Source organism: Colias croceus, chromosome 16 (assembly GCF_905220415.1).
Source record: "Colias croceus chromosome 16, ilColCroc2.1".
In the NCBI taxonomy this organism is placed as follows: Eukaryota; Metazoa; Arthropoda; class Insecta; order Lepidoptera; family Pieridae; genus Colias; species Colias croceus.
Genome location: NC_059552.1, coordinates 609,608 through 669,900, shown reverse-complemented (window position 1 = coordinate 669,900; position 60,293 = coordinate 609,608). Strand labels below are relative to the sequence as shown.

Genomic DNA, 60,293 nt, shown 5'->3' with positions numbered 1-60,293 from the left:
AATAATACATAATAATTATGTATTATAATTTATTATAAAAATGCTGACTTTACAAGAATACATTTCATAATGAAATGAGTTACAGTCAAAGTATAAATTCGTTTGTGTGGTTCAAGCACTCTTATTTCGACATTCTTTTACTTTTTTTAAACAGTTAAGTAGGTGTTATATAAATTGAATGATCAACTATTTTGTTTTTCTAACACCTGACCCATAGCATGCAAATATCAAAATTTTTGTGGATGTCCACTTTCACGACATGTTGTCGGAACCTTTAAATACTCCGTCTCGTATCCCACGAGAATAAAAGTATTTAGAATCCCCTTAATTATCAATAAGTATATAAATTGTGAGCATTTTTACACATGAAAAGATATAATTGATGTTTTGATGCGCAATTTATTATAAACTAATCTAAATAGAATATTTAGTTAAATCGGAGCGTATTAACTAATTTTATGGACGAAAATAATTGCACTATTCTTAAAAAGATAAAATTAAATGTGTACCTATTATGATATTAAAGTTACGCACTATGCAATTTAGCAAATAAAAGTGCACTTAAAACAATTGGTTCAAAAATACCTATGACTAAGCAAAATAAAGTATATATGAGAATTACATCACTAAATTAAATCGAGTGCAAAAATAATAATTTCTAGAAGTTTCCTCAGAAAAGGATGATTTTTTACACAATACAATACAATTCCCGAATCAACCAACACGATATTTTAATTCTAGCACATGTTTGGCTTTAGTACATTCACATCACATGCGACTTATAAATGCGTAATCCATCCCACAGAGTAACAGTTACACGTATAATATTGAGAAAGTTAAATTAAGTTAAAGTTTAGTTTAATTTAGTTATTATTAAGTTACATTCTTTAAAGATAGCCCATGACACATTGCAAAATTTTTCAGGAATAAATCTCGTCATTAGCTTGCATTTATCCAAAAACGTATAAATTAGAATTCTATTTTTTATTGGTGGCCTTCAGAGTGAGCAATATAATATACCTACTGAAGACAAAAAAAAATGTTTTAATTGATGACCTGCAAAAATAAGCATTTAAAGCAAAAATAAATATAATAACAATGCAGTAATGCGTCATAGTACGCCTTCAGATACCGTCCAATATGCATCATTTATCATTATTGATTATTATCATTTTAAAATATTCTTTCATTGAGTCCTTTTAGATATCAAAAAGATATACTTAATGTAAGAGTTTTAGAATTTGAATGTATTTTATATTTATATTATTATCCTTTTAAATAACTATCTTAATTTCTGTAAACTCTATTATAAGCACAATCTTGTATATGACTGTACATTTAAGACAACAGTGACTTAATAATTTTTAAGTTTATTTTCCATATCCAGCACATTATGTATATAATATAGATCATATAGGTAGTTACTTAGAAACTGTATTCGAAATATTGTGTATGTTTTTAATTATTTATGTATGTACCTAAATTCTGTTTATTATTGCCATTAATAATAAAAAAACAATACATATTGTTATTGGAAAACATTTGGCGCGATATTCGAAGACGATGCGCTTTCTTTGCGCCATAGCAAATATTACTTAATTACCCCTTCCAAAAGTTATGCTACAAAAATAACCCTTTTTAGTTTTTACCAGTTTATTAACAATTGCTGCTGTGTGTGTGTGTGTGTGTTCTATAATATTATATTGACTTGATTAAGTAAACTATAAATTTATTTCTTAGAATACTTAGGTAAATTTCGAGAATAATAAGAATGGAAAAATATTATTAAAAATGTACATTATAAAAAAAAATTATGTATCACTAAGTGCAATGCTTTCTGATAATATATTACTTCTAGTTAAAAAATTAACACATACATAACTCGAGGCATTTTAATGAAATTAAAAAAGAATTGATAAATATTTTTTCTTCTTTACATTCTAGGTGATTTAACATTTCTGTACAATAAAAACCACATTTCGTAATAATGGGGATATACCCATTAAAGTATGTATGATCCACCAATCCAGTGAGGTATTCCTGTTATGAAACCAACTCGTCCAAGGCTTTATCTCTGTTGAATTCATGTTTGGCAAGTGCTGCGGACACTCTTCCTTCCGAAAATCCTAGATCCATCAGCTCTCCCAAGATGAGAAGACCTTCTATTACCTGGAAAAAATAATATTCATTGTTAACAAAGTAAACAAAACTAGCCATACTTTTAATAATATTATTTTTCAACAACAGAGTAGATATTAAAATTATTTATATAACTTCTATATTTTTTATTTGTAATATGTTTCAGACTTCAGTCACAAATTAATGATGTTATATTGTTTTTTTTTTATGAGAAACAAATAAACTTTCAAAAGAAAATGATTTTAACGTTGCCATTTATCATAATAGTATTTCGATTTTATATAACCTAGTCTCGTCTGATTATATTACACAAATTCTTGACAAAGCCTGTAAAGTTAGGTCATTCAGGTCAATAAGAGATAACATTATGTCACATAAGTAGCTCAATTTGCTTCACTTGAAGTGTCTCTATAAAGATGTAACTTGTAACAGAAAAAAGAAGTCTCTAAAGTTTTGGAAATCTACCTCAAAAGAAAAAAAAACGTAAAATTTGTTAATTATCTTCTTCTTGATATATAAAACGCAAAGATGGCTAAATGACTTAATTATTAACACATCTGATAACAAAGTATTTGATACATTTTACCCTGATGGGTAAAAATGGGCAGGGCAATAGCAAAATGTAGATTTTTATCTCTGAGATGAATCTCAGAAAATTTTGGTAAATAAAAAGTAAAAACTATACAATGCCCATTCACAATATGTATGGATACTAACAGTAATCATTTTAAATTTCAACATACCTTCTTATCATTCTCTCCAACTAGGCTACACACTCTGGCTACCCTGTCCAAGGGAAAGCCCATTCCATGAATTTTCTGACACATGTTCTGTAATTGTGGGGGAAATTTATCATATGGATTTGGCAACTGCTCAGTTTTTCTCCTTCTATGATCTCGTTTATCACTACTAGAAGATGACCTTGGAACCATTGCCACAGGTGCGGGACTAACATTGCAAGATCTCTCATTTGCTCTCAATTTTGCCGTCGCTAACTCCTCATTCAACTCCCTTACAATATCAGGAACACTTCTAGACCTAGACTTAACTATATTCTGAGAACTATTTGCTGCCGGCTCTTCTGTTACTTCATTAGTGTTTATTGTCTGTTGCGTATAATACGGTTGTTGATAATAATAATAAGGCTGTGGGATATAGGTTGCTCCATTCGTTATTTGATTGATTTCTGCTGACGTGGTTGGCAATGGGTTGCTGTAATATTGATCTGTTACTGTATAAGGTTGTGTAGGAACATAATATTGATAATTGGGCATATATACATTATCAACAGGAATACTCCTATCACATATATTATCAGACTGTACATAATAGCCATTGGAGACTGGGTAATGCTGTGGAGACGAGTATATAATATTTGGACCCTGTATTGTCTGTTCTCCGTAAGCATTTGGTATGTACGTGACACCTTCAAGTTGAGCTTGTGTCGCACAATTTGCATATCCTGGATAGACCTGCTCCTGATAATTTGGCACCTGACAGCTAGCTGTTGAATCTCTTTGACTTTGCAACACTTGAGCTAATAATTCCATATCATTAATAGTTTTAAGTTCAACATTATCAAACGGGCTAGATGTGTCATTTTCAAAATCTTTGAATGTCATTGTTTCAACATTATGAGAGTACTGGGGTTTAGTAATTTTAGAACTAATCTTTAGTTCCTGCAATGGATCTGGATCATCTAGAAGACTTTGTTGGTAGTTTGACTGCACTTGTATGGGCTGCAAGATGCTTGTCTGCGAGTCTTGTGTTGTACTACATGGCAAAGTAACATCTACACTTGTAGTTTTGTCAATCTCTGGGCTATTGTCTTGAGTAGAACTTGTATCACAGTTGCGTTCTGGTTTTTCGTCAGGCGATAGGGCGCTGATCTCATCGGTGCTCGGGTACGACACCTCGGACACACTGAGCTGCTTCAACTTTTCCTCTGCTTCAGCGGCGGCTATGGCGTCCAATTTCTTTTGTTTCGCTTCTTCCAATAATTGAAGACGATGTCGCCTTTCATTTTTCTTCGTTTCTTTTGCGCTTCTAAGCTCTTTGAGTTTAGAAAGTACATTACGTTCGAATGTAGGGCAATAGTTGACGCATTCAACAACATTTTGCGCTCGCAAAGGACATTCTGTAATGCTATAAGGTAACTCGATTCGTGGAGGTCGCTTGTATTTTTCTGATATTTTCACGGGTACGCCGTCCATAAAATCTCCAAAATGTGACATATCAAATCACTTTAACGACTGATAACGATAATAAAATAAAACAAAGTTTGTATTTACACAATCTTAGCACTTTTAAGGTTACATTATCCTCTTTCGACGTCATCACTTGTTACACTAACATATTAAACACATGCATAATGAATAAAAATTTCTCTGTAATCTCATGCTATGTGACCAACAATTTTACTAGACAAACTAATTTTAATTAATTTTATCAATTTAATCAGTAAACAGAGGCGAGAAAAGCATTTGACGTTATTTGTCAAACTCAAACTCAAAACAAAAGTCAAAAACTATATAACGATGTTGCTCGTAATAAAAATAAATCATATGATTCGATTTGTTGCTGTTTTTCTATAACAATTTTTCACATAACTTATTTCAAATAGCCCATCTGTTGGTTATTTATTGATCAATGCAAAGTTATTGTTTTAATAAGCGCTCTAATAGCCTTTTAAGCTAATTATTTGTTCTTGGCTGCAAATCGAATACACGAGATTTGAAATAAAAAAATGAACTCTATCACGTGTAGATTGCAGTTCAAAACACCAGATGTCGCTAGCAGTGCTGTGCCGATTCGATTATTTATCTAATCGATTAATCGATTATGCGAACCAAGATAATCGATTATAATCGATTATCTTGTTCGAAATAAAAAAATTTACATTGTCTTACCTCCAGATTACAAAAATGAAACAAAACTGAATTAAATCACATATTTATTTAAAATAAAACTACTAGATATTAAAAATCAAACAAATACATCAATAATTCCCAATCAGTTAGTATTGTCGTAATGTTATTATATTTTCAGTTGAAGATGTAGATGTTGCAATAAAATTTGATTTCCTTCGCTCAAAATGATCCCAGATCGATGGTTTTGCAGTTACTTGCTCAAGTTGTTGTGATTGTGTAATTACTAGCTCACTATAGTCCCTTGAGTGCTGTTTCTGAGATAAATTAGTTCTTCAAGACAACGTTGTTGGGCATTTGTTGCATTACTATCCGTACCGAAACCGAGTTTTTTAAAACGTGGATCCAGCAGACAAGCTATTGCCACATGTTTGTTGTGTAGGGTTATCATAACTTAAATGGCTTACTCCCAATCGATTGTATCGAAATGATAATCGATTGCAAACGATCATCTTGATAATCGATTAATCGATTAATGATAATCGATTCCGCACACCACTAGTCGCTAGTGTTGTTTCATTAAGTCATGGCGGATTTTTTCTTCTAATTTAGAGATTTACCTTTAATTTTGTGGGTAGATCTGCTAAAAAAGACGTCGTATAATTAATTCGATCTGTTCGTACGGTGGAAGCAAAGCGACAAGAACGTTTAATTGACTTCAACTTGAATCAAAGAAGATAGCCATCGACTTACAAGGAAATACGTCTGACGGATCGTCTCGGATTTCGGTGGTATATAAAATAAGTGAAAATTATACAATTTAGACGTCGCACCGTATTAATTAAATATTACAATTAGCATGATAAAATAAGCGACTGCAACTGGACACGTCACTATATTTTACAGTTGCAGAAAAAGGTTGGTACACGAATAGAAAATCTCGTGCGGTTACCGGTGTTATTTATTATTCAAGGCTTTATTCTATTTGCAGATATTGAGGCAAAATGAATGAAGGTGCACCTATAGTGTACCATGGGAACGGTGGGTTCGGCGCACCCGGAATATATGTAGGCCAGGGTCAAATGGAACGTCAAAATCGGCAATATCCTATGGAAGTGGTTCAAATGATTGGTGGAGTTGGGATGCGCGGAATGGGCTCCCCCAGACAGGGAATGCAGCGCAGGTGGCAGCCACGTAGGGAGCGACAGCAAAAAGGCGAAAATGCATTTGGATATGATTCAGATGACTCCAGCCTATCAAGTAATGCCTCTGGCTCAAATAAATCCAGTGAAAAAGGTAAGATTTATATATTCATTTGTGTATAATGTGCATTATGTTAATTTAGCTGTTGCTATAGGTGCCATTTTTATTATTTTCATGTACCCTCATTTTTTTGCTATGATCTAGTTTTAATATTATTTTATCTTATCTGATCAACTCATTTTCTTTCTGTTTTCATGTAAATCTGTTTTATTTTGTAACGTATCTAATAATGTTAAATGTGTTATGACCTTGTAGTCTTTTAAGATAAAACGAGTTTCCCATTGATAAATGCTATGATAAATTTGAATTTACCAAGCATATAACTTTAAAAAGATTTAAAATTATTAAATTATCTGTAAACAACATTATTGTACATGTTACATGTGTAATATTTCACGATTTTTTGATATAAGCTATTTTACAATATTATTCAAATTTTATTTTGATAAAATTTACTTCTAATAAGAATCTAATCATGTTTCTATGTCAACCGATGATTCAATTAACACTTTTCATTACCTTGGAATAACAATTGACACAATGGGTGGCTAAATTATACTATACCCATACTACAATTTTTTTAGATATGTTTATTTTAAAGATATTTTAAGGAATATACATGGGAAATTATTTTAATACATATTTTCATATATATTATTTAAAAATCTGGAGGGTCATGAATTCTTAACAGTACCAATTGCACGCCTCATAAGCGAAGCGTTGAGGTGGGTACTACTGTCACTTCGCGCAAAACATCTGATTTTTCAAACTTAAAATGTCTTTATGTATCATACATTGCACTTGTAAGATAATACATACACACACATATTAAGAAAAAACACTATTTTTAACATTCATGATATTTTTGATGTCATTTTTGTTATTTAAACTAGTTAAAAAACAGTTTAAAAAAATTCTGTCTTGGACGTCCGTGTGTCTGTATGTGCGGAGGATTTTCTTGTAAACACGATAGCGACCGAAATACTTTACTAATCGAGTCTTTTTTTTTCTCTTACGCTTGAGTATGCTCAGGAATAGAACCCTTTCATTTTTCAGGGTCTGATTCGATGTGGTTCAATTGTTATTAAATAAACAAAAAAAATATCGACTGTTCTCCATAATTTTAGTATGTATATCTATATAACTATATTCTTTATTTTTTTTTATTTTTTTTTTATATTTATAGAGTACTCAAAATTCACCATTATAAACTCGATTCTTTATACTATAAGCCAAGGTTTAAAAAAATAAGTTGGTAGTCAGTCCCTTAAACCTGCGCAGTTTCACATCTAGGTGTAAAGCTTTTATTGTAAAGGATGAGATTATGAGGCGTGCACTTTTGGATTTTCCAAACTATTTTTGAATTGTAACTTCTTTCTGCGCATTGAGGGTAAAATTAAGAAGTTTCAAGATCACATAAAGGCAATACTGTCACGTCATAGAGTAACAACTCCCTGTTTACAAATATAAAATACTAGCGGTCCGCCCCGGCTTCGCCCGTGGTACATATTTACGTTTTCTCTACATCAATAACAATCATCCTCGTACTTCAAGGAATATAATTAAAAAAAAATACAAAAATTCATACTGCAACATTCTATACTTTGATTACTCTTGTCACAAATTGAAGAGAAATCCATACTAATATTATAAATGCGAAAGTATTTCTGTCTGTCTGTCTGTTACTCAATCATGCCTAAACTACTGAACCAATTTGCATGAAATTTGGTATGGAGATATTTTAATACCCGAGAAAGGACATAGGCTACCTTTTATTGCGAAATATGTACCACGGGCGAAGCCGGGGCGGACCTCTAGTAAATTATAAAAGACAGATGTTATGTGATGTGACTGCAGTGTTTTATTATAGCACTATACCTACTGAACTTAATAATAATTCTTAGACTCACAAAATAAGAAAAATACAACAAGGGGAAAAACTGATTAAATGTATTTTTACTTTATTGAAATTATCTGGTCTCATGTTCAATTTGATCAAAAATTTTTTTTTTTCGATTCTGTACATAATATTTAATTAATTGTGCAACCGTATTAATCAGCGATTTTTATAATTATATATAGTAAATTGATTATAATTAGTATTTAAAAATTTAAAATAATTATTTCTGAATTCCAAGAGGAAATTTGTCGTTTTTTCTATATCTAATTGAATTTCCAGGGGACAAGCGCGACTCTGGCAGCTCGACGAACAACGTGAGCCGTGAGTGGCGCGCGCGCAACCGCCGCGAGCATCGCCCGCGTAGGATCGCGCCCGACCGCTACCTCACTGCTGCATATCCGTTTCAGGTCAAGTTCACGCCTGATGATTTGTTGAATGGTGAGTAGGGATGATGATGAGAGATGATAACACACATAAATGCGCATATACATTATACATACATGCATACATGCTCGCATACATACGCAAAAGGCATAATATTGTGATCTCAATATACATATATAAATGTTTCAAAGAAACTGTTTGAAAAATAAAAACCCAGTTTTGGTTTATAATATTTTATAGTTTAAGATAGGTTTTGATTTGGTTTTTAATATTTTATAAGATTAATTTTAATTATTTATTGATTTCATTCATAAATAAAACTTGATAAAGTTTAATTGTGACTTGAATACAATAAAACTGGAAGGAATGGAATGGAAAGAAATCCTGAGAAGTTATAAGTAAGTTTATGTTTAGAATTGTTAGTGAAGACTGTATTTATTTTCAGGCTCGAATTGGGATACACTATCACAAGAGATCTGGGACAAGTTCATAAAGTCCCAGCAGACTGAGGAGACATTCCACAAGAAGATGAACTTATGGAGATATCTTTATATCACCATTAAGGTAAGCATGTGAAGCGTGGTTTTGGTTTTATATTTGATCCATACTAAATTGGTTTTATACTTTTTGTTGGCTCTGCCTGGGCTGAATAAAGATAAAAACTCTTTCTTAGTTTAATAACTCAATATCTTTTGAAATATGAAATCTTGAGCATCATAAACTCTGTGTCATATTATTTTGTTTACATATAATATGACACAGAGTTTTTATTGTAAAAAATCAGTTTAGGTTTAAAGACTTGATTACTCATAAGAACATGCTATCTTAAATTAAATTAACTTATTTCTCTAGTTTTAGTTAATATCATGTAATATTTATATTTTATACAAAATAAGCATAAATTCTACTTTACTATTATAAATTACAGTAAATGTGATTTTTAAGTTATTTTTTAAATACATTGAGACTTTCACAATTTTTCAAAAAATCAGTTTATGAGTGAAAAATAGTTTTAAAAAATCCTAGTTTTGAATCTTGTTCTGCAAAAGAAATTTAATATTAGTATGTATTCTATTACAATATTCAATGCTTTTAAACTGTGTTTTCATTCCAAATCATTTCAACAGCTGTTAGTGTCGTAATTTAAAAAAATCTGCTATAACTAAGTTTAATTTCCCATCTTACAATATTATTATCGTTCTCGCCGCAGTCAATATTCCCCCGCTACGGGCTGTACGTGGTGGGCTCCACAATGTCGGGCTTCGGCCTCGAGTCATCAGACATGGACCTGTGCCTGTACGTGCGTGCGCTCGCGCATCTGGAGCCGCGTGCGCATGCGCTGCTGCACCTCGACTATATACTCGCCTATATACGCGCTATTGATCCTAGTTAGTATATCTTTTAGTATTATAAGAAAAAGTTGAATGCTTATTTTTTTTACAATTGTGCAATTTGTTAGTATTTCATAGAAAATAATACAAACGATTCAAAGTCATTGATTTTCGTTTTCCATGAAAATATAGTAAAAATTTTAATATAATTATATTCGTAACTAGCTTCCGCCCGCGACTCCGTCCGCGATTATTGTTCCGGGATAAAAATCTATCTTATTTTATGCCCAAGATAATAAGGTATAATTATATCAAATCGAACCGTTAGTTATCACGTGATGCCTTCACATACAGACAGACACACAGACCAAAAATTCACATATTTGGGTTGGGTATCGATCCAGTAACACCCCTATTTATTTTTTCAACATTTTCAATGTACAGAATTGGCCCTTCTACAGATTTATTATATTATGTACATAGATTTTTTTTAGTAATGAATTGCATAACTTGCGTGTGCATAAAATATAATCATATTCCAATTATTTATAAGAAATCTCTTCTTTTTGTTTGAATAACATATAAAATTAGCTACTTTAATCGTTGAATGAGTCATCCGCGCGAACAGCTATCAGATAACACGCGTGTGTCGCAGACGCGGAGCTGATCCAGGCGAAGGTGCCGATCCTGAAGTTCCGCGACGCGCGCGCGGGCGTGCACGTGGACCTGAACTGCAACAACGTGGTGGGCGTGCGCAACACGGAGCTGCTGCTGTGGTTCTCGCGCGCGGACTGGCGCGTGCGCCCGCTCGTGGCCGTGGCCAAGCTGTGGGCGCGCGCGCACCGCGTCAACGACGCGCGCCGCCGCACGCTCTCGTCCTACGCGCTCACGCTCATGGTCATACACTTCCTGCAGTGTGAGTGTTATACATGTATTATAGTCGAGCCAATTTAATAGGCAACATTTGACGTCTATCAATTTTATCTTCGAAGAGAGGTAACCTGCTTAAAAACATCGATTAAAGTGTATTAATCGATACGGATTTGAAACATTTGTCAATCGAATTTATTAATTTATGATGATTTTTATTCACAAGTAATCAATGCATTCGATTCTATAGTAGAGCCATTTTAATAGGCAACATTTGACAGTTCAACAAAATTCAACAACGTAATCTAGTAACGACGACATAGAATAACATGATATTTCGTTTTGTTAGAACTGCACATTTGCTTAACTTTTTTCAATTACGATTACAGTACTCCAAAATTAATAATGCGCATGAAAATCTTCGCTAATTGTCGTATTTCCAAAATGTATTTCATTTGACTAAACAAATTTTATTAAATTATGCATGAAGAAAATGCATTTAAACACTCTATATACATATCGTCTCCGGACGCTCCGGGAATATGACAGTTACCGAACTGTGACGAAGATTTCTATGTGCATTATCACTTTTGGAGTACTGTACATATTTATAATTATAATGACCGATACAAGTTATTTTATGATTTCATTTTACTGATAAACCATCCTAAACATAATAAACAATTTCTGAATTGAAGAACTGACGTCGCTACAATTTTGTGTCAATAAACCTTTTTTCTTTTTAAATACTAGAGACGTTACTCTAAAAATCGAAATCTGACATCTATAGTCGAGCCAATTTAATAGGCAACATTTGACGTCTATCAATTTTATCTTCGAAGAGAGGTAACCTGCTTAAAAACATCGATTAAAGTGTATTAATCGATACGGATTTGAAACACTTGTCAATCGAATTTATTAACTTATGATGATTTTTATTCACAAGTAATCAATGCATTCGATTCTAGATGTCAGATTTCGATTTTTAGAGTAACGTCTCTGGTATTTAAAAAGAAAAAAGGTTTATTGACACAAAATTGTAGCGACGTCAGTTGTTCAATTCAGAAATTGTTTATTATGTTTAGAATGATTTATCAGTAAAATGAAATCTTAAAATTACTTGTATCGGTCATTATTATTAAAAATATGTAATCGTTATTGAAAAAAGTTAAGCAAATGTGCAGTTCTAACAAAACGAAATATCATGTTATTCTATGTCGTCGTTACTAAATACTAGGTTACGTTGTTGAATTTTGTTGAACTGTCAAATGTTGCCTATTAAAATGGCTCTACTATTATAGTTGAGAGAGCTCGTTGCAGCGTTAGGGAATATATGGAAGATGAAAATCCATGGATGGTTTTCGCGATCTTTGGAATAACTATTATGGTATACTAACGGTGCGTCAGCTATACATACTAGCAGTAATACTAAAATTCCATAAAATAGCTCCAAACACAATTATAACGAACGAACGCACTCGAAGAAATCCTGCATGGAGGAAACATAGCTGTAATATGTCTTTCGGTAGCAAGGCGTTTATATTCATGGGACCTCACTTATACTCCATAATGAACAAAAAACTAAATATCTTTCCTATGACCAAGTTCCGCTGTAAAAAATATGTTACAAATTGGCTATTAAATCTAGACTACTTAGAAACTGAAAATCTCGTTACAATAATATCTTGATTAAAATATAAATTTAAACATTTACTGACTATTAAAATAATCACTCATACAACATCTACACATACACACATACACACACACACACATATACACGCACGCATACACACACGCACATATGCACACGTAATATTTAAATGGCAATTAAACTTTGAAATATTTTTTATGTACCTAATACGGCGAAAGAGATTGAGCCCCACAACACAGGGGATCCTAGTGTGGGGTTCAATGCAGCACATGTAACTATATTATGTAACATTTCTTGTAATTAATAAAGAAATTTTTCATTTTCATTTTCATATATGTACTTACTAGCTAGTTAGCTAGATTTCACCCGCAATGCTCCGCTCCTATTGTTCGAAGCATGATGATATATAGTCTACAGCCTTCCTCGATAAATGAGCTATCTAATACTGAAATAATTTTTCAAATTGAACCAGCAGTTCCTGAGATTAGAGCGTTCAAACAAACTCTTCAGCTTTATAGAATTAACATGATTTTAAAAGAGTGACTACGGTATTTCTTGCCGGTTCTCTTTAGATAGGGCTTTCAGAATCGGTGGTAATTTGTAAAACTAATGGTAATTCAAAGTGCTTCTATATAAAGTCGAATTGAATGAATAGTGTTTGGATCTCGCACTAAGTTGTACCCTGTTTGGCGGCAGGCGGCGCTACGCCGGCGATCCTGCCGCGCGCGAGCGAGGCGGCGTGCGGCGCGGCGCGCGCGCGGCCCGCCAACCGCACGCCGCTGGGCGAGCTGTTCGTGCAGCTGCTGCAGTACTACGCGCACTTCCCGTACGAGCGCATGTGCGTGTCGGTGCGCGCCGCGCGCCGCCTGCCGCGCGCCGACTGCCGCATGCACGACCCGCACGTGCAGCAGCTCATCTGTGTCGAGGGTGAGTCGCACGTTTCCCGTTAAACGATTTGTTCAACGACAACAATGTGTTCAACAACAACAATTTGTTTAAAAACCATAACAATTCGTTCAACAACAGCAACAATTTGTTCAACAACAGAAACAATTTGTTCAACAACAGCAACAATCTGTTCAACAACAGCAACAATTTGTTCAACAATAGCAACACTTTGTTCAAAAATAGGAACTATTTATTCAACAACAGCAACAATTTGTTCAACAATAGCAACATTTTGTTCAAAAATAGGAACAATTTGTTCAACAATAGCAACAATCTGTTCAACAACAGCAACAATCTGTTCAACAACAGCAACAATTTGTTCAACAATAGCAACACTTTGTTCAAAAATAGGAACTATTTATTCAACAACAGCAACAATTTGTTCAACAATAGCAACACTTTGTTCAAAAATAGGAACAATTTGTTCAACAATAGCAACAATCTGTTCAACAACAGCTACAATTTGTTCAACAACAGCAACAATCTGTTCAACAACAGCTACAATTTTTTCAACAATAGCAACACTTTGTTCAAAAATAGGAACAATTTGTTCAACAACAGCAACAATTTGTTCAACAATAGCAACACTTTGTTCAAAAATAGGAACAATTTGTTCAACAATAGCAACAATCTGTTCAACAACAGCTACAATTTGTTCAACAACAGCAACAATCTGTTCAACAATAGCAACACTTTGTTCAAAAATAGGAACAATTTGTTCAACAACAGCAACAATTTTCAAATAAAACACACGCACACGGTTTCAGTGACAAAGAACGACTAACTTATTTTATTCAGACCACAGATTCAAAAGCACATTACAGACATAACATACCACAGATACATTTGACATAACTGTCACTTCTATATTTTGATACTTTCAACACTCCCACTCAAAATATAGAAAATCACAAACAAAACAAAAGTACATAATTCATATTTCAACAATACCTAGAGTATTTAAATGTTTGTAATGTTTAATAGGGCCTAAGCTCTTTGTGAGCAAATCCGCTGGCATATCTGATGTACACATATATTCAACACTAACAATGTTTTTCAGTATTACAATTATTAAATTGGCTTAAATAAGACACCGCATATGCTATGTCGGGTCGTGTAAGAACAACTAAATACATTAAGCTTCCGACAAGCTGCTGATAAGGATTTTGGCTACTACCAGTAGTCTCTTTTTTACATTTTAAATTGACCTCCATAGGAGTATTTACTTGTTTACAATCAGTCATGCAAAATTTAGACAATAATTTATCTATATATTTCTTCTGATTTAATGTAACAGTTCCTTTTTCCTTATTAAAACTTACAGACATTCCTAAACATTCCTTAATAATACCTAAGTCTTTTAACTGGAAATTTTTACTTAACATGGTTTTAAGGTGTTTATTTTCAGCTCTATTGTTGGAAAAAACAAACATATCATCGACATACAAAGCTACAATAGTTCTACTATTACCAACAATTTTAATATACAAACATGGCTCTATTTTTGACTTTATATAACCATCAATTAACATACAAGAATCTACCTTCTTATGCCAAGCCCGGGATGCCTGCTTGAGACCATATATAGCCTTTTTCAATTTAAGCACCTTACTATTATCTGAACAAGCATAACCAACCGGTTTCTGCATATATATTGTCTCAGCCAGGTCCCCATTCAAGAAAGCAGTTTTTACATCAAGATGTGTAACTTCTAGATTCAACTGTACAGACAATGCAAAAAGTAACCTAAGTGTTGTATGTCGCACAACAGGGGAAAATGTTTCACTGTAGTCCACACCATACTTTTGAGAACACCCCTTAGCTACAAGCCTAGCTCTATAACGCACATTATTTTCTGAATCACACTTCTTTTTAAGAACCCACTTGCACTTCACTATTGTTTCACCATTCGTAGGTCTATTAACCAACTCCCAAGCATCATTGTCCTTAAAACACTGAAGTTCCTCTTTTACCGCTAACAACCACTGGTCCTTTTCATCTCCTTGTAAAGCCTCTTCTATTGACAAACCATCGGCATTATCAAACTCCTCAGAGACACACATATTAGTCACTATGTATCTTTCTGTCTTTTTCCTTATCCTGGTAGACTTGGGACGTGCCGGCAAATCAGAAGCATCTTCGTAATCACTTGGTATATAGTCTTTATCCGACAAACCTAGTGTTTCATCAGTGATTATGGTTTCATCCGCACCGGTGACATTTTCTAAGGTTGATGTCTCCTTATCTTCTATGTCTCCCACTGAACATGAGTTTTCCTTTCTCTCACTCTCAATAATTGGGATAGTGATATCTGGATGTTTATCCTCTTCCATGATAATGACCTCTCGGCTAGTTGTAATACACTTTGTCCTTGGATTATATATCCTGTATCCTTTGATATCATCAGGATATCCGACAAGGATGTGTTTTTCAGCTTTCTTGTCCCATTTCTGACGTCTTGCCTTTGCCACATGTACCATCACACTGCTACCGAATATCCTGAGATGGCTCACATTTGGTTTATGACCAAACCAGACTTCAAATGGAGTCTTATCATTCAATGATGGAAGTACTGTTCTATTCTGTAGGTACACAGCAGTATGTGTCGCCTCTGCCCAGAACTCTTTGCCTAACTTCGCATCAAACAATAAGCATCTCGCTTTTTCCACCACAGTACGATTATTCCGTTCCGATACACCATTTTGCTCGGGTGTGTACGGATTACTTCTTTGGTGTATAATACCTTCATTCTTGAGAAATGAGTCAAATTCTTTATTACAGTATTCACAACCATTATCGCTTCTCAAAATTTTTATTTTCTTGCTCGTTTGCTTCTCCACTTTGGCTTTATATTCTGCAAAACATCTGAGCGCTTCACTTTTATGCTTTAAGAAGTACACTGCTATCATTCTGCTGAAGTCGTCAATGAACAAGATAAAATACCTCGAGCCTCCCAACGATTCATGCTCCATTGGTCCACAAATGTCTGTGTGTACCAACCCTAGCAACTCATTGCATCTGGAACCACTTGGGAATGGCAGACGACACTGTTTGCCCTCACAGCATACATGACAAGATGACTTACTTATGTCAACTTTTTCTTGGAGATCCATTCCTTCCACAGCAATTGACATTTTATTTAAATAAGTGCTATTGACATGGCCTAGTCGTCTGTGCCAGACATCTCCTGACACTGCTAAACTTGTCACTTCACTGTCAGCAAGTCTCAACTTGTACACTCCGTTACTGAGCACAGCCATAGCCACCATTTCATTATTTCTGTTGAACATGTTACAGCCTTCTGACGTAAATTGAACTCTGTTACCAGTCTCGATCAATCGGCTTACTGACAATAAATTTGTTGTCAATCCTGGAGCACACATAACATCTCTCACTGGTATCTCATATTCACATTGATCCGTTTTCGTCACAATATTTACGTCGCCCGAACATAATACTTGAAGTTTCTCGTTGTTTGCAACACATATCTCCCGCATATCGTGGTATGTTGCATTCTTCATCCACTTTTCATTGGCCGTCAAGTGCATACTCGCGCCAGAGTCGATGTACCAGTCGTACTTGTTGAATTGGCCACTCAAAAACACTGCACTGAATGCATTACTCTGTTTACGTTGCAATGCTTTCGAATGATTACTTGAATTATCATTAATTGGACATTGATTCTTATAGTGACCCGTTTGTTTACACCGATAACATTTGACATGACTTTTGGCACCACAACTGACATTGACGTTTGACTTAGCTTGACTTTGCGCACCGGATGACACATTTTTATTTTTCTTATGTTGCCACTTCTGCGCGCCACTTGCAAATGCCCCACCAATTTCACTAGATTGAGAACCCACTTCCGTTTCCATATCCATCAGCTTGGTTCTAATGGCGTCCGTTGTAATTTGGATGCCTGAATGCTCAATGGCCATGATCATCGGCATGAATTTTTCCGTCAATCCAGCTAGTAAAAGACAGCCGATCCACTCGTCACTGATCTTAAAACCTGTCCCGCTCAACTTTTGACCTGTCTCGACGATCTGCGTCACGTACGCTTGCATGGAAGCACAGTTTTCCAACCGTATTGAAATAAGGTTTCGCAAAAGAGATATTCTTCGCGAAAATCCGGAATCATCAAATAATGACTTAAGCTTGTTCCAAAGTTCTGACGATGTTTTGACTTCCTTGATATGCACGTACAAGGCGCTGTCTATAGTCATGATAAGCTTTGCCTTTGTTTTCGCATCTTCTGCAGCTTCTATCGTCTTCCCAGATATTGGCCTGATGCAATGCACCATATCCTCCAGAACTAGAAAATTCTCTGCAGCGAAAACCCATTCTGAGTAATTTTCTCTGCCTTTCAGTTTGGGCACGTTGATTAGGTAATTCGATGCCATCCTCACTGGTTAACTCACTGGATAACACGATCGATACTCAATCAGTCCGAAACTTACTTCTCGACACAAAATTACTACTTTTTAAAGAGGTGCGCTGGGCACATAACCTCAAATAAAACACACGGTTTCAGTGACAAAGAACGACTAACTTATTTTATTCAGACCACAGATTCAAAAGCACATTACAGACATAACATACCACAGATACATTTGACATAACTGTCACTTCTATATTTTGATACTTTCAACAAATTTGTTCAACAATAGCAACACGTTGTTCAAAAATAGTGGAGAACAATTTGTTCAACAATAGCAACAATCTGTTCAACAACAGCTACAATTTGTTCAACAGCAGCAACCATTTGTTCAACAATAGCAACAATCTGTTCAACAACATCAACAACGATTTGTTTAACAATAGCAACAATTAAACATAAGCTTTGATGAAACAAAAAAAAATCACGCCTTTTTATTTCTGTTTTTTACGGATTTATTTCTTAAATATACAGGGTGTAATCGTTAAGTGTGCACAAGCGATTATTCCGTAACTATTGCAGATATCAAAAAACTTGAAACTGATATCGAAAGTACTTAACCTAATGAGTAAAATGGTCATAATAAATTTTTAAAAATAAAACGAGAAATATCCTAAAATATTATATTAAACGCTCCCATACATTTGATTTCCCATACATTTTGTATTCATAGCAGATTTTCGAAATGACGTCCTCATTGTGCAATACCATGAGGAGCTCTATTTAAAGTTTAGAAATTAACTTCCCTTCAAATTTGCGAACTAGTAATTATTAAAGCAGAAAACCAATAAAAGAAAGAGAAAGCTAAAATCTTTCATATTAAATGTACATGGGATATTCAAATCTCATACTAAACGTATGGGAGGGTTTAAAGATAATTTTATTGATATTTCCCGTTTTATTTTTAAAAATTTATTACGGCCATTTTACTCATTAGGTAAAGTACTTTCGATATCAGTTTAAAGTTTTTTGTTTTCTGTAATAGTTACGGAAAAATCGTCTGTGCACACTTAACGATTACACCCTGTATATGTATAATCATTATATTATTTAATATGTACATACCATTGCGATTTATTGAATAATTTAGCTTAACTTGAAGATCATTTGAAAATAATTAAAAATTACCATGCTAATATAAATTCCATGTCGAAACAAGCCTATTGTTCCATTGAGACAATTTAATTACTATACTATTATGACTATGATTAAGTTTTTACAGAATACCCATTTCGGTCATAATTGGATTGTAATTGACCCTTTATTGTTTACATAGAAAATTATAACAGGTATTTTACATAATATCATTAAACTGTTCATCTGATTTTACAAGAAAAAATTATACATTGATTTTTTAAGAAATTAATTGTTTGAACTTCCCTTTCCTTAAATGTCCCTCTTATTCATCAGTATTAGGTACAGCATTAATACAACTCATTTCTCACTACTAAATAACCTGTCCCACAGAACCGTTCGACCTGTCCAACACGGCGCGTTCCGTCTACGACCCGGAGTCGTTCGAGAAGATCGTGACAGCTTTCCGCGAAAGCTACAAGCGTCTCTCCGCCGGCATGCGGCTGGCGGACGCGTGGCCCGCGCCGCAGCGATGATGCCCGCCGCGCGCCCGGGGCCCGCCGCCCGACCGGGGCCCGCCGCCCGCCCGGGGCCCGCCGCCCGACGACCCGCCGCTAGGCCGACCGACTGGCAGGACCGCGGTGGTCTAGCCTGTGGTGCGAACCAGTGATGTGATGTGCCAGGGCGATCGCCCCACTCGGCTTGTGACAGTGAAATTGTGAAGTGATCTTGACAGTGTTGCAAGGAGTCGCCGGTTGGGATTCGTTTGGTTCGCTCGATTAGTGGGGACTCATGAAAATAGTCGTGTAATGTTTAACGTGACTCCACTGGGACTCATCTCTTGCAACATTATCGCGTACAAAGCTATATTATAATAGGGTGCAGTCCCAAATAGTGCCGTAACAATAATCGACTGGCTGTGATATGCGACTGAATCCCTGTATATATGTAGTCGTAATATAGTACTTAGCGTCCGACCGGAAATATCTCGGCGGCCGGTCGCCCGCCGGCGCGGCGGCTCTGTCCCGCCCTGCCCTGTTCTGTTCTCTCGGCGCGGGACAGAGCCCCCCCCCCCGCCTGCAATGCATTTTTAGTTCCTACTTTTTCACAGACGGCCACTTATTATTTATAGTACATATTTTATATTTATAGAACTATTGTCACTATGGACATATGTTAAATCACATAGTGCCATGTTTTTAGTTAGTGTTGTTACTAGTCAGTTACGGCCCACCAAAGAGTGTCCGCTCTGAAATCGGTCGAGACGCGCATAAGATTGTTGGCCGGTTTCACCTGGAGACTGACGCAAGGAATTCACTCGGCATCGAATACGAAACGCATTTGTCCGTAACTTTAGCTCGTCCCGCACCGAAGCTGCCTCGAAAGCGTCCTATTATAATTTTGAATATTTATATTTATAAGTTATTTAATGGTGTAAATAGTAAGAATGAAAGAGAACTATTGTTGAAACGTTTTAGTCGTGTTGTATGTATGTTTTATGTAAATAGTTATTTTTTGTGATGTAAAGAGTAAATGACAAAAAATATATTGGAAGTTGTTGTACAAGTTACGATAAGCTTGGCTCGGAAGCGCTGGGCACTGCGTGGAGCCGCCCGGGACTCCCCCGCTTCACTCGGTACATCAGACATGTATGCATGAATCACATTCCAACATCGTTCAGTATTGCGCTATTCGCCATCGAGATCAAAATTTTCTGTGATATGTCAGCGATAATTTTTCATCAAAGGCTTTTTTTGGTGCTATTTGCGAGCCGATATGAACATTGAATGGTGCTAAATATTTAAATAATTTTATACGACCGCTTTCTCTGTTGGAGTTTGTTTCCATAGTGGATACGAGATGAAATATAAAACAAAGCATATCTTTAAAATAATAAAGAATGTAGTAATTGTTATCTCTGTTACGTAGGCGTGTTAGAGCAGATATAATGAGACGTTGTTACTCCCGCACAGGCCGAGGGATATATATTTTAAAATTTGTACGGCCTTATGAAATACACCAAACTATTTTATACACCTTCAATATATTACTTTAGCATGGAGTCGGATTTCAATAATGAATTTTATTTTTATAATAACAATTTTTGAAAATTAGATTTGAAATTACGTTTTACAATATTTATTTCCGTATTTGTTTTGATGGTTTTATCGAAACGTGAGTCCACGAACGCTTATCTTCATCGATCAGTCGCCCGGCAACTCTTTGTATAGTTTAAATAAGTTTTATATTGATTTTACGTATACTGCGTTGGCGTACCGCCTCTGAATATAAAAGTACAATAAATAAAGTTTAATCAGTAAGAAAACTTTATGGATATATTATAAAAAAATTGCATCTCGAAAACTTAATTTAAATAAAAAATATAAAAAACCGAAAGCAATAAAAAATTAAAATAAAAAGACAAAAAAAATAAAAAAATTAATAAAAAAAATAAAAAAAAAAATACTAAAAAATAATTGAGGAAAATTCTTAAAAAAAGAATTTTACATAATCAGCGTATCCCCGGCGGTGGCCGCACACGCTGCCGCCGGAATCCAATCGATATAATCTTTCCCCGATCCCACAAATTTATTTTATTTAAGCAGTTTGTATTCGAATCTAACAAGTGTAATATTAAGCAAGTTGCGGAATGTTTTCAATTTGAATCTTAACGATTGGCTAAAATGTATGGGGTGCTAGTAATAATCACTGCCAAAGTATTGTGTATTTTATATATAAGGCAGGGGGTACACGAGTATTGGAATTTTGTTTACACGTTGAATGGATTTAAAAGGCGGCTGCTGTCACACCCTTTTTTGATTTTATAATGATTAACAAGAAATTGTAATATTAGTCTCAATTCATTTATCTGATTTTAAATAATGCATTTTATAATCACGTAATCATGTTTCTAAGTAAATTTTTTTTATTTATACACGCATGTAATATTACGTAGCCGCTATTTTAAAATGCATTCATTCAAAAAAATGTATCGGTTTGTGTTTCAACAGAATAAAGTGCAAATTTACAAGAATCTATTGCTATAATTGTCATCCGGCGTTTATACTTCATTTGCAGTTTATTATATTGACACAAGCAAGGTTAAAATTGTACAAAATTTATTGTAAAATATATTATTAAATATATACAAACTGCCACAAAAATGATTTTTATTTCAAACTCCTTAATATATGTATAGATGTACAGGTTTTAGTATTTGACCGATTTTTATACAAGTGCCTACAAGATAGGATCGAGTAGGTACTTACCTAATAAAATTTGCGTCTGTAGACTGTATAGCTAAGGTAAAAAGTGAAGAAAAGATTGAAATCTGCCCGTTTAAAGTGGGTCAAAATCGACTCCATGAAGTCGGTTACATACAAACATACAGGTGAAGCTAATACCTATTATAAGCGGTACCTATTTATAATATTAGTATATATTTCCCATGTAAGGTACATAACGCAAAGTTTGCGACTTTTTGAAATTATGTATCTACAGAAGGCGGAAGTGGCACCAATGACCAAGTCAGTTTTTCTGAATTAATTATATCACGTAGGTTAGTGCAGATAGTCATTGAACTTCACCTGTCACTACAAAGTAAATGAGCGATTATTTTAATTTGTTGGGTTTCACTTTGGTTTATATTTCTAATAATTTACCTGAGTCTGACTCACGTTATATAATAATTATAGACAAATTGGTTTTATGGTAGATAACTAGATAGTATATACCACACGAGTTTATAAATAATTTAAGAGTACAGATACAAAGTTCCTTATGAATGCAAAATGTGGTGGATACCAAAGATCTTGAATATCAGCGAAATTTTTAGTTATTCCGTAGAATATAGGTACAGAAAACCGAAGTGTTAACCACTATTAAGTATGTATTAAGTCAAATAAGCAATTATTGCGTTAAATACAAACATCTTTGAATCAAGGAACTTAATATTATTATTATGAACGATAAAGCAGATTCATTCCAATAACATTTTAATCCCTTCATTGTGTGTTTGCCAAGTAGGTACCTACCTAAATCTCGCAGTGCAGCTTTGTGACGTACCTAGGTAGAAGTTGTGTACGTAGGTGGTACGTAGTATATTACACATTATTAGTCAGTGGTAGTCGGTAGAAGTGAAGCTTCGAGCGAGTGAATGCTAGGAATGCTATCAAACGACTTATCCATACAGAGAATTGCAAATAGAACATTGTTAATATCCGCTTGGTGATTCCATACTATGAGCCACGCTGCACGCAAAGTGTGCATTATTATTGATAATGTGAATATAACGCGCGCACTTGCAACGTTGTTGATCCCTGCAAGTTGTGAAGTAGTAGTGCCTATGGGAATCCCCTTTTATTATTGTGCCCTGAGTTACTTTGGCGAGTTACTTGGGACGTGTTAAATATTGCTAGATTTTTAAATTGATGCACATAAGTCTTTTGGAAATGCAATACTGCATTAGTTACGAAGAACAAACTTTCTGTACCTAAGTAAGTAAGTACTTACAAATTTCAATTATGATTTTATCAATTAAATTAGATAACAAGAATAGAAAATGCACTACAAAATGTATTAAACTTTTCTAAACATTTACAGGCGAGTCTACACAGAGCAAGAATACTCGTGAAGAACGCATGTTATTAATATGTAATTCATTTATTGCATTTAAAACAAAAACATAATTGTATAGTGTGCATAATATAATAAAACACAATTAGGTATTAGGTAGGTATAATATGGCTTTGTGATGTGTCATTGTGTTTTGGGTTGTATTCTCATTTAGAATTCAATTTTGTTTGTTTAATTTTTATAAGACACAATTAATTATATATCTTAGGAAAATACGGACTGGATTGAGAAATCTTATTTTATGGAGTTGGTCTCTGCAAGCTACATAGTATACATTATACATAGCTAAATGATATTTTTTATTAATAATTGGTATACCTACCTACGTATCATTTGATTTAAATTGAAGACCTATACGTGTACTGAGTACTGACAATTAAGATACTAGGAAATTAAATTGTTCATTCGTACCTGTAGATATGCTTACGTAATGATTATACATAAGTATATACTAACTGCAACGTTATTTTTCCACTGAATAATAATATTATATAATGTTCACTCCTAAAATTTATTACAATTAAAATTTTCCTCGCCTGCGCTCTCAATATATATCCACACTATTTGTTTAAAAAAATCACTTTTTTGTATTGAGATGAACGATATCTGTCCGCATATTTGACGTTGAAGGCCTCCCGACCTACAATCAAAAAGAAAAATATATTTTTTCTCGCATTTTTAGTTTCGCAGTGAGAAATAAAGGTCACTACATGGATTTTGGTCTAAGCTCAGTTTGGTTATAAGATCGGATAACTACCAACAACCCGCAGTTGTATCCGAACGCCGCAGTACGATGGAGTCAGGACAGAAGACCAAATTGTTACAAGTGTATCCAAACACGCTGGATAAGGTCCGCAAGGAGATTAACTTGGGCAAACCGGGTGAAATGGAGCAGGCGGTAAAGCTGGTCAAGGAGTGGATTCAGCAGCAGCCGCATTTCAAGAAAAAGGATTTCAGTAAGTTTTGTTTGTACCTTATCAGTCTAAATAATTCGTCTCTCTTCAGCCTTTCTCCGTCCATTGCTGGACATAGGCCTCTCTAAGGCACGCCATAGAGCTCATGCTTCAGCTTTTTGCTATATTTAGTAAATACCAGCAACCCAGCGTATATCGTCGCTCTACCTTGCTACAAATAAGTAATTCCTAATGCAATTTTAGGTACCACCAAGCATAGGTACTTGCAGTAGGTACTTTATAGGTTTTCAATTGAGATTATTATAACCGTAATTAAACTATAATTTCTCCCTATTTTTGCAGTTAATGAAAACAATTGACTAATTTAGGTAGGTACTAGTGAAACAATTAGGACCTTCTCATTTTCGAAATCGGAAAAAATCGAAATCAATAACAAATTGACAAGGATTGTTAATTAATTAGTTGTATACTCGTTAACTATCCGGTTTTTAACAAGATTTATCTTATTCAGATTCTAAAGTAAACGAGAATTTCTTCATAAATATTCAAATGATAGATTCGTCGAATAACCGGTGATACCTAATATATATTAATTACTTTAATACGTAGGTTCCTACGCGTATTACGGCCTTCGAGTAAAATTTTATTTCTAACTAGCTGTGCTCTACGGTTTTACCAGCAGTGATCGACTCCTGGTGGTCATTAGCGTGATGATATACAATAGCCTTCCTCGATAAACGAACTTTCTAACACCAAAAGAATTTTTCAAATTGGATCAGTAGTTCCCGAGATTAGCGCGTTCAAACAAACAAACAAACTCTTCAGCTTTATAATATTATAGTACCTATAGATTATCACAGAATTATTCCGAACTAGCTTGATGAGTTAACCAGTTCAATTCAAGCGATTATAGTAATAATCTTGTTTATTTTTATTTTTGTTGTCGTTGGGAATGGGAATCAGATGTTTTCCGATCAAAAGTTGTTAATTACCACTCTCCACTCTCCTAAATTTCCAAACTCAAAAATCATAAAATCACTCCATTGCGACATGACAGGAAGACAAACAGACAGACACACTTTTGCGTTTATTATATCAGGGTGTCCCGCTAATAAAACAAAACTATGATAATATGAGGTATCCCGTATAAATGAAATGCTCAATGGAAATTGGAACTTATACTTTTGCAAAAGCTGATGCCAGCGAGATGCTATACTTAGATGTAAATGTACATATCAAAATGTAAATCGTGTTAACGTAATCATTAGGTAAGCTAAACAAAAGGCAAGTTCCTTTGACAATAAATGCGGGTCACCCTATAATATATGATTTAACGTACATTTAATGACTTTATTCAATTATTTTTTATAAACCCCGTTGACCCGTTGTTGGAATTGGTGGTTATCGAGATGATAATAATATTAATCACTAGCTTCCGCCCGCGACTCCGTCCGCGCGGAAAAATTAAGATTTATTTTTTTCTACGTATTTTTCCGGGATAAAAAGTATCCTATTTTATGCCCAGGATAATAAGGTATAATTATACCAAGTTTCATCGAAATCGAACCGTTAGTTTTCACGTGATGCCTTCACATACAGACAGACAGACAGACAGACAGACAAAAAATTTTTTAATCACATATTTGGGTTTGGTATCGATCCAGTAACACCCCCTGCTATTTATTTTTTCAATATTTTCAATGTACAGAATTGACCCTTCTACAGATTTATTATAAGTATGTATATAAGTATGTAAGTAGTGATTTACAAGTTGGTGAAAGGACTAACTAACAAAGTATTAACTAACTACTTAACATATTAGAATATTAAAAAGTCAAAAAATCAATGCATCACACCATTCTTAACGAAATGGTTAGGTAGTCAAAAAAAAAACAAAATTAAATAGATAAATATAGTAGTTATGTACCTACCGGAAAAGATTATATTATGCCTATCATTGTAAGATAAAAATGCAAAATTAAACTACGGAATATTTGCATTTCGATCGAGGAAACAAAGCTGGAAATATTATATAAAAGTATTTAACTAGTTTTATGCGTTTAATTAATTACAAATTACAATAAATCTGCAATAAATACATCATTATTATGTAGGCCGTAGCTACTAGCTGATTGTATTATGGTTATAAAATCGAATCGAATTTAACACGTGATTATTACAATAATCTCTGACTAATAAAAAAGTGGTCGGAGATGTATGATTGACCTGAGCAGCTCAGGTAATTTTTTTCTTTGTCACATTCCATAATACATACCTACCATTGGCTTAAGTATTATACTATAGATCACAGAAAAATAATACTAGATATTCATATTTTATCGATTGTGTTTGCTTCTACAGCCGACACATACATCGAAGCGAACATAGTAGCGAGCAAGGGGTCCATCGAACGCGCCAAGAGAGTCATCGACAAGGCCTGCACTATGAGAACATTATGGCCACATTTCTTCAATTTAAAAGACATTAGAACAGATTATGCTGAAATACATGATATTGGGTAAGTTTAAAGTTGACAGAAAAAAAAATGGTTCGTTGCACGAGTAGTTACCTAAAGGAGTAGATATCCTAGGTAGTAGGTACTAATATTATAGGTAAATGCCAAAAATTGTATGTTTGTTTGCTGAACCGATTTTCATTAAATTTGGCACACACATAGATGGATTAACACATAGGCTATAGGTATATATTATAATAACGCTACGAAATTTTAGCGTAGCAATGCGGGTAAAACCGCGATTTAAGATACCTACCTATATCTTTTTTTTTTGTAAGTCTTGCACATTATAATTTGTACATATTATAATATCTTTACAAGGTTACTCAATAATTTTTACAAAAATATTTATATTTCGCTAATAATAATATTTAAATTATACGAAAAGATAATAATTATAAGCATATTTTATTCGTACTTTTTATATAAAAATACCTCTATAATCCTAAAAACATTTCTCTGAGCAACGTATTACGTAGCAACCTTGAATAATCTTATGATTTTATTTTGATCAACTCCCATATAAGTACTTAGGTATTGTAAAATATATATTGCCAATATATTTTTAATTCCACAATCTAATCCAGCTGCAATGAAGGTACAAATTGTTGTAAATTTAAAATGATTGTACCTCGTATCTAATGAACCGCACATGCCAGTTGCAGTATTATAATAATATTATCTTTGATCAAACTTATTAATTGCTCTAACCACATAGTTACCGTGTACTTACAAAGTTGAAAAAATATACGTTACCTACCTAAGCTTCGTTTATTGTTTATTCGTGCAATATATTGTGTGAGCGTCATTACAAATATTATAAATTCCAAAACCGTGAAACGTGACGATGTTTTTGGTTTTTCATAAAAAATCTACTGAATTTATTGAGCTCTAATTTAAAATTCAGATTTATAACATATAACTTTTCCTAACTCCTATTCCTGTAACAACAAAAAAATCAAACTAGACTATACAAAAAATAACAATAAACTTAATGTTAGTTAGGTCTAACAATGAAAATTTGCAGGTCTCTTGCCATCATGCCAGTTCTCACCAAGGAACACCACAGGATCGTGTACATCTCCTTTAACAAACCAATAACCAAATCATCTCAAATAATGCAACATTACAAATTTGGATGTTGTGTAAGTATGAGTATAAAACTTTAAAAATAGCTAGGTTAAGATTAGATATGGAAGATGAATATTGCGAGAAACACGGGTTTTAATAGGTACTGTGCAAAAAGTATTAGTAGGTAGGTTATAGGGATCTTTAATGGTCATGAGAGCTTTGTGTTATGGGTATTACTAAAACTAAACATACCCAACCATAAAATATAGTATTGGAACATAAAATTGAGATCATTATGACTTGTAGCAAAAAACCGAATGTCTTCTAGCCTCTACCCAGCTGCATCTCTTTTTACAAAATATTTACTACTAGGTTTCCGCCCGCGGCTTCGCCCGCGCAGTCAAAGAAAAACCCGAATAGTTCCCGCTCCCGTGGGATTTCCGGGATTGCGTCATTTTCCCGGGATAAAAAGTAGCCTATGTCCTTTCTCGGGTATCAGAATATCTCCATACCAAATTTCATGACAATTGGTTCAGTAGTTTAGGCGTGATTGAGTAACAGACAGACAGACAGACAGAGTTACTTTCGCATTTATAATATTAGTATGGATATGGACAGACATATCTATAGGTGAAAGGAACACTAACGAAATCGTATCATCCCTTTAGGACACCGAATGTCACATAAACATCACCAATTATAATTATTCTACGAATAACATACCCAAGTCTATTTAATTACTCGCATACTTATAAGTAACTTGCACACATACATGTCTATAAAATGATTAACCAGCTGCAATACTAGAAAAACTGTGTATAGGTAGTTAATAATTCTATATAGATAAGAGATAAGTAATAAAAAATGAAACAAATAAAATAACATAATTTGGTTTTAAATATTCTCTTGCGCATTTATAATTATTTTTTTTGTTATGTTCAAAACTAAGTACTAAGTGCAAATTGAATTCAAAATAATCATAAACGAGTTCATTAACATAGTTAAATAAAATCATTTTTTTTTTCAGATAGTGGATTCCTTACGAAGATTTGATGTTGTTGGCAATATTCAATACATCCTGGACATGAGACAGGCCAATATGGCAGATTTTTTAACTTCCTTTAATTTAATGGAATTTCGACAAGCGTATTCTATTTTTATTGTGAGTTAATTGCCTTTATTAAAAACAACTTGCATTGTACAATACTGTTTTAATGATTATATCAAAGCAGTATTCTACAATGCACTATGTTTATTATTATTTAATTTGTATTATCATTTACCTCAAGTTGAAATGAAAAACTAGTTGTACAACTTACAAGATGTATAAAGTTGTTGATATTGTTCTACTTGTAACTATACAAAATACCTATACATTCGCTTTATTTTCAGGATTGTTACAGCTTCCGAATAAAAGGTATTCACGTTATTTCACCTTCGAAACTAGTGGAGAGCTTTATTGGAATTTTGAAGCAAATATTAAAGCCCAAGTTGATATCTCGTCTGCACCACTATCCCGACAGTGACGCGCTGGTCAAGATCCTGGGCAAGGAATACCTGCCTTCAGATGCCGGCGGAGATCAGAAATCTGCTAAAGAAATCCAAGGTAGGTAACTATTATTTTAACAATGATTGACATGGGTATATGCAGGTTACAGTGTTGCGACTTTATAGCCGTAGTGGAAAACATTATTAACGAGTACCTAGGTAATTAACATGATCTTTTGTAAGCAAGACCTAAGAGTGCAAGTAAATTACCAACATGCACTTTAATCTTTATGCATAATCACCTAATCAATTTTCAAAATAGCGGAAAACAGTCATGTACCTACTTAGTTTTTACTTATTTAGTTTACAATTTAAGTTTTTAAAAGTGATTTCTGATGTTAATTTTGTATGTGATAATTTAAATTTCTTTTAGATACGTAGAAGGAACAATCAAAAGTTTTAACCTCCACCTCTCATAGCTTAATACCGCCCATTGGCCTAATGGCCACGTGTTAAAAATATTATGGCCCTTCATTCAATTCGGTCTAAACTAAAAATAATTGTCTGTCTGGCAAGACAATGAAGGTTAATTAATGACCCACACTTCCGTATAAAATAATCGGTGATAAATATTAGAAAATATAGTTAATAAATATTTAAATATCTATAAGCATTATGCACCCCACAACGGGACACGACTTGAACAAGACTCAAACGTACCTAATTCTAATCTTCAAATGTGAAACTTACGTATTCTTTAATATCAAAGTTTGAAGCTAATTATCATTTTTAATTAGGTATGTAAACGTATTTTTTTTTCCAAATCGCCTTCTTTATAAAATTTTATTAAAACTTTGTACTTGGTATATGACGTACCTTCAGGCGTACCTGCTTCCATAATTATTTTTTGTAATACAAATTAGTCTCATTAAATTATTTTGTTTTATAGAGGATTGGATTGAGGCATTGAGTTCTAAGGACAACATGGAATATTTGCGTGACATTAACGAAGGAGGAACCGATGAAAACCTGCGGCAAAAGTCCAGCTTCAATGAGGACTACGCGGGAATGCCCGGCAGTTTTCGACTACTGAGTGTTGATTAGATTTCCTTACAGTACCTACATCCTGCAATTTAATAAAATTGTACAATAATGTTTTTGTGTTTACGTGTTTTTGTTCGCGGTAAATGTGATTTAGCTTTTAATAAAGTGTGTAATTTATTATAACATGTTTTTTATTTTACATCCTTGGCGGTGACATCGTTGTTTTTTGCAGTCATTAGGATGACGTTCATATTATTATATTTAATACTTTATTAATGTACTTACTTAATTATTGTAGTCGTTTGAACATGTGAACATTAATTTAAAATACAACATATTATAAACAAAATTAAGATGGCTGTTTTGTTATATAATATCATAATATTTTTATTAGGTACGCACATTATTTCCTTCATCAATTGAATATTTCTGAATCAAATGGACTGTTGTGTTTGATGGAATTTTCAATAACTTGCCTTATATTTACTATGAAATAAATAATAGCCAATAGGTAGGTAACTCAGGTGACCGCCTTCTTGGTACAGTGGTTGACGCGTGAGCGTAACACCGAGAGGTCCTGGGTTCGATTCCCGGTGGAGACGAAGAAAAAAAATTATCGGTCTGGCGGGACACAGAAGGCTGATCACCTACTTGTCCCTAAAGAAAATCGATCAGTGAAACATATGTATAATGAATGCATCTGCCCCTTACCCCATTAGGGGACATGGGACCTCACTTCTTATGCGTGGCATATAGAAATCTCAATGTACACAAGTCACAAAGCCACGTGCCACGAGTATCAGCTAGTAGACAGTATAGTGCATATAAAAATTTATGCATATGTTTTCACAATGACACAAATTACATACGATATTTTTTTATAACTATATAATAACTACGAAGAAAGAATAAATAGGGAAAGGGGGCATGACGGGTTCGCAAGGTAACACGGGGTGCCGTAATAAACGAGGAACACGTCATTCGACCAAAGGTCACTGCGAGAACGAGAAATTATGTATTGAGCATTTCAGAGTAAAATCTTTGATTATATCATAAAAATCATAAAAAAAATATTGCACAGACAATAACGATGTGCGTTGATACTAATTCTGTTCTTTTTTTAATACTACATTAAAATATAAAAAAATGTAACAGAATTAGGTTATATTCATACTAGGTATATACTCATATATATATATAGTATTGATACTAGGTTTCCGCCCGCGCAGTCGAAGAAAAACCCGCATAGTACCCGTTCCCGTGGGATTTCCGGGATTGCGTCATTTTCCCGGGATAAAAAGTAGCCTATGTCCTTTCTCGAGTATCAAAATATCTCCATACCAAATTTCTTGAAAATTGGTTCAGTAGTTTAGGCGTGATTGAGTAACAGACACAGAGTTACTTTCGCATTTATAATATAAGTATTGATGAAAAAAATAGGACATGATAATATTATGTTGATAAAAATAAGGAGGTTGGTTGTAAAATGAAACAACAATTTACATAATTTTCTTTATTGACATTAATATTCAAAGTACAGTACGTTACAAAAGAATTTCTTTCTTAAAATATATTAAAATAAAATCTTCGAGTAGATTCAATTTTAAATAAGCTAGTGAAACTAGACTGAAAACTGAACTTCTAAAACAAATAACATCACACGCTGTTTATTTCTATTATTTATTGAATACCACGATATTCTCAAACGGATTCAAGTATTTAGAACATATAAATAAATGTATTTCCAAAATACCTAGTATTTGATTTAATAAAAAAATCTAATATCTATAACTATGAATTTCACGTACAAGGCTTCTCGTACAGCCGAACTGACTGATGTAAACACAAATCGACTGCGACTGCGCAATCGGTAAAGGAACTAACTTTACAAGTCAAAATACTGCGATCCTAAAAATAAAACCTTATCTATCCGACTTAAGACCACTCTAATGACCGGCGCGTCTCCCTGTCAATTCATATAATATATTATATAAACTAATACTAAATAATTATTAGAATATTATAGCCTAGTGCTACATTACGGCGTCGTCTGTGGGAGCGATCTCTTTATAAACAAACAATATACCAAGAGTCGGCTTCGAAAAGCCAGTTTTTGGTTAACTAGTAAGGAAGGGGTCCGGTTATTATTATAATTATTGCATATGTTATTAACTGTTCGCTCTCAAAGGCGACGCAAGCCTATCTAACCACGCTAGTACTGGACAGATCGATCGATGCCACAAAAATATTTAACCGATGTGACAATAAAGTATGCGCTCACAAAATATAGTTACACTAAATCTATCTGTTGTTTGAGACTAAAAATATCTTAGAGATACTTCATTAATATTTTTTTTCAATATACTCAAAAGCATTCAAGTTGAAAGATTTTATTTACAGAAAACGTTCAATAATCGAGAGATGGATTACATCTATGTAAATATCAGAGTCAGTCAATTATTACACGACACAAGATCGTCACAAAATATAATAAAATAATATAATTTTAAGGAATCTAACACCAGATGCGAGGAGGTGCTGAGCCGATACTGGTGTAACTCTTGATTGTGGGTGGATAATAATAAAATATAATGAAACTCCGCAGTGTACCGACGCTCACTTCTTGGCGGATGAACTCTCCGCCTCCACTTTGTCCTCCGTTTTCACAATTTTGCCTTCGCCTGAAAACAATTATTAAAGAAATTAATATTTTTTATTCAATAAACATACACATGTTAATTGATATTAAATGGCAGCAGTTATAATATAGTTATTAAAATAAAAATGTGTGCGTGCGTGTACACACGTAAGAAGTGAAACTTCTTTATGACCTTATTTTTTAAATATAATAATTTACCATATTCAACTTTACAAAAATACGTCGGGTCACGCGTGGTAGGGATAAGAAAAAGATGGCGCGTAACGGAAAAATGTCACGCGTAACGAAAAAATGTTTTTTTTTTTTTATGTTACAGTAAATTTTTTTCCAACCCCGATAAAGAAGTTTCACTTCAAAAAGTGAAGTGAATAATAATAATCTAATATATAAAAATCAATGCCACTTTTCGTTGTAATTCCATAACTCGAGAACGGCTGAACCGATTTCGATAATTCTTTTTTTATTATATTCCTTGAAGTACGAGGATGGTTCTTATGTAGAGAAAACGTAAACATGTACCACGGGCGAAGCCGGGGCGGACCGCTAGTTATAGATAAATCAATTGTATAATGGTGTGAGTACCGTTGGGCGTGTCGTGATCGTTGTCGGTGTTGGAGCGCCTGCGCTTGCGCGGGAACTTCCAGCCCGCGCCCGCCTTCAGCTTCGGCAGCGGCTGCATGTCCAGAACCTGTATCAAAAAACAATATTTAGTTTTTTCCACGTTTTACCGTCAAAATATTATTTTAGACGTGTTTTTCAAAAACGATATTTTGTTTAATACATCTTTTTACATGAAAAAATACTTGTTGATTAAATAAAGTAATGGTAGTGCATACCTTGTGAATCTGACGGAAGGCGATCTGTCGCAGGAACTGCTGCGCTGACGCCGTGAGGTCTTCACGCTGCTGCGGCGCCAAGTTGCCCACCGCGTCCTGCACAAATCATAAATATAATTAAAACAAAGAAACACGCCTAATTTCATGAAATTATTGAATCGTCATCGATCCTACAAAATTTGAATCAAATCTGTCCAGTTTAAAGTGCGTCAAAATCCAGTTCAAGGAGGCTAAGGTACAAACACAGAGATGAAGCTAAAAAAATGGTTAAAAATACAGTTTTCCTGTTTTTTTTTTTGGTGTATCTGGCTTTGTCAACAGTTCGAATTTGCAAACTTGTCATTATCCGTTTTCTCGTGATATTTTGCTGGTGTTGTTGGTCTCCGTGTGTGCACTCACCACGAGCTCCTTCTCGCAGGGGTCGCGCAGGCCGGGCCCGTGCTCCAGCAGCAGGCCGCCCGCCACCGCCTCCATCACGCGCCGCAGCGCCTCGCCCGGCGACAGCGCCGCGCCCGCCGACTGCATCACGTGCACTCACCACGAGCTCCTTCTCGCAGGGGTCGCGCAGGCCGGGCCCGTGCTCCAGCAGCAGGCCGCCCGCCACCGCCTCCATCACGCGCCGCAGCGCCTCGCCCGGCGACAGCGCCGCGCCCGCCGACTGCATCACGTGCACTCACCACGAGCTCCTTCTCGCAGGGGTCGCGCAGGCCGGGCCCGTGCTCCAGCAGCAGGCCGCCCGCCACCGCCTCCATCACGCGCCGCAGCGCCTCGCCCGGCGACAGCGCCGCGCCCGCCGACTGCATCACGCCCGCCACCAGCAGCTCCATCGCCTGTACCATACACCATACACACACATTACACTCAATCCGGCTCGAAGGACCATTCGCAGTGCAAACAAGCAGGAACAATTACACATTTCAGAATAAAAGACAATTTCTGACATCATTCATTGAATTATTTAAAAGTAGCTTTCCGCCCGTGACTTCCCCCACTCAGTAAAAGAAAAACTATCTAGCTACCTTTTTACCAAATTTCTATGGATAACCGATTAAATGGTTGACAGACAGTTACTTTCGGATTTTTAATATTAGTTATGATAAAAAATCAAATAAACAACAAGTTAATTGGAAATACATAAAGAAAATGCAACTCACGTATGGATTGAGCGGCGTCCAGTTGGGTATCCGGCGGCAGAGGTCGCGCATGATGCGTATGATGATGACGCACGACTGCAGGCTGGCCGCTCTAGCCTGCGACACACAGCGCGTCACACTCCGCCCGCGCACACACCGGACCTTCCCGTTCCGATCCCAACATCCCACCCACACGCGACTAACCATTTTTTTATAAACCTAATTCGGTCCAGACTCAATAACGAAACATCGGAAAGAACCTACGATATGTTATAGGGTCTTATTTAGACTGTAGGATCGAAAAAAAAGAAGATAAACCTAGTTTTTTTAATAGTAAAAGTAAATGTTCAATAATTTAGTCTAAATTGTGACCTTAACAAACGACCGAGAGACTACTTAATCGTTTTGCCTATGGTAAGGTTTTGGTGTAGGATGTTAGGATCGAAACTAGAATAAGTCCCGTCAATGCGCGATATTATCAGAGCGGTAAATATCTTATAATATTCTACATTCCTGTCTCCCGGCGGCCTTCTAAGTGCGCTGACGCAGTTTATAACTGACGAAAAGCACTTGTAGCCACATGTAGGTATGTCAGGGAGGGGAATATTTATCATTTTTTTTCTAATTTACTACAATATTTATAGTCAATTTAATAATATAAAAAAGTAAATAAAAACAAACATGTGACTAAAATAGGTGCGCAATAAATCTTTAACTTATAAAGTGTAAGACATAATAATTATTGCGCTCACAATTTACAAAAAAGCTGAATAATTTATACGAGATAAGAGTCGCAATGCGGTACAATTTGCTGTATATATTTTATAATATTTTGCAATATAATAATGATAAATATTCAGTGATTATAAAATATTGCACCTCGATCACGACAAAAAAAGACACATTAGTAAACAAAAAAAAAATATAAGATGTATTACGCACTTAAAAGCTCAATTACATTCCTTCGTTACGCCGCATCCCAGGAACGGATGCACACATTACAAAATCACATAATCCCTCAAATAATAACACATTAAAAAATAAATAATCATTGAGGTGTGAAGCGCAGGTGTGAAGGGCTCCCGTGGGATGCAGCGTGCCGAGGGAGGTCGCCGTAAGTAAAGTAGCAAGTACCTGGAACCACTTGGCGTGCCGAAGGGCGGCCAACGCGTCCAAACACTTCTGGCGCGGGAGCACATCCTTGTCGTCCCGCTTTATGTCGCCGCCCTCTAGCGACAACAAAGGGTGTTTGACCATCAGGCACCACGATACGGGGCAAACATTAGCCTACACCCTACACCTGCCAGCGCTACCACAGGGTGCCCACCTCGCTAGAACGAACACATCCCGTCGCCCAACTGCTAATAGCGCGCCCTAGTCTACCCTTTATTTTATATGAACTACCGCGATTCAAAAAGTTAATCGACCGTCACGCGGTGTTAGGAATTAAGCGACGACATAAAACACTATAAAATATAACAGTGTGCACCCTGTACAGATATTCGAAACGAGATTTTATTTTAAATTGAATCAAGTTTCAACGTAACGCTTTTCATAAGGAATACTTATTTATGCTAATTAAACAAAAATAAATGACTAAATTCTAGGCGAACGTAAGGAATACGAATATAACTATATATAAAGAAGTCGGGAGGGTATGTTTGCTCCGTTTCGGCAGTTGGAATATACCACCGGCTTCCGGTGATATATTAAGTGTGGATGATCAAAAATCCTTCTTCTCGCTGCTTATGCTACACCTAAAAATAAGCATCCAACACATTGCCCGGCGGGCGATAAACTTTGAACAAATTATCTCCTTTACAACAAAAACAGTACTCGTATTACTATTATATATACTAAGGATACGATTGAATGGCTTAACATACAAATATACATAAACAGATAGTTTGTTCGGACAGTTCTTTCGGAGCGGGTGTTTGGGTCGAACGATTTTTATGACCAATTTCATGGGATCTCTAATGAGTTGCAAAATGAATGATTTGTATGAAATTGGTTGCGAAAATCGGTGGAAAGGGTAGGGAGGGTGGGAGGTGGGGGGCTGCGTGCGCACACTTACCGTTGGGCTCGCGCATGACGGCGGACGTGAGGCTGACCAGCACGTTGACGTTGCCGTCCGACACCTGCACCGCGCCCTCCGCCGGCAGCAGGTCCACTTTGTATTTCGGATCGTCGCTCGTGCCCTGCTAATTATAAACCGTACTGCGATTGATTTTGACCTTATCTTGAATGCTATAAAACTAAATCATCATCACATTCAATAAAGGACGCGTTCTATCGTTACAACATTGTAATTATTGACAAACATTATAACATTTCATATCGATTGAGATGTTTGTTTGATCATCTCAATACATGGTATAGGAATAGGAAGGTTTTTTTTTTCTCTATGTTACTGTTATGTCAATAAATGTATGTCTATGTCTATTACTCTGGCGAGATGACAGGAGGCCGAGGTCAGAGCTTTACAAGCAAGGAGTACCTTGAGCCTGGCGAGGTGCGCGGGCAGGTCGGCGGCGACGCGCTTGAGCAGCGTGACGGTGGGGCGGTCGTGGCACAGCACCACGAGGCGCACGTCGCGGTCGTGGCGCAGCAGCAGCCCCTTGGCCAGCAGCCCCACGCGCATCACGCCCTTGAGCGCGCGCGCCCCGCCCTCGCCCGCCGCCGCGCCGCCCGCCCCCGCGCCGCCCGCCGTGCTCTCGCCCTCGCCCATGAACGAGAACCTGCCCAACATTGTTCAATATTAACATTCGTTCAATTGCACACCATTTAGCACGCGATTCTCCAGTGAGCTTTTAAAAATGTTAGATGTAATGTATAACTTTTACCGTTATAATAAATACATAAACATTATACAAAAAATGTATTTTTTACAAGAAAGACGGAAGCTAGTCAATCACTAATACCAATAAAAATGCTAATAAAAAATTAATCCACATTTAATTTTGTAAATTCGTACTAAGATATTACACTTACAATTGATTATCACGGCCGTCTTCCTTGCCTTCTGGTTTGTCTTCTTTCTTATCTTCTGGTTTGACTGGCGGCTTAGCTGGTTGACCCTGTGATGTAAATACAAATGATTACATTGTTAAACTTAAGCAAAGGGTTGATTTCAATATTGAAGGGGTGTGTGGGGCTCCGACGTCTCCGACGTCTCGGGCCGCCGCCCCACGCCGCCGTACCCCATGCCCATGCCCTGAGTGTGGTGCAGTATGTATGGTTGGGCTCACCTTGGGACGCGCCAGGTCGGCGAGCGCGTCGGAGAGCGACTTGAGCGCCTTCTCGGTGTGCGACACGGCGCGCTGGATGTGCTGCAGCTCGCCCTCCTCGGGGTAGATCTCGGCGTGCCGCGCCAGCACGTGCCGGTCGTCCGACGTCTCGGGCCGCCGCCCCACGCCGCCGTACCCCATGCCCATGCCCTGAGAGTGCATATCATATGAAACAATACATATAGAATACAATCGTATTAATGAAAAAAAAAAACAAAAAACAAAAAGTTTCTCAATATATTACATTTAATTATTATTATATTATTATAACACTTCACTCTGTAACTTTTTCAATACACATTACAACCACCCAGTGAACAAATTTTGAAACAAACTCACAGTGAACAAATCTTGAAACTTAATTTGACGCTCACATAGTGCAATTTTATGAAAAAAAGAATGATATAGGTATACAGTGCTTACATGATGATGGTGGTGCATGTGCGGCGGCAGCGGGCCGCGCGCCCACCACGCCTCGGCGCCGCCCTCCCAGTATGCGCGCTCTTCATCGTCCATGCCCTGCACACAAATTATTTTATTACCTTTTATTTAAATATAATTTATTGACAAAACAAATCCGTAAACGTTAGGTTTGGTACTGAAATACTAAAGTATATGAATCCATTGCGAAATTAAAACAGACTCAATAATTATTTACTATAATTTGATCGTTCATCCATGATTTAAGCCAAAAACAATCCCCTAATATAATAAAAATACAATTGACAATTATTTTAACGACACAATACATATATTTAAATCGATCGCTAAACAAACCTCGTGCATACGTCTCCGTGCCCACATCTCATCACGCACGAGCATGCGCTGTGCCTTAGCTTCTGCTAATTTGCGCTGGTGCATCGATGGCTTCACTTTCACTTCTAGATCTGGTTGAACCTGTCACAAATTTACTTTACATTTAACACTGTATACTTTTACAATGAATTATAATTAAATTATTTAAAGTTATCCTCATTTAAAGTTGTAATCATTTGACACTCGGATCTCTTGGCGACCCGCAGATCGCCAGGCTCGACGAGCATCTCAAACCTTTTACTAAGTAATCATTGGATAATTATTTCTCAACTATTTCTTTCTCATAGTATGCTATAGTATGCTATTTTATATTGTTATTTATGTAATCAAAATATATAATATGTTAAATCATTGCTCGAAATAAACGTTTGTATCTAATAATCTTATTGTAATATGTTCTTTGTTCACATACCTTCTTCTTGTACTGCAGACGGTGTCTGCGGCCCTTCATGTGCATCTCCTTGGCGTTGGGGTCGTTGAACTTGCAGTCGCACAGCTTGCAGTTGAAGGAGAGCGGCTTGCCGTCGTCGCCGCGGATCTCCTCGATGTAGTCCTGGCCGACGGGCTGCACCTCGTCGCCGTCCTCGTCGTCCTTGTCGCCGTCGGGCTTGTCTGCGCACGCGCGGCCACACGGCACGGAGCTGAGTCCCCCGGACGCCACGAACGCGATCTTGGGCGCGCCCGCCACCGCCGCGCCCGCTGCGACACGCACGCTCTCACCGCCCGACCCCCGAGCCACCCCCGCGAGTTGCCGCCCTCGTGTACACGGAGCGACAGCCGCCAAACACGAGTTATTTCAAATTTATATCAACATTTCAATTTCAAATTATACTCAATTTAACTTTTATCAAAACCTAGAATTTGATTCACTTGATACTTTATATCGTAGCCTTTAAAGCTCTCTTCAAATATGTATAATTCTTCTTAGATAAGTTCACGTTTGACTCATACTATAGGCAAAATATCAAGAGAATATTGCAAATTTATGAATGGCTCTACGTACTCCATATCTGTACCGTGTGCTCGAGGGTGGGAGAGAATTTGACAATCAAATCTTTCAAACCGTGGCGGGACGCGCAATACAGATATGTTACTGTGACGTTCGGGGGTCAGCGACGGCTGACAAACATGCTCCGCAATATCTTTGGTAAATTACCATTTGAGGAGCATATTTGGCTTTAAATTCAAGTTGCTACACAAAAAATTACAAGTCAAATAGTTTGGACATGGACATAAATTGAAACTCTAAAAAATCTAAGAGATGATCGCTTAATAAAAATATTGATGTGTTATTTTGTATGTGTTTATCTGTGTCTGAAGAATGTGACAATTTATGAGGAATAACTTAATCTTTTATTGTCGGTTCTTCTCCATAGATATTGCTTTCCGAATCGGTGTTAAATGTTAAAAATATGCTATGACGATTCACAAGTGCTTCAGGAAGAAGTTAAATTGAATGTTTAATGTTATTCATTTGTGCAAGTGTCATATATTCTCAATATGTAATAAAGTTTTGACATGTGTGTAAATGTGAACACAGTCACATGTATATGTGTGCGTGGGTCGGTGCGGACACGTACCGGCGCAGAGCTTGGTGGGCTCGGTGGAGGGGATGGGCTTGCCCAGCATGGTGTGCAGCTTGACCACCTTCTGGTGCTTGATGCCGCGCACGTGCGCCGCGTACGCGTCGGCGCCGGTGCAGGTGACGTCGCACAGCTCGCAGCGCAGCGCCGCGCCGCCCGCGCCGCGCCCGCCGCTCGCCAGCCCGCCGCCGCTGTTCGCCTTCGCGGCCGCCTCCTTCTTCTTGTGCTTCTGCCCCTCCAGGTGCTCCTTGTATGTCTGCACACGCAATCATTCAAATATTGCAGTATTTGTATCTATCAAATCATATAAATATTGTTATGTGCATCCAGTAAAATCTTAAGTTCGACTGATGTGCACATAATATTATGCAAACTGAATTGTGTTTCCTGTTATAAAAAATGCTAACACATCAAATACCAATTTCAGGTTATCACATCAGTGTTGATGTATAAAACACTTTTTTTGTTAAAATTTTTTATAAATATAAATTACTAGCTGTTGCCCGCGACTTCGTCCGCGATTACGTCGTTTTAGGTCATTCGTCGTTTAAAAAAAATACGTGACACTTTATTTTTGAATGTTCTTAATTGTCTCTTATAAAATTTAACTACATTAAAATTGAAAACTCTGATAAGAAAATCTTAAAATCGGAGAAAATCGAAAATCTGAGGAAAACATGAATGAATGTGATTTAAATTCTACATTACTTAGTATTTCAAATAATAATCTAAATTAAATGTAGATTAACAGTTTGAGCGTACCGTTATAGAATATGTACCTAAGTATTAAATCGAATTTTTTCTATTCTTTATAAATTTATAAAACACGAAGATTTTAAAAATGTAACCAATGAACACAATCAATGTTAGATTAATTGTAATGGTGTCTAGTTTGACTTAAAATAATAAACATCTACCTACCCTCACTTTTAAAAATGCAGTATATTCACACGAAATATAAGCGCACCTTATAGGGAATGGAAGATATGGGTTAAAGAGTTAAATAAATAATATGATTATATTTAAATTATTAATTTTCAACAGTGTATTCAGTAGTGTTAACATGTAAATTGATTTGATTTTTACGAAATCTTATAGATGGCGCTGTTTCAAATTTGTCTTTATACTACTAAATTCATTAAACTGTTTCTCTGCCCAAATTACGTAAATGACATTGTTTTTATTTTGTAAAGCTAGATAATAGTATGGCTTACTCGAAACCAACATTTAAACATGAGTCTTTAGATTGTACGCTGTCGTAGTACACGGAATATGTAAGAAAAATAAAGGTTCACAGCTCCTCCCCCGAAGGTGATATCATGATAATATGTTTAAACTATCCTCACCCGACCTCTAAGGAATATTCATGCAAAATTTGAAGTAAATCTATGCAGTACTTTCTGAGATTAGCTCGGTCAAACATACAGACAAACAGACAAACAGATAAACAGACAAACAGACAAACAGACAAAAATTCTAAAAACTGTGTTTTTGGCTTCTATATCGATTATAGATCATGGATTATGTATTCTTTTAAAAAAATATTCAATGTACAGTTTTGACTTTCCTACGATTTTATTATATGTATAGATTATAGTACTCAATTCTTTTACAAACAGCATGATACACACAACAACACAAGAAAGTAACGTTACCTGTGGACCAGCACAAGAGATGCGACAGACGTCACAATAGTGCAGCTGCTGGGCCTTGGGCGGCGGCTTGGGACGCCGCGTCTGACCCGCGCCTACGCCGCTCTTGTTGTAGTTCTTCCATCCACTAATAGCAAGAATATTGTTTTAAACTTGATCAATAACAAATAACAAATAAAGAAAATAAATGTGAATATGAAACACAAATATTATGAAAATATGAAACAAATCAAAAACTGAATGAAAATTAGTATGTATGAAGACTTAAATTAATTAAAAATACATGTCCTTTTATACGAAATCTAGTAAGAACTTAAAATTATGGTTCTAATAAATAAATAAAAAGAATCAAACACGAAAATATTAAAACACAACTGAAATGTACAAAAATAATTAAAACATAATATAAAAATGTAGAGGATACTCACGAATTGGCCGCAGTCTTGTTCTGCTGTGCGACGTACATGGTGGCCGCGTTGTAGAGGGCTGTATCATAAGCAGAGTTGCCCCTGTTAGTCGCCGCTACAACACCACACAACCACACAACTCTCATTGTGCTCTACTGCGCATTGCATTTCTAACTACTGTCACACAATGGTGTGGGTGGGTTCCTCAAACATTTTTACAGTCCATGTTTCGACTCAATAGACTCAAATTTTTACACAAGATTGGAATTTCGAAAAAATAATGTCTCTTTCAAGAATTTGTATATATCAATTACATTTATAAATTAAATTTTACATAATAGAAAAGAAAACTATTTGAATACCTCAGTAGACATATTAAACTTTTTTAATTAAACTTAACAAAAAAAGCTGCGAGCAAAGCAGTAATAAGTAAAGTACTAACGCTTAGGTGCCTGTGCCGCGGGCGCCGAGTAGGGCTGCGTGGGGTACGAGGCGGCGGCGGTGGTGGCCGTGTACACGCTGCCGTAGGCCGCCTTCGCGCCGCCGCCCGCGCGACCGCCTCCCTGGATTATTATGTTGTTCTTCTCCTTTATATTGTATACTGTTCCAGTCGGATAGGGTCTATGCCCAATATTGTCCCTAACTCTGTTCACCTATCTATTTAGTTTATTTTGTAGAACAAAAGCACACTATGTACTTTCTTATCACTAATGTATGATGACCTTGTAACATATTATATTGATTACAAATTAAGAAAACAAAAACATAAACTTGATACATTACTATTTTTGTAAAAAAAAAAAACCAAAGAATTATATTGAATTAAAAGTTTTAAATTATGGAAAATGCCACATATTTTATAATATCGCCCACTTCAAAACTACAAACCGCCCAGTGAAACATAAATTTGACAGATACCTGTGCGTATGTAGCAGGTGTGGAGTAAGCTGGTTTAGCTGTTGTATCATAAGCTGGTTGCGGCTGAGGTGCGGCCGTAGGGTATGCCGCTGCGGCCTGCTGGTAGTATGCGCTCTTGCTAGCGTCGTACGCTGACGCTGCAGCAGCTGCGGCATGCGCGTGGGCGTGAGCCGCTGCTAATTCAACATTAACGCTTTTTAGATTGGGAAAATTTTATGAATATCTATTGATATGGCACAAGAGTAAAATTACAGTTTATTTTAATGGAATAGTAAAATGAGCGACTAAATAAACTGAGCAAGTGATAATGAGATACTGTTTTAATAACTTGAGCAGTATGAATTCGAGTAAGCAACAAATAAACTAACCTAGGGACAAATATTGGTTGATATAAAATACAGATTGAGCATACTAAAAGTGGGCTGTGATTAATCCATTAAATATAATATAAAATTATAATAGTAAAGTGTAAAATTCTCATAGTACACTCATAATATCTACTCTGGCCATTATAGTATTTTTTCAAACAGATTTTTCTATTTGAAACACCTCATTTTTAATCTGAAATGATTTTATCTAAAATGCCATTCTGTGAAACTAAATCATATGCCAAATAATGAATATTATGAAGCTACGCATTTAGTATTTTAAGTAACGTAAATTAATGATTGTTATTCATTGATCTATTGATTTTTCGTTGCTTACAGTCAGTCGCTTACATTTACACTCATGTGAGTACTTGACAAGTGAAAATAGATCATTTTTACATAAAAATTTCTTTTATTCAATATTTTCCCAATAATTTGTAATATAGATACCTAGATATAGTGAATTTTTGAAAATTCTTAAATGCAATGCTATTTATTTTTGATATTAAAATGCAATTCAGCAATTGGGAGCAGTCAATAAGTTTATAGCATCAACATTCTATGCAGTTGTTCTTAATACCAAATCAAATAATATTTAATTTTATTATCATACTGTATGTAGGTAGTACAGATAGAAGGAAATAGTATTTTGTATCAATTTCAAAGGAAAAAATAAAAAGTTCATTTTTAAATACATAAACATTGCGTATACCTAATGGCATGGCATCATGTTTATTCTAATTCTAGTGGAATAATTCCATTTCCATTGCCAAGTTCATTGACATCTGAATCATAATTTTCAAAACACAAAGTACAAACTTTTATTATCTGAATGATAAATTGATTCAGCATTCACAGTCCACAAAGAAATGTTGATTGATAAGATGAGACACCTAGGTTATTGATTTTAAGGCACGCAAATCAAGGCACCGAAATGATTATAATATTTGAGAATATGTTTATTTTGATTAATTTGACAACAAATCACTCGAGATAAATAACAGAGGAACTGACCCTGAGTAGCTGCTGCCGCCTGATATGCTGTATCGTATCCTGTGGCTGCAGCTCGCTGTGTTCCGTACGTCGCGGCTGTCGCAGCCGGCGCCACGGCGTACCCTGTTTGTCCACCGTAAGCGGCACCGGCCGTCGCCGCGCTGAAAATTACACGATACACTTTTATACACAACTGAGACACCGTTTCTTCGCAAATTTTCCACGATCAATACAGTTCAGGCGCCATTTTGATTACATAGAACAGAAGCACAAGGCTGCGTATTAGCCAGAATTTCAAGTGTGCGCCCCTAATCAATATTTTCAAACATATTTTATAAAAATTCGCTTACCCATACTGGGTTCCTCCGTGAGTAAACCCAAAATAGTTATTTGCTGCCATCATTAACCACTAATCCGCGTTTAAAAGTTATTATTTCTTCAAGGCGGAAAACGGGACATCAAAAGACCGGCGTTTTGTCTTTGACATATAAAGATGGCGGATTGTGAGCGTAGACAATACAGACTACAGACTAAATATATGTATAACGGAACTAACAAAAAAAATACAGATATTCAATGACAACTTTGGTTTCCGAATAAAATTTTCGAATTTGATAATAAAATAATTTAACTTTGTTTCGAGATTCATATGTTTCAATTGCAATTAATTTCTCACAGCTTTCTATATAAATATATTATTCCAAACCGCTTTTATTATAAATGTATCTCTAAACTGATTATATACCCGATGGATGGCTGATGTAAGCACTAAGCAAATCTTAGACGCAAATTATTATTAATAAAAATATGTGTACAGGAGACTCCCGTATATTCGAAATTATCAAGGGACAGAGCCTGGCAAAAATTTCGGACAAACTAACTTTAAATGCTTAATATTAAAACCTAAGTTCGAGAAAATAGAGGATATTTTATTTTACAACTGACATTTACAATTATTATTTTTGAAAAATTATTTCGGATATAAACGTTGTTCGGATGAACGAGAGTTTATTGTATTTACGTACGTATTTACAAGATTGTACGTAAATACACTATACTCTCGTGAATTGTAATATTTAGTATGGCAACACAATAATAAAAATGCATTTTCATGATTTCATTATTCCATTAAAAAAAAATCCATTAGAATCCAAAAGATTTATTACTAAAGCCCATGTTGGTGTATAATCTGTATATAATATGTTTAAAGCCTATAATTGAGCTATAAATTTATGACAGTAAATTCACCTGAATTATTCGCTCCTGTTCCTCGATAACCAGGCTATCTAACACCAAAAGAATTTTTCAAATTGGAGCAGCAGTTCCTGAGATAAGCACGTTCAAACAAACAGATTTATAATACTAGTAAAGATTTACGGTAAAAATAAAAATCTGGGTATGATTTGTAGTATTTAATATTTATTAATATATAAAAATATTTGTATTTACTTCAAGCTGGTTTTAACATCAACATTTATTTTACAAGCATTCAGGCATCTCCATTCCCTTAGTTATCCTAGTAGTAACTTGAATATAATTGTAAGTATATTTAATATAATCAGAGGAACTGAAACAAAAGGGGTATATTATTATCTAGGTATTATCTGTGCAGTACATTCACATCCATTAATTTATGTTATTTAATACTTTATTGCAAACAAACGAAATACAAATTTATAGAATTACTGACTAATTAAACTAACTTTTATTTAAAATCAAAGGAAGAAGAAGCGATTAGAAAATACAACGGTATAGGAAGAAGCTAAGCAAGACAAAGATAATGTGACTTATGTAGGTATTTAAAACTTTTTATGGTTTGTGTTTGACGCACTTCTAGTGGGTGTTAATTCTAAAATTTGATAGTTTATACTGCAAAGTAATGATGATAAAATTTGCTGTTCATGATGTAATATTTTTTTAATAACTCAACCCCCGGAATCACAGACAATAGAAAATCTATTGTGTCGTGGACCGATCGGGCCGCTGGGGGCTCAATGGGTTAATACTTAATGTATTGTACAGTACTATAATTAATAATTACATGGTAGTTAATTGGAAGTGTCCATGTCATAATTGAGTTTTCCATATGAGAATTAAGTATATAATAAGCTTTTAGCAACTAAATAAAATAAAATAAAATAAAATCTTATTGGTTGTCCTAGTCATTAGTCTGGAGTCAGCGTATCTAGATATTGACCAGACCAATAAATAGGCAAACTTTGGTAGTAATATTTCAATAACTCTATTTTAATTAATACTTATTATAATCGAAAACGAGACTTACTTCTAGTAACGGTCCGAATTGATCGAACTAAATTTAAAATTTGGAATTTAACTGAAGACTGATCCTCAAAACCTTGATTTTGGCCATGTGCTCCCCAACCCACTAAAATAAAGAAAAATTATTGGTATTTCTTATAATGCTTATAAATCAGTTTTTGTTTTTTTTTTTAGTTTTGCATACTTTTTTGCATAAATCTTTCTTCGTGCAAAACACACACTGCATTGAGACACAAAAGACTGGCTTCAAACAAATTCCATAAGGTAATCATTTTAGATTCTATTATCAGTTAAAATGAAAACACCGCTGTTGATTATCAATAGAAATGGATGTTTTAATTCATTTAATAATGAAACACAGAGCAAACTGTATCACAACTGTATGTTAGGAAATAATATACCTACGGTGTTTTCAGTTTTGGTGGATAGACAGTGACAGTTGACATTTGACAAGACATAATATGACGTTGATAAAACCAACATCCAGTGGATGGTGGTGGATGCGTTCATGCGTTCTCCCCACGTTCTCCCGTAACATAGTTATCACTTTGCTCAAGAGCTTATAAATTAGTAAATGGGGACTATGAATAACAAAATTACTTATCTCAATATTTATCTATTTATGTGTGAAAAATTATTTCATTTGGCGCCAAAAATTCGACTTCGTCACCACCCCAGTGCGGGTCGCGGGATGGACTTCATTTTTCAACCAACTTCAAAAAAGTTTTACTCACAGTTTTACTCAAAAATCAAAATGATTTAATGTGCATTTAATTCTTCCTGTTATTTTTTCTGTGATTTTTCCACAGATCCCATATTTCTTGTCAAATAATTTGACAATAATTAATGTATTTTTGCATGTATTTTTTTACTCTGTCTACGTTTTTGACAAACCACCGCCAGGCGCCAGTTCAGCCAGTTGCAGTGGCCCTAAGAGCAATTATAGGTTAATTGCTCTTAGCAGTGGCCAATAGTCATTGGGCCAATCACAATCATCTGGCGAAATCGAATGTTTAAATTTTGACTTTGCAGTTTGCAGGTGCCAGGTAGAAGTGTAGATTACTTGCTCTGTGGTGTAGAAGTTTCAAGTAATTATAGAAAGTTATTCAAATTTGTATATTTTTCAAGATAAACAGAGATAAATATAAAAATAGTTATTGGTATGTAGTCACCAAAATTTATAATAATATTACGGTTACTTAAAATAACTTACCTATTGATTGTATAAAATTTTAATATTAGTAAAAAGATGGAGGGAACAGGGGATCCTAGTGGTCAGATTAAAGTCAAAACTAAAACCGAAAAAACTGGAACTATCATAAAAAGTGATGAAGACACAATGTCCTCTCAGAGTGCAGAAGAAGCGGAAGAGTCATTACAGCCTGACAATGTTATAGATAGCGAGAAACCCTCACAATCTGACCTGTATGTTCCTGATGTGGGTCCTAAGTGGTATAAAGTGACCGCCCCACTTGTCACACCACCCATGATTTTCACTAAGCTACCAGATATGTTTGCATCATTCCCAATCAATGACAGGCCTAAAACTAAAGATGATGATTATGATGTTCTAGAACAAAGATTGAGAGATTTTGTTGGGGCAGAAGTGAGTGATGAAGATTATGAAAAGCTGGCTGACTTTTGCAAGTATGTTTTTATTTATATATAGCTCTTGATATTGTTAATAGAGTAAGTATATAGTTCAAAAAGAAGTTCACTTAGATTTTTTAACTGTATTTAATTTAATTCTACTTATATACCTTGAAATATTAAAATGTACAATCTACAACATATTTCAATTTTTCTTTTACAGCCCAAGCCATTTAGAAACAGGATTAGAAATGAAAATGTCTACATCTTTGCCAGGTACAAATTCTTGTCCAGTAAAAGAATTTGAAGAAACTGATATTGGCAGTGACCTTAATATTGCTAAAAAGCTTAAATTAAGAAAGTCCAAAGATGTAAATAACTTGTACTCACAACATCTTAAATATAGAAGAGTGCGTCTCTTGCCCCAGTCAAAGGAAGTGAGTTTAAGCTTATGTCTAGATAGCAGAAGTGCATACATAATATACCATACATTGCATATTTTACTTAGTTTCCTTTGTTTTTAATGCCTTGTTTTTGATCACCCACATTTTTATTTATATCTATCTTTTACTTTAAGGGTTGCTATACTGAGTGATAAGGCCTTTTGCTTATAAAAATAATACTACTACTTACTACGCAACATTGTATTACATAAAATTTTATCTTTAATGTAATAATGGATTTGGTTTAATCTTATTAGATTATTTAAAATCTCATAAAACATAAATTTAATGTAATTAGCTAGCATTGATTAACTAATTCCTAACAGGAATTAATATAGTGGTTTTTTTACATAATAATATTATGTATATGTGTTACTTTCAGAATGACATAACAGTAACAATTGGGGAGCCATTGCAACCTGGTCAGGATTTGCTGTTTCGTGTCAGAGTGTACAGGCCTTTCCGACATTCTGCTAGAGAGAGAACGGTAGAATACATTTTTATTGTTTTGTATAAAAAGTTATATGTATAGATTAATTTGAAGGTGTTAAATCTTGCAAAACTTTAATGGCAATTCACACACCACAAATTTAGATCAAGCCCAAGAAATTTATATTGCATGGTTATTAAAGCATTAATTAGTGATCTGTTCCTTTTTGTAAAAACTGAATGGCTGAACCTAAAATCAATAAGGGGTCCTTATATAACAATTGCAGGACCGGAGACTACTTTTTGACTCTTTGAGTTGTGTGTGTATTGTATTAATATTTAAGTTTTGTGCTCTAGATAAATACAAAAGAAATCAAATTATGTTTCTATTATTTTCAGAATACACGGCACTCAATTCTCAGCAATGACATAGTGCTACTCGGTAGACAGTCGCTCACTGTGCTGCGGGATCGAATCGTCTGCCTAAACGATGTGAGCATGAGCGTCGATGTGTCGGAGAGGCTCGACGACTTGCCCAATACTACTGCTAAGGTGAGAACATTGTTTTAATAAATAATGTATTTCATTAATATAAGTTTTTAGTAAAGAAATGTAATAATACTGTAATATTCCTATAAGTTTTAAATACATGTAATTTAAATACAAAATAATTTAAAAAAAAAGTCTTTAAATATTGATGTAGTTAAAATTAATTAAGTTTACATTTATGTATGATTTTAAGGCACAATATGTGTACTATTACTAACTGCAATATTACTCATTACATTTGCATTAAATTTAAAAGGATCAATTGAGAAGATAAAAGTGTTAAAAAAAGTATTCAACCGAATTTATTTGTGGAGCCGGTTAAATAGTGAGTGAATCCTTTGTTAGTGACAAGCATTTGTCAACGTCAAAATTACGAAAAGTAGTAAATTAAACAAATTTGTTTATTTTATTATAAAAAATTGGTTGTCTGTAAAGTCGGTTTACTGACGATAGTTGGACGTGACAACATCCGATTGTGCTTCTTTGTCGTTCGTTCCGCTCTCTCGCTCGCACTTCAAGCCTTACATGGAACGCTTCTGCATTTTATAACCATCTTCACACGCGCAGGAGCTGTTCCCATCCGGGTTCCTGTTCATCAACAACGTGTTCTACGTGGACGCGCGCGCGGGCTGCGCGGACCGCTCGCGCGCCGTGCGCCACTGGGCGGCGGCGCGCGGCCTCGGGGCCTTCCCCAAGCGGGACATGGCCAGCACAAGGCTGCAGGACATCGCGCTCAAGATGGGGCACCCGGAGGTGGGCCTGCTTTGTTTAACACACATTTAGTTAACACACACACACACACATGCAAAAATACAGAAATGTGACATCACGGACGCAAGATGCGATGGCCAGCACGCGGCTGCAGGACATTGCTGTGAAGATGGGGCATCCGGAGGTGGGGGTGCTTTGCTTTACACACATTTAGTTCACATATTCAAAAATACAGAAAACATGATAATAATGCGTTCTTCGATAAACTCTATTTAACGCATGGTGATCACCTAACAGCAAGTGCAGCGCAGGTTCCGTTGCTGGTTATAATTAATATTAGATAATAATATTCATATACATAATTTTAATTCCTTTCATTAATTTCATACATATTAAAAGTATCAAAATCGTGTGCAAGGCGATGAATAAAGTTGTGACGTCACAGAAGTTAGCGGGAAAATATGACGTCATTCGCTTCTATCAATCATGACGTCACTTATACTTCTGCAAATTTCTGCTATCCTAGTACATGTGATGACGTCATATAAGTATTGCTAAGGCTTTGCATTCTACCAGAATCACATAACGCACAAGGAGATATTTAAAGTTGTGACGTCACAGAAGTTGGCGGGAAAATATGACGTCATTCGCTTCTATCAATCATGACGTCACTTATACTTTGCAAATTTCTGCTATCCTAGTACATGTGATGACGTCATATAAGTATTGCTAAGGCTTTGCATTCTACCAGGATCACATAACATACAAGGAGATGTGTGAAGTTGTGACGTCACAGAAGTTGGCGGGAAAATATGACGTCATTCACTTCGGTTAATTATGACGACATTGATACCTCTGCGTATTTCTGCTGCACTAGTAATGCGATGACGTCATATAAAAATAGTGCTTGTTAAAACTTTTCAGAACGACTGACCAGCGGCTTGCATCCAGCGGCTATTACATGCGATGACTATAATTATCATGTTTAATTACATTTCAGTTTTTTGAAAAATTATGACGCGGAGATAGACAGATTCTTACTGATTCACTTACTTACAGTTACTTACACTTTTTTGTATCATTTCCAGGTGTACTCCCACCAGGGCAACTGCGAGCACTTATTCACATTCTCCGAAGTCCGTCTAATGCACGCTACTGACCCGCTGAAGATCAGCCTCTACCCGTACCACACGCAGACCACACAGAACCACTCCATATATTGCACAACTTGTGGAGAATTCGGCAGTAAATGGATCGTCACTGGATGCGATAGAGTTCCCTTCGATCCTACGTTCTTCTGTGAAACCTGCTTCAAGTTCTACTTATACAAAGATGGACAGAAAATATGCGATTTCAAAGCATATTTGTATAGAGGCAATGAAATCAACTCGCTCAAGCCATTTGGATGATACGAAAAGATAGTACTTGAATATAAAAAACGTGCATATTATGGTAGATCAATCGTGAATATTATCTGAAAATGCACCTTGTAACCCATGACATAAATGCTATTTTAGCTTGTTGTGTATGAGGTATATATTATTTTTTGTATTATTTTTAAACGGGACTTAATCTATTAAATAGTTGAAGTCGTGATTTAATTAAATGTTAAAGCCATATTGGTAACATTTTAAACAAATAACTGAAGTCTGAAATACTTTAGTATTTTTTCAGACTTTAATTTATTTTGCATATTGTTAAACCAAGTATTAATATCAACTTAATATTCAACAAACCCATGAAAAATATTATAGATACCCTTAATTTTGTTACTTTTAAATTCAGTTAAATTAAATAGTGATGTATAATGATGTACTATTAATATAAAACCGTTAATAAAATAAGAAGTACACAATAAAACTTTAAACTGGACGTGATCTCAAATTTTATACTGTATGTAATTCTTTAGGTTAAAAAATGGCTGTGTTAAGAAAATTCTTCACTTGGAAGAATCAAAAATGAATTATGGAAGGGTGCAATGTATCTTAGGGATTTGGCAAAGAGGTTGGTGTGTGTGTAGTAGCTTTAAGTAGTTTCCATTATTTTTTTATGTAGTTGCAGTATGAAATACATAGAATGTTTAGTTATCTATTATTGATAATATTAATGTTTTGAAGTGATACTTATTTAGGTGTGTTGAGAGTAAAATTTCAAGATCGCTGCATGGATTAAGGCGACGATTTTGGTATCTTTGAATCTTGCCAAAGAAGTTTCACTTCTGACACGTGTGCTCGGCACACACGCTATTTTTTATGCAGTAATAAGTATTTGTAACAGTATACTCGTACAGGTAGTGGATAAGATTGTGATCCTTTTTTATTTTGTTATATTATGTATTTGATATTGAGTTCTGCATGGACAACATCTTATGAACTGTTGTAGAGTTTTTGTAGCAACATTGTAACTATATCTGTATTTTGATTATGGAAAGTATTGTAAAATTATTAACCCCTTACCGCATACAGAGCCATATATGGACGACGAAGTTTATGAATTTTTTATAGGCTAACTATAAACAATATCTAAAAAAACTACCTTACATCTTAAACAGCATTTCATCGAGAATTGGAATGTAATTAATTTATACAGTGTAAATATTATCCATCAGATATATTATAGATTTAGTCTAGCGCGTGCGACGGTTTGGGTGCGCGGAAAAAACCGTGATTTTCAAATTAAGATTTCAATATCAAAAAGGTGAGTAAAGCCATGAAAAAAAATATTTCTTCATTCTTTAGTCTTTCTAAAATAAGGTAAAACATTTGGTTAGGTTGTTTTTTTGCTTTAATCATGTTTTTTTGTACTTTTCCAAATCTGTCATATTTGGCTTCGTATGCATTCCGTCCAAAATATATTATGTCATATGTGGCTGGGTATGCATTCAAGCACAGCATTCAAGGATACTTTCACTGATTGTTCCAGTATCGATCCTAGACACTTTTATCTCACTATGCTAAGCATGTAAATATTATATCATCATCAATAAATACAGACTCATGCTATATGCCACTGTATGATTTTTAATTAGCCGTTTCAGAGCAAATGCGAAAGTCAGGGAAAGCTCTTATTACCAAAAGACGTGGTCGTCTCTCAAAAACTTAGAAACATCGGCATCTCTGGAGTCTCCTCAGTATTTCTGACTCGCCAATTACCGCAAAAAAGCTACGAAAAACTCCTGCAGGACATCTAGATTTTCACTTTGATTCTGTACGGTCTGATGGGATTAGTCATTACCGAATTTGGAAGAAGAACGCCCGTCAGCTATGCCTATATTGTTCCAATTTCGTTCCTTCACGTTATGTGAAAAATATAACGTGTTTTTATGTTATAATGACAAACGTAATTGTTTTAAGCAATTTCACGAAGTATAAGTTGGCTGTGATTCTGGGTGTTATTTAGGTATCCATATAAAGTTTCATAAACATTTCGCCCGCGGCCTCGCCCGCGTTTTCAAAGAAAACCCCGCATAGTTCCCGTTCCCGTGGGATTTTCGGGATAAAACCTATCCTATGTGTTAGTCCAAGTTACCCTCTATATTATGTGTGCTAAATTTCATAGAAGTCGGTTCAGTAGTATTTGCGTGAAACAGTAACAAACAAACACATACACATACATCCACCCTCACAAACTTTCGAATTTATAATATAAGTAGGATAGGATTTATGTAAAGTATATGTAGCATATCAGTTGACTAAGCATTCAGGATACAAGCTTAAGTTTAGTTTGGGGCTTAGCAACCGTGTGTGTGAAATTAATCCGGAATATGTTTTTATTTTATTAATTAGTTACTTTTTTCTAATTGCATACGAAGCCATATATGACAGAAAAAATACAACAAACACTGCATACGAGTCCATATATGGCGCCGTTATATATTTTCTATAATATAAGTAAATAATTTTTTTTCTCAATTTGATCTCATAATGTAAGGTCTAATAAACACTTTTTTGCAAAAAAATAATTTTTATTTCATCTCCTTAATAATTCATGCAATAAGGGGTTAAATAGATGCATTATACCATTTACATTTTAGTTTTATTTCTCACTTGCACTTTTGTGCCATTTTGAAATGAAATAGTAGCATTATGTGATTTAATTATTTTATTCATTAAGTTCAACAAAAAGATATGGATGAAATAATCTTGTAAGTGAGTTTTTTGTACAGTTATGTTTTTTTTGGTGAAAAAGTAATATCGACTAATAATGACTACTCATTCCCACCTAAAGTTTCCTGTAGTGTCTACATTATTATTTATTATCATAAGGAGGAAACTGACTTCGATCCGAAATTATTGAACCTATTTGAAACAGTTTCTCAACTACAATATTCTTAGGAATAAAAACAAAATATGGCCCTAAGGCCTACGGGTTACTTCTGCGGAGCCGGGACAACAGGCTAGTCTGTCATAAGACTACAATATCCTATGATAACAATCGTAACACTTCTGAATGTAGGTCAAGATTTATTGATCTAGGATACGGATTAAAAGCTAATGAGATTTTAATGTACCTGATCCTCTACACTGCACCAAGAAAGCTTGACTCGTTACGAAAAATAACTCGTAAAATTTTCATTTACCAATTTTTTTACTGAAATTGTCAGCAACATAGAAAGCTCATAGTCACCTCATTTTCTTAGATTTTAGTCGCTGACCGCCATGACAAATGGTATGCAGAATGAAATGGAAGAGAAGAAGTCATAATATTATATGAACTGCACTCACCAGTATGCAAAAAAATAAAGTAACGTAAGTAAGTAAGAAAAGCTTAAAGTTAAAATCTAGTAACTATCCTAAATACAAATAAATAAAATAAAAAACTTGAGCGATGTCAATGGACATCCGGATGAAACAAAATGTTAAGTTAGAGAGAGATAGACAGAGAACCACGCGCACGCCGCACGGCTTACAGCCTTACAACTCTAGCAAAAAGTGACAACTTTTCGTAAGATTTTTTTCTGTCTAGCCCCCTTTCACAACGCGCGATAAGGAACTTCGTTCCAAAAATCCTAACTAGATATTAATTATTATTTATGAATACTTATTTGTTAAAAGATTATAGTTTACTTATTCTACATTGGCTCTTCGCCCGCGACTTTACGTTATCACAAACTCAAACTTCTCAAACTCAAAATTTGTTGATTTAATTAGACTTCTTTTAGAAGCACTTTCGTATTGTCATTACATATTTTTATTTACAACTTTCCTAATACAATTTTCCGTCTTGGAAAGTTTGGTTTTCGTGACAGAATGTATCAGAATCAGAAGCTTTCTTTTGTCCAAATGATTTACATATGATAACTTATTACTTTTATGCTATGCTTGAGCATAGATTCAAATCAGAAGACCTTGGCAGAGGCAGAACTTCTTCTAGTAGTTATTATTATTATTATTTTTTTTAATTCCGATAGGTAGACATTTGACCACAGTCCCACCTGATGGGAAGCGGTGACGCGGTCTATGGTGGTAAATCATGTCTACCTAGATGCCTATTTATTCGCCTCTTGAAGGAACCCATATTGTAGTTCTCCGGAAAGACAGACGCTGGCAGGGAGTTCCATTCCTTGGCGGTTCGAACTAAGAATGACGACGCAAAGCGTGAAGTGCGAGCAGTCGGCATTTCCACCAAGTAAGGATGGTAACCTGCAGTGCGCCTGGATGTCCGTTGAAAAAAAGGGGAAGCACGGATGATGCTGTGCAATTCAGTGGCGCATTCGCCGAAGTGTAAGCGATAGAAAACCGAAAGGCTGGCAACTCTTCGGCGATGTGTAAGACTCTGAAGGCGGTTTTTTGTTAAGTTATCGTCGCCTATAATTCTTTTGGCACGTCTTTCCATCGCTTCCAAAACATCAAGTTGGCATTTGGCAGTGCCTGCCCACAGGTGGCAGCAGTATTCCACACATGATCTAACTTGCGCTTGGTAAAGATTTAAAAGCTGTTGAGATGTGAAATACTGCCGCACCTTAGATAGTATGCCAAGTTTTTTGGCTGCAAGTTGTGCTTTGGACACTATGAACCGCCCGAAGTTCTACAAGAGAAACTCGATACTTAAGGCTTATAGGCTGATTTGAAAGCATTAAGCAAATCAAACAAACATTCCTCTAACATTAGAAAAAACAACGTAGAAATATGTAAGATAAACGATCGCGTGTCGCGCCTCATTGTGCTGATTGTACACAAACGATCATTAGCCATAAACAGTGCACCGGGATGACATTATTAGTGCATCTCTAATTCTCTAAGGTCTTGTCGTGGGACAAAACATTTGTGTCTTACGGTCTCTGCATTTTTGTAGGCGCGTGTTATTACGTAGGCGTGTCGAAGGCGGATTTTGGTGAAATTTCTCCTTGGTAGTTAATCTTGCCCTGGTACTTTTCCGACTTTCGTATCAAGTTAGGTTAGGTTTCCTGTTTGTCATATTTATTTAATTTATTTCTAATGATAAAACAAAAAGTACATGCTACTCCTCTTACTTATTTTAATTTTAATATACTTAAGAACCTGTTGAGACATGTGCATTGTGCATAGCCTTGTCTCTATACTGATTGATACAATTTCCCTGTTTCCACCTGACATCATACGGTATTTAAAAGAACCCACGTACCAATCGTAAATCTGTTTACCCAGTACCTTGATCCACTATATTGTATGAAAGCATGCAACCGCTAGAAATAGTGTCAATTGTGGAATTACATGTGGTACAGGTGGTCTTCCGTGGGGGCGTTGCATCCGCCACGTGATGGCCGCAGGGCACGTGGGATAGTGTTGTTGTTATGGAGTATAGGACAATGTAGGATAGGTTTTGTGGACACTTGGTATAAGCAGGAACAATGTAGCATAGTTACTGGGAAAATTGAAATAAGTAGTAGAAATGATGTAGGCAGGCAGGGCTACTGGGAGAAAAGGGTAGTGTAGAGTTAGATGCTTGGCTCTAGATGAGAGCTGATATTTTTTTTTCGAGTCCTACAGTCGCGTTTTGGCAATGTGTATTGTAAATGAAAATGTTATGGTCTTTTAAATAGGTAGTATCTTTACGATTACTTACGGTATTATAAAGTTTGACATAAATGTTACATAGCAACCTTGCATAGAAGGAAAGATTGACTAGAGAGGCTAGTTGTTCATACTACATATTATAGTACTGTCTATTGTACTAAATGTGGACTACATACGTTTCTCCCATGCAGAAACAACTTTCCAAACGTATTCTATAGAATATCACCTTAAAGGTCCTTATTACTTTAATGTTTTACAAAAGTGATTCTAAAAGAAGTAGAGAAGAAGAGTATATCTCTCAGTTTCAATTTAATGATTCATCAAAATTAGGTAGTAAAGGCAATAAATTTTTAATTCCATACCATTAAACATCTTTATACTGTGTAAAGCTTTTATGCAAGCAATTCATTGAATTTAGGGCAAATCTCTGTTATGGTCATGAACTAGGACATTGCTTTTAAATCTCGTTTGTTAGGGTTTCATAGCTAAATGGCAAAAACGGAGTTTCTTTTACTTGCATTCAGCAAATTCGATATTGCTATTTTGCTCAGAATTATTGAAGCAATTACCCATTTAAACTAATGAACTCATTTAACTCATGTGAAACTTTAAGATGAAGGAAAGACAAGTCTTGCTTGATATTATTCGTTATTAAAAGCTTTGTTTAGATGCGTATTATGAAAGTATAATAGTTTCATAATGTTAGTAGGTATTTCATTCACATGTTGTGTTACATACTCGGGCAAATATCCCTGAAAACATCACAACAGTAGGTATCTGTGTGTTTGTATCTGTTATCTGCAGTTTCATCATCGCAAGAAAACTGGGGAGACCCAGAAACACTTGTGACCGGGTTAACAAGCGTACAGAAATTCAGTTTAAATCACTCTCAATGAGAGTTTAAATGCGATTCTAATTTCTGAGACGATTTGGCTTCTATGATGGGGATAAATTGATCTATAAACATAGAAAGGAAATTTCTTTCCGATAGAGATCCTATTACCGAATTTTCAAATAGATGTTCGACTGGAGAATTTGGCAGTAAACAGCTTTTAACAAATTAGATTTCGTATCCTACTAGGTAAGACTATCTCCGGATAGTTCCTATGTTCTATACAGATTTTCTGTACTTCCTTGTATCAAAATTAAATAATATTTAAGTCGTTCGTAGTCTTTCGGGGCACTATTTATTCGATTTATCTTTACAATGCACCAAAATACAAGGATTCGATAACCAAGATGTGCACAATTGTTAATATTACCTACATGATGTAGAGATCATCGAAGTGGACATTATTTAGGATACCGCGCTTTTTTAATTTAAAGTACAGGATGTCTACGATGATATTTTTTTGACTTCGTTATATGTATTGTGTGAGTGCTAGAAGAATGTGACCTAATTAGGTTGTTTTTGACGCAAAAACTAGAGTTTCATAAAATTTTATTATCCTTATCGCATTTCGCTAAGAAGGTGAACATGGTTAACGTTGAGTCAATATTAGAAACATACTGGATTTATAATTTTAGATTTTACTTAAATCCACGGAACTTACGAGGAGAAGAGTTTTAATTAAGAAGTTTCTAAATACCTAAATACAAAATATCTGTGTTACCTAATACTAAAATCGCGTAATTTCTCATTCTTCTTAATATCCTGTAAACTTTTATTAAATAGAACAATAGATAAAGAATTTTAATAACAAATTGTACAAACTGTTACAAGCAAACCAGTGCGGCGGTGATCTCATCACGCCGAACGAACGTACACGTGTGTTGTGTCAATATTATATCATGGTGGGATTATTTCAATTACATAATTACTGGTATACAGTGTTATACAATATGTTAGGGAAGTAGGTAGGTATAATATTTGTGATAAGATGACCAATTGTTATATCTGGCCGTTTAGGTTGGTAGGTACTTAATTATGCTGGAAAAAGAGTAATGCATATTGAATTTCTCTCCATTACTAGCTTTTTTGCCGGGGCTATGAAGATATAGATTTATTTACGAAACGGAACATGGTAGATATAGTTTTATGTTGCTTAATCCTGGGATGAGATATGAGAGAATACTGAACTACTACTGACTATGAATAAATGA

The 60,293-nt window shown here is 35.2% G+C and overlaps 6 protein-coding genes and 1 long non-coding RNA gene across 12 annotated transcripts; 4 read left to right on the top strand and 3 right to left on the bottom strand.

The window, feature by feature from the left end:
- Positions 1–1,878: 1,878 nt before the first annotated feature.
- Positions 1,879–4,648, bottom strand: LOC123698612. Its single transcript, XM_045645331.1, has 2 exons — positions 2,883–4,648; positions 1,879–2,169 (listed from the first exon to the last, which is right to left on the bottom strand). The coding sequence occupies exons 1-2, from the start codon at positions 4,371–4,373 to the stop codon at positions 2,044–2,046; spliced, it is 1,617 nt and encodes a 538-aa protein (XP_045501287.1). The 5' UTR covers positions 4,374–4,648; the 3' UTR covers positions 1,879–2,043.
- A 918-nt stretch (positions 4,649–5,566) lies between these two features.
- Positions 5,567–20,142, top strand: LOC123698613 (poly(A) RNA polymerase gld-2 homolog A-like). Its single transcript, XM_045645332.1, has 8 exons — positions 5,567–5,924; positions 5,998–6,302; positions 8,449–8,607; positions 8,999–9,117; positions 9,764–9,941; positions 10,540–10,800; positions 13,105–13,335; positions 19,265–20,142. Exons 2-8 carry the CDS (start codon positions 6,011–6,013, stop codon positions 19,405–19,407), a joined length of 1,383 nt encoding a protein of 460 aa, XP_045501288.1. The 5' UTR covers positions 5,567–5,924; positions 5,998–6,010; the 3' UTR covers positions 19,408–20,142.
- A 3,049-nt stretch (positions 20,143–23,191) lies between these two features.
- Positions 23,192–30,721, top strand: LOC123698496. Its single transcript, XM_045645142.1, has 7 exons — positions 23,192–23,367; positions 24,189–24,462; positions 26,782–26,938; positions 27,963–28,080; positions 29,034–29,168; positions 29,399–29,612; positions 30,444–30,721. The coding sequence occupies exons 2-7, from the start codon at positions 24,300–24,302 to the stop codon at positions 30,596–30,598; spliced, it is 942 nt and encodes a 313-aa protein (XP_045501098.1). The 5' UTR covers positions 23,192–23,367; positions 24,189–24,299; the 3' UTR covers positions 30,599–30,721.
- A 1,315-nt stretch (positions 30,722–32,036) lies between these two features.
- LOC123698423 (zinc finger RNA-binding protein) lies at positions 32,037–45,685 on the bottom strand. Of its 5 annotated transcripts, none has more exons than XM_045645036.1 (20): positions 45,544–45,685; positions 45,215–45,354; positions 43,833–44,008; positions 43,357–43,495; positions 42,936–43,029; positions 42,511–42,634; positions 40,853–41,111; positions 39,685–39,971; positions 39,234–39,353; positions 38,880–38,975; positions 38,418–38,606; positions 38,161–38,246; positions 37,667–37,907; positions 37,244–37,370; positions 36,301–36,395; positions 35,188–35,283; positions 34,711–34,863; positions 34,034–34,129; positions 33,780–33,885; positions 32,037–33,219 (listed from the first exon to the last, which is right to left on the bottom strand). In XM_045645036.1, the coding sequence occupies exons 1-20, from the start codon at positions 45,594–45,596 to the stop codon at positions 33,155–33,157; spliced, it is 2,742 nt and encodes a 913-aa protein (XP_045500992.1). In that variant the 5' UTR covers positions 45,597–45,685; the 3' UTR covers positions 32,037–33,154. The 5 variants fall into 5 exon arrangements, with proteins under 5 accessions (XP_045500992.1, XP_045500993.1, XP_045500996.1 ...); XM_045645037.1 differs by having other exon boundaries at positions 37,244–37,367; positions 45,544–45,672; XM_045645040.1 differs by having other exon boundaries at positions 39,685–39,884; positions 45,544–45,672.
- A 907-nt stretch (positions 45,686–46,592) lies between these two features.
- On the bottom strand, positions 46,593–47,840 carry LOC123698550 (immediate early response 3-interacting protein 1). The gene is made up of 3 exons (XM_045645211.1): positions 47,658–47,840; positions 47,478–47,579; positions 46,593–46,760 (listed from the first exon to the last, which is right to left on the bottom strand). Exons 1-3 carry the CDS (start codon positions 47,743–47,745, stop codon positions 46,705–46,707), a joined length of 246 nt encoding a protein of 81 aa, XP_045501167.1. The 5' UTR covers positions 47,746–47,840; the 3' UTR covers positions 46,593–46,704.
- A 739-nt stretch (positions 47,841–48,579) lies between these two features.
- On the top strand, positions 48,580–53,516 carry LOC123698528. Of its 2 annotated transcripts, XM_045645182.1 has the most exons (7): positions 48,580–48,633; positions 48,716–49,120; positions 49,287–49,500; positions 49,889–49,993; positions 50,335–50,487; positions 51,052–51,237; positions 52,284–53,516. In XM_045645182.1, exons 2-7 carry the CDS (start codon positions 48,723–48,725, stop codon positions 52,602–52,604), a joined length of 1,377 nt encoding a protein of 458 aa, XP_045501138.1. In that variant the 5' UTR covers positions 48,580–48,633; positions 48,716–48,722; the 3' UTR covers positions 52,605–53,516. The 2 variants fall into 2 exon arrangements, with proteins under 2 accessions (XP_045501138.1, XP_045501137.1); XM_045645181.1 differs by lacking the exon at positions 48,580–48,633 and having other exon boundaries at positions 48,641–49,120.
- A 121-nt stretch (positions 53,517–53,637) lies between these two features.
- LOC123698529 lies at positions 53,638–55,220 on the top strand. The gene is made up of 2 exons (XR_006752418.1): positions 53,638–53,892; positions 55,126–55,220. It is a non-coding gene; the product is annotated as an uncharacterized LOC123698529 (long non-coding RNA).
- Positions 55,221–60,293: the final 5,073 nt, after the last annotated feature.

What these genes read in the sequence shown, in the direction of transcription:
- LOC123698496 (XM_045645142.1), top strand. Translation starts at nt 24,300, where the DNA reads ATGGAGTCAGGACAGAAGACCAAATTGTTACAAGTGTATCCAAACACG. An exon ending in TTTCAAGAAAAAGGATTTCA is followed by an intron (nt 24,463 to 26,781) that starts GTAAGTTTTGTT and finishes TTGCTTCTACAG; the next exon opens with CCGACACATACATCGAAGCG. An exon ending in AAGCGTATTCTATTTTTATT is followed by an intron (nt 29,169 to 29,398) that starts GTGAGTTAATTG and finishes CTTTATTTTCAG; the next exon opens with GATTGTTACAGCTTCCGAAT.
- LOC123698612 (XM_045645331.1), bottom strand. Translation starts at nt 4,373, where the DNA reads ATGTCACATTTTGGAGATTTTATGGACGGCGTACCCGTGAAAATATCA. An exon ending in TTGGAGAGAATGATAAGAAG is followed by an intron (nt 2,170 to 2,882) that starts GTATGTTGAAAT and finishes TATTTTTTCCAG; the next exon opens with GTAATAGAAGGTCTTCTCAT.
- LOC123698528 (XM_045645182.1), top strand. Translation starts at nt 48,723, where the DNA reads ATGGAGGGAACAGGGGATCCTAGTGGTCAGATTAAAGTCAAAACTAAA. An exon ending in ATTCTGCTAGAGAGAGAACG is followed by an intron (nt 49,994 to 50,334) that starts GTAGAATACATT and finishes TATTATTTTCAG; the next exon opens with AATACACGGCACTCAATTCT. An exon ending in TCAAGATGGGGCACCCGGAG is followed by an intron (nt 51,238 to 52,283) that starts GTGGGCCTGCTT and finishes TATCATTTCCAG; the next exon opens with GTGTACTCCCACCAGGGCAA.
- LOC123698550 (XM_045645211.1), bottom strand. Translation starts at nt 47,745, where the DNA reads ATGATTACCTTATGGAATTTGTTTGAAGCCAGTCTTTTGTGTCTCAAT. An exon ending in AGAAAGATTTATGCAAAAAA is followed by an intron (nt 47,580 to 47,657) that starts GTATGCAAAACT and finishes TCTTTATTTTAG; the next exon opens with TGGGTTGGGGAGCACATGGC. An exon ending in AATTCGGACCGTTACTAGAA is followed by an intron (nt 46,761 to 47,477) that starts GTAAGTCTCGTT and finishes CTTTTGTTTCAG; the next exon opens with TTCCTCTGATTATATTAAAT.
- LOC123698613 (XM_045645332.1), top strand. Translation starts at nt 6,011, where the DNA reads ATGAATGAAGGTGCACCTATAGTGTACCATGGGAACGGTGGGTTCGGC. An exon ending in AAATAAATCCAGTGAAAAAG is followed by an intron (nt 6,303 to 8,448) that starts GTAAGATTTATA and finishes TTGAATTTCCAG; the next exon opens with GGGACAAGCGCGACTCTGGC. An exon ending in GGTCATACACTTCCTGCAGT is followed by an intron (nt 10,801 to 13,104) that starts GTGAGTGTTATA and finishes GTTTGGCGGCAG; the next exon opens with GCGGCGCTACGCCGGCGATC.
- LOC123698423 (XM_045645036.1), bottom strand. Translation starts at nt 45,596, where the DNA reads ATGATGGCAGCAAATAACTATTTTGGGTTTACTCACGGAGGAACCCAG. An exon ending in CGCACCTCGCCAGGCTCAAG is followed by an intron (nt 37,371 to 37,666) that starts GTACTCCTTGCT and finishes GTTTATAATTAG; the next exon opens with CAGGGCACGAGCGACGATCC. An exon ending in CGATCACGACACGCCCAACG is followed by an intron (nt 33,220 to 33,779) that starts GTACTCACACCA and finishes AATTGTTTTCAG; the next exon opens with GCGAAGGCAAAATTGTGAAA.